A 71,640-nucleotide genomic window follows, 5' to 3' on the forward strand; every position below is an offset into this window, starting at 1 on the left:
AACTTGATTAGCTTGACAGACTGGTGGGTGGAGGTGCAGCAGTTGGTGTACAGGGAGAAGAGCAGAGGAGAAAGAACACAGCCCTGAGGGGAGCCGGTGCTGATGGTCCGGGAGTCCGAGACATTCTTTCCCAGCCTCACGTGCTGCTTCCTGTCCGTCAGGAAGTCAGTGATCCACCGGCAGATGGGATCAGGCACATTCATCTGGGAAAGCTTGCCTCGGAGATGGTCTGGAAGGATGGTGTTGAAGGCAGAGCTGAAGTCCACAAACAGGATCCTGGCGTAGGTTCCTGGGGAGTCCAGATGCTGCAGGATGAAGTGTAGGGCCATGTTGATGGCGTTGTCTACAGACCTGTTGGCTCTATATGCAAACTGCAGGGGGTCCAGGAGGGGGGCCGTGAGGGTCCTGAGATGGGAGAGAACCAGGCGCTCAAATGACTTCATGACCACAGATGTCAGAGCCACGGGTCTGTAGTCATTTAGTCCAGTGATCCTAGGTTTCTTGGGGACAGGGATTATGGTGGAGGACTTGAAGCAGGCAGGCACATGACATGCCTGCAGTGAGGAGTTGAAGATGCCAGAAAACACTGGGGCCAGCTCGTTTGCACAGTGTCTGAGGGTGGCAGGAGACACACCGTCTGGGCCGGGAGCTTTCCGAGCATTCAGACTCTTAAACTGCTTCCTCACATCTGCTTCATGAATATGAAGAGTTGTGGTGGGAGGAGGTGGTGTGAAATCCTCTTTTGTGTGGGGTGAGGAGGGGGGTGTTGCAGGTGAAGTGTTTGAAGGTGGTGATGGCTCTATGGAGGGGGGAGAGGTGGGGGAATGAGTGTCCAAAGTGCCTCTATTGTTGGGGTCGTTGGAGGTGTGAAGGCTGCCTGATGGCTCGTCAAAACTGCAGTAGAAGTCGTTAAGGGTGTTGGCTAAGAGCAAGTCATCAGTGGAGTGGGGGGTTTTAGGCTTGTAGTTGGTGATATTCCTAAAACCTTTCCACCTTTCATGAGCCAAGTGAGGAAACACTATAACAGGGAGCCGCCTGCACCGGGAGCCGGTCACAGACCGCAGCCTCCAGGCTGGGCACACAGCAGGAGGGAGGCCAAGGAGCCCCCCAGCCAGGCTGAGAGGACCCCCAGAGACCCAGCAGCCACGGTCGATCACAGCCCTGGTGCAGAGAGCGCCCTCCGAGGAAACACTGGAGATATGACACAATAGGCTATATACAGGGTAAAATGATAAAATAAATAAGAACAGGATACAATATAAATATAAATAGAGTAAGAAGGTTAAAAAATGAATAAGAATTAAAATCAATAAATATTAGGTAAATCCTAAATTAATAATAGAATAACAGGATAGAATAAATAAGCATAAAATAAATAAACGCTAAGTAAAAGCTAAATTAAAAAGGTGGGTCTTGAGCCTGTTCTTAAAAACATGTACGTTCTCTGCGGCCCTGAGCTCCTCCGGCAGGCTGTTCCACAGACGAGGACCATACCACTGAAACGCTGCCTCTCTGTGAGTATGTGTCCTGACTTTAGGGACAATCAAAAGGCCAGCACCAGAGGACCTCAGGGTCCGCGAGGGTTCGTATGGTAAAAGCAGATCTGAGAGATAAGAAGGCCTAAGACCATTAAGACATTTAAAAACCAATAAAAGAACTTTAAAATCGATCCTGAAACACACGGGGAGCCAGTGCAGCGATTCTAAAACCGGTGTAATGTGGGCCCGCCCTCTGGTCTTCGTCAGCACACGAGCTGCCGAGTTTTGCAAAAGTTGTAAAGTTGAAATATTCTTCTTAGGAAGACCAGAGAGCAGGGCATTACAGTAATCAATGCGACTGGTAATAAAAGCATGCATCAGCATCTCCGTGTTGGCCCGAGAGAGAATAGGGCGACTCTGGCTATATTTTTTAGATGATAAAATCCAATTTTGGTTACATGTTTAACATGTGGGATAAAACCAAGCTCAGAGTCAAAAATAACACCCAGGTTTTTCACTTGTAGCGAAGGACATAGTGAAAATGCCTCTAATTTAGACAAGAGTTTCTCTCTCTGAGCCTCAGGACCGACGATTAAAACTTCAGTCTTGTCCTGGTTAAGCTGTAAAAAGTTTTCTGCCATCCAAGATCTTATATCCAAGATACAGTTAAAAAGGGCATCCACTGGTCTGGTGTCATCAGGAGACACGGAGATGTACAGCTGCGTGTCATCAGCGTAACTGTGGAAGTTCACTCCATGCCTCCTGATGACACCGCCGAGAGGGAGCATATACAAATTAAAAAGTACAGGGCCTAGAACCGACCCTTGAGGCACACCACATGTCATTTTATGGATCTTAGAGGAGCATGTATCCATACTCACCATAAAAGTTCTGTCAGAGAGACAGGAAGTGAACCAGTTGTGTACAGCACCAGAGAGGCCCACCATGTGTTTCAGTCTGTTTAAAAGAACAGCGTGGTCTACTGTATCAAAGGCTGCGCTTAGATCCAGCAGCACCAGGACTGAGAGCTTTTGGGCGTCCCAGTTACATCTAAGATCATTTAAAACCTTTAGGAGAGCCGTCTCTGTGCTGTGGTTCACCCTAAATCCAGACTGGAATATCTCCAGGATCTGTCTATCATTGAGAAAATCAGTAATCTGAGTAAAAACAAGTTTTTCTAAGACTTTACTTAAAAATGGTAAGTTGGATACAGGTCTGTAGTTATTAAAATCATTACAATCCAAACTGCTCTTCTTCAGAAGGGGCCTCACCACCGCCGTTTTAAAGGCAGCAGGGAAGACACCCAACTGAAGAGAGCAATTCATCATGTATAAAAGCTCAGCCTCAAAAAATCCATAAAGTGTTTTAAAGAGTGAAGAAGGAATTGGATCTAAAAGACATGTGGTGGGTCTCACTGTGGAGAAAACCTTCTGAAAGTTCTCAGCATTAACCAGGACAAAGCTGTCCAGTGTCTCCTCAGGTACAATCGAGCCCTCAGATGTGTTTACAATCATATCGCGATTAGATAAAATATCAGATCTGATGGCGCTGATCTTTCCCCTGAAGTGGTCTGCAAACTGCTCACAGAGCGAGTCTGTGGGGGTTCTTTGGGAGCTGTTAAAATCAGGGTTAAATAAATGATCTATGGTGGAAAAGAGGACCTTGGGATTATTTTTGTTAATACTGATTATTTTGGCGAAGTATGAATTTCTTGACTTCCTTAGTGTATTATTGTACATTTTAAGTTGCTCGCAAAATATTTGATGGTTGATATTATTTTTATTTTTCCTCCACCTCCTTTCTGCTGCCCTGCAATTTCTTTTGAGTTTTTTGACTTCTTCGTTTCTCCAGGGTGATGCATGTTTTACGTTAATCTTTTTGGTGGTGAGTGGAGCAACGGAGTCAAGGCTTTTCTTCAGTTTGCTGTTGAAATAACTAAAAATCAAATCGCAGGGTACAGGTAAAATCACAGGGGGGCATTCGTCTAAAACCCTGGTAAAATTTGCAGCCACTTCAGAGGTTAGAGAGCGCCTCCTCACAGGTCGCACCGAGGTCTCCCGCTGAATAAAACCGGTGATGTTAAAAAACACACAGTAGTGGTCAGAGACAGCCAAGTCAACAACAGAGGACACGCTGGTGGACAGCCCATGGGTGATGACCAGGTCCAGAGTGTGTCCTCTGTTGTGAGTCGGCTGCGTGACGTGCTGGATAAAATCCAAACAGTGAAGAATGTTTAAGAATTCTTTTGCTGCAGGGTCAGAAGGATTATCTATGTGCAGGTTAAAATCACCGGTTAAAATTATCATATTATAGTTTGAATGTATGTTTGTTAAAAATTCAGAGAATTCCTTGATAAAAGCAGCGCTGTCTTTAGGTGGTCTATAAACTGTGACAGATAAAACTGGAGGGCTGCTGAAAACAATAGCATGGAATTCAAAAGTGGTAAAATGATCAAATAAAATTTGTTTGGTGGTGAGTGTGTTGTTGGTTAAAGATGCAGTCCCACCACCTCTCTCACCACTTCTAATAGAAAAAGAGAAATTAAAATTTGGTGGGGAGGCCTCAGTGAGAACAACTGGTGCATCCGAGCCCAGCCATGTTTCAGTTAAAAATAAACAGGCAAGTTTATTATCTAAAATTAAATCATTAATAATAAAAGACTTGTTCGACAGAGAGCGGACATTTAAAAGTGCCATACTGATTGAGACTGGTGGATTTTTGACAATAGAGTTGAATGGATGTTGATATTTAGGTTATTAATGTTTTTGGAGTTACTGGATTTATGATAATTCTGTTGCTCTGTTTGTGACGGGTATTGTGTTGACTGTGGGAGAGAAAGGTCCTAGTCCAGAGTTTTGTGTATTACTGTATTTCTCAGAGTTCCTTCCTCAAAGAGCAAAATAGCATAAATCAAGCATTCAGTCAATGGAACTTGGAAACATCTCTGGACTTAACTAAAGGAAGTCCAGTACATGCAGTGTACTGCTTGTGTCAAAGCCTAAAGCAAAAGATGTTGTGTTGTGTGTAAATAAATGTGTCTTCAATTAAATCTTATACTTTATTATTTCAGGGCAAGCAATGAATTGAAAAACAAATTATTGGGAACTGCTAATGAATTTCTGGTGCTGATAACTGGATTGGTTCAAGCATCAAAGGTAACTAATCCTACTGAACAGCTCGTTAAGTAGAACGCACGTCCAACAGGCAGCATGAACGATTATTTCATTTTTATTGACTGGAGTGGATTTTAATGGTGGACAAATGGGGAGAAGATTGTTGGGGATGGTTTCTTCTCTTTGGTCTTTAGACAAGATGTTCGGTTCTTATGACAAAGTTTGATTCCTTTGTGTTTAAAGACAAATCCCCTGATTGTGAAGCGGTTTGATAAACAGCTGGTATTTAATTTCTTTAGAAACTGTCTTGTGATTTTGTTTCCTGGTAGAAAACGGTCTTCTTGGTACTACAGACAGACAGCAGCTTACTGTTGTTTTCTATGAAACTCAAACTGAATGTAATCTAAGAAGTAATTACTGATGGTTGAGTTTAAGTATAAGTGATATCTATGCTTAACTGAGTTTACCGCTAACTTCCTCCAACATCCAGCACAGCATGACTGATGCAGAAACCATGAGCACGAGCGTCACTTCCTGTTTGCTGAAGTGGATTTTCAGTTGTTTTAAAGAGACAGTTTAAATGGGACTGAGGGAACGACGTGTTTGCAGTTTATATCCAACAACATCAAGCAGTTTAATCAAAGAGTTCCTGTTACTAACAGCTCACCTCTCTGCAGGTTTGACATTTCCTCTAAATCTGGTGCTACGCAAGACAGAAAAACCGCTGCCTCCAGGTTCAGGTTCAGCACGTCTCTTGTAGACCCTGTTAGAGAAGGAAAACGTGTTTTTCATTTGCAGCAACAGAAGCTGATGAAGACTCAGAATCCCTTCGTTGTTCCAAAAATAAACTTGTTTTCAGGCTGAGCATGAGCAAAAGGAAGAACAGAGCGCCACCCAGAGGTAAACAGTTTTTTACATGGTAACAGCTCACCTCTCTGCAGCAGACTCAGGCTGGGATTCAAATTCAATGGAGAAATCTTTAGACTGGTCACTCTTACAGGACACAGAGCTGGGTGGAGGTCCAGGCTGGTCCCTGTGAATAATGATGGAGCAGTGATGTGAGTGCTGAGCTGTGACATGGAGAAGAGTCATGGACAGTTAGAGATGGTCATCTCACCTCTGAGCTTTGGTCTGGCTCTCATGTTCCCCACACAGAGTTCTTTTAGAGGGAGGGGCTCCCTCCTCTCTGTCCTCACACTGATCCATGCTGCTCAGCTCACACACTCTTTCTACCTGCAGAGGAAACACAAATCATTCATGTGCACATCAGCTGATGTCCATCATGTGTGCTGTCCAAACATCAGCTGCTTCTTTCCTGCTTCCTCTCAGTGTCAGCTGGATGCAGTCAGACAGCAGTGTGAGGCAGAGGAAGCTGCCATCAGCTGCTCTGCTATCAGGCCACTAGATGGAGCCTGAAGCACACACGATGCATTCACTGACACACACTGATGCACTGTGACTGGAAGCTTCAGTCAGTTCAACATGTGTGAACAACATTTGCAAAAGCTTCACACTAATATCTCTGTGGTCAGGATAAATGTGAGTGCCAACCAGAGTTGTTACTAAAGTTGCTTCATTGCTGAAAACAGTTATCAGTCTAACAATATTCAGCATAGTGTGTATGAGAAATTCTTTTACTGATGTATTAATCACATTATCTTATTGTATGATGCCTTGGTGCCACTGGGTTTTAACATGTCTCACACTCAGATGTTACTGCCAGGCTCACACTGTGCGATTTTTTCAGTCACGTTATTCAGCTCCTGCTCAAACTGCACGATTGACTCGCAGGGGTTAGAAGGTCATAGGTCACGATGCAGGTCTCACTATACGGCCCGATGCTCTGATGTGACCTGAGTGCTCACACTGTGCCTCCATAACATGAAGGTTATAACAGAAAATCTGTCGCTCTCCCTCTGTCTTTCACTCACACAGACACAAAGTTCTACAAGTTGTGCCTCCATCGCTTGTGTCCAGATCACACGCTGCCGTGCTGCTCCGTCTTTTTCACCTACATTTGTGTTTGTGCGTGAGCAGTGTGACAAACTGCGGTGACACCCTCACGACGGTCGCGAGGATTTCAAACAGGTTTAATTTTTTATGACCGAGCGACTGATGATCGCGAGCTGGTCGTGAGGGGTTAATCGCGTCTCGTTACCCCACGTATACTACACGATGCACGACGCACGATGAAGGCCAAAATCGGGCCGATCACCAAAACGGTCGCACGACTCATCGGCTCAAAATGGGCCAAAGATCGCACAGTGTGCGCCCAGCATTAGACAAATGGTGGGGGTGTAGTAAGGATGTTGGGGGAAACAGGAACTCCACAGAAGAGACTTTTGTGGCTTCGAGGACTCTGGGAGTGTGAAGCTTAAGATGTGAAACAGCTGTGTACTGTACTGCCTTTAGTTCCTGGAGAAGGTTTTTAACTGAGAGCCATGCTGGGCTCAGACTCTGCTGACCGTCTGTGCCGCGGACATGTGGGCTCTCCACAAGCCAGGGACCTGCTGCGGTGATAAGGAAGAAGAAGATCACTTAAGTTGGAGCTACACCGTGCAGGGCCCTATAGGTCATGATTATGATCTTAAATTGGACCCTGAACTTGACAGGGAGCCAGTGCAGCTGAATCAGCAGGGGCGTGGCATGGGAGTGTTTGTGATGCTTTATTTATCATAAAAAACATTTCTCATACTTCTTGGGGAACTTAAAGAAACAGAATAAAACATTTTCCCATCGTAAAGAAAACTCCCTTAAAATATGGACAATAACAAACCTGCTAAATTCTTCCAGAATCTCTGTGAAAGAACAGAACCAAGAAAGATGTGTCACAGTTTCTGGATGATCCCCACAGAAAGTACAATTAGTATTTATGTCCCTTATAAATGTGACCATGTAGTGACTGGCTGGATAACATTTATGTAGAATTTTAAATGAGACTTCTTTCACCTTATTGACAATCAAATATTTATGGGGGACCATCCAGACTGTCTTCCGCTTGATATCTGGAACATGTCGGTTCCAATAAGATATTACATATGGGAGAGACATGATATCTTCTTGGAATAAACTACGTATTCTCTTATTGCTGTTACCAAGTTCCTGTGAAAAGCAGATTTTTCCCACTGCTGACTCAGCTGGATCAGGGAGAGTGACTGAGGCAGAGATTGAGCTGTCAGTGTTTTTATATAACATTAAAGTCTAACACACATCTGTACTAAATGTTCATTTACAAACTCCGCTCTCCCGCTGCCCCTGTCAATATAAACGGCCGAGCTCAGACCACATTAAGGGTGTTCAGTCTGAGGCTACACGGGTGTTTTTGAAAACGGAGATTTTCCGTTTTCGTTTTAAAAAATAATCCCGTCCACACATAAAGGCAGAAATGAAGGAAAACGCTGCTATGAACATGCCAAAGCAACAGGTGGCGCTATATTCCTAACCGTGCAGAAATGTTGGCCAATCAGAAGTCTAGAAGCCTCGGTGGGAAAAAGTAAACCAAGCTGGGGTCGTATGTGTGGAGGGACAGTAACTGTGTGTATATGTAAGCATTTAAACACTGCAGAGAGTAGAATTAACAGTATTGTAGAAATTCATTTCACTGAAACAATAACTTTCCAATTCAATCTTTATTGGCAGACTTCATGTCCATAAAAACAAGACAAGAAACTAACGGGAAGCACTCACTGTCGGATCTGTGAGTGCTAAAATTATACTGTTACTCAAACCATCCAGTCGTTCTCTAAAATTGAACATTAACTTTCTTAAAAGTGCTTTAAAAGTCCAGACACCCACAGCTACAAACATCTGGCTGGCACTACCACTTCTAGGTATCCTGCAAAGGATTCTCATCGCATCATTATATGCAACATGCAGCTTCTGCATGCTACATTGTTTGTAGGATGACCACAAGGGGGCAGTATATAGCGGTGTGCAATACGCTTTAAACAAAGCCACTTTAACTGGAAGTGAACAAAAGCTGAATTTGCGTGCACATAGAGCTTACATCGCTGTCTGTATATGTCATCATCATCATTCATTTGCTCAGTAATAAAGTGACCGAGGTATTTCACCTTTTTATCAACTTCAAGAGTTTTTTGTGCCAGTTTAAACAAAGGGAAGTTTATCGTGCTTGGTTCTACATATCAAAACAGCACTTTTAGCAGCATTGTACTCAATGTCATATTGCACACCATATTCAGTACAGACATTAAGAAGATCCTGTAACCCAGCACTGCTTGGACTAAAAACAACCAGGTCATCTGCATACATGAGATGATTTATCAGTGCTTTACCTAATATACACCCAGTGTTACAGGCTCTCAGCTGTATGGACAAATCATCAACATACAAATTAAATAAAATTGGAGACAAAATCCCACCCTGTCTGACACCAAGGGGGCAGAAATACTGCTTCCCCATTTTGCAGCTTTGTCCTTCATAACTGGTACCTTTAAAATACACAGCACTGAGTCTGGTAATATGCCATGAATCATAAACCCAGTGAAACAGAGTGCTAAAAGAGGAGCTAGCCTTAAACTAGCATGTTTTAAATGTTCTGCAGTGATGTGATCCAAACCAGAGGATTTATTATCAGACAACCTATGAATGGCTTCATATACTTCATGTGTCCTTACACTTATTGTGTCATTACTCATGTCAAGATTGTCCTCATATGGTTCACTTTTTATACAGTTAAACAACGCACTGTAATGCTGTCTCCATAATGCTGCAATGTTATCTGCCCCAGAAACACCTTCAGCAGTTGATGGTAGAGATGGTTTACAGTTATTAAGAGCTTTCACCTCTTTCCAACAAAAACAAAACAAAACAAAAACAAAAAACGGAGTTTTAGAAAATCTCCACCCTGGCCAGAGTTTTTAAAAATCTCCGTTTTCAGTGACCGAAAACGCCGTTTACGTGTGGACGAAAGGTGCAAACGCACAGAGAAATCTGCGTTTGCAAAGATACCCGGGTACGTGTGGACGTAGCCTGACTCCCGGAGTCTGATCACACACAGACAGAGGCGGACACACTCGGCCTCGTTAGAAAACATTACACACTGACTTTAATACAAACACACAGTTTGTTGTGTGAAGAACTCAAACGTGAGCTGAACAAACAGTAAAGTTCCTAAACACAAACTGTTAGAGGAGGAAACGAAGCAAACTTACAGTTTCTTCACACCAACAAGCTCCACTCCACGAAGCTCAGCAAAGACGAAAGAAGGAAACAGCCAAAGATGCGTTTGAGGACACTCGGGAGCATCCAAACACTACGGATTGCGTTCACGTAAACCTCGGAAACTCGCAAACCTCCGGCAGGTGGATACACAGTAGACATGTTTTAAAAGGCGACGAGAACAATTCAGTAACAGCGCCTCACTTCTCACGGACTGGGTAGATGGCATGAAACTGTGGCCTGATGTTAGCTACATCAACATTATTAATTAACTTGTATTTCCCAAAGACGTTGATGGCGAGGAGTTACGTAATTATAAGAGCACCGAGGCATATAGTCATGTGTGCGCGAAGGGGAGGGCGGGTTACCTTTTAAGCGCAGATGGTAGGAAACTGAATATTCAAATGAAAGTTAGAAATAATTGCTTAAAAATATGCTGGTGGCAGGGGTGGGGGGCCAAAGCCTAAGACCCTACCCCCAACACCCCCAACACCCTAACCCTGCAAACCCATTGATCACAAATAATGTGGTGATAGAATATGGAATTTATTATTAAGACGTTTATGAATATGGTGAGCTAACAAACAGTAGCCACAATGCACACATTATGCTTTGTTGTTCAGTATTGTAACGTTCGCAAGAACCAGACGTTTGGATCTCAGTTGTCCGTTCATTCGGTAACACAGGCAAACGGGCCGCTACCTCCGGGAGAGTGCTCTCGTACAGCCCCGCACAGTCACACAACAACAAGGACCCCCTCCCCTTCCTGCACACATTGACTCCCTTTTTCCTGCAGCACAACCAAACATGCATCTTAAAGAAATAACAACAGTGTGCAGAGATAACCAACATGCCACTGTAAACAACATTTAACCATCATTACAGTTCATTTCTATGCAACACCAGAGGGATTTCAATACACAGCAGTGTATTTGTCACGGCGGAGCGGGGCGCGAATGGGCGTGGAAAGGAAGAAAGGAAAGAAAGCCCCGACTTTATTACCACCGTGGGTTTTGTGCGAAGGAAGAAAATCTTCCTCCAACCGGGTTGAGCAGTGGAGCCACCGAGGGGAAGCACACAATACAACTGTCAGATTAAAATATGATTATTATCTTTAAAATAAATTAAAACAACCCTGGCCAAGGGATAACACAAACAATCAATAAACCAACATTAAAAGTCCTGTGGCCTGCGCCGCGACCTAAAAGTCCCAGGGAGCTAAGAAATCCAGCGAAGTATAAAAAGGGAAACCCAGCGGAGTCCTCTCCTTCCTTTGCGCGTCCCGATATGCTGGAGAAAGGGAGGAGCGGCAGTCACTATTCTTCTAGACAGTTTTACTTCATAAAAAGGGATAAGTGAGAGACTTACCCCGGGTGGGCAGAGCTCTCAACTCCGCCCGCCGCTTTTTTAAAACTGCAAATCGGCACAGCCGTCTCGTGCCTTCCGCTGGTGCTGTCTCCGCTCTCCCCGCTGGTACTGTCGCTCTCTGCGCGGGTGCCTCTGCGCGCGGGTGCCTCTCCGGTCTCATTCGTCTCGAGCCTCCAGCCCGAAGCCGAGGCGCTCAGCCTCTAGCCTTCGCGCGTAACTCCTCAAAGCAAAGCTTTCCTTCCTCACTCGTCCTCAAAGAGCGCTCCTTTCTGTCGTCTACACAGCCCTCTTATTGGCCTCTCTGGTACCTCTCAGGTGAAATCAAGTTAGTAATCAGATAGGGGTGGAGACAGGTGTTCAATTAAATAGGATAAAAACCTGCAATAGAACTCATCCAAACAAACCCAATATACAATATTACAATATTAAACAGATAAAACATCGCAAAACATGCACAGTAAAACTAAATAACTTGTCCCGTTTCACCCCGTGACATATTGACAGTTGAAACCAGATGTTTACAAACACTTTAGTGGGAAAACATAGAAACATTTTTTTACTGCACAACATCAATTTGGAGTAAACTTGTTTTGTTTTGGATAAATAAATATTGAAATATCTTTTGAATGAGTTAAATGTCAGAATAAAGAGAGACGGCTTTCTATTTTAATCACTTTCATCAAAGGTAGGAGTGCTGCCATCCAAAACTTAAATATTACAATGAATAAAAGACAAACTGACATTATTTCTGCATCTTCATTCAGCTTCATTCTGTGGCAAAGTTGGGATTAATGACAAACCTCTGTGATGAAGCAGCAGTGCTTCATATTAAGATATGAAGAACAGTGGACAGGTCATCAAACACTATCTGTGGGTTCAAAGGAGATGTGAGGAAGAAAACAACAATGGTTTAACTCAGGAGGTTTATTCACTATGAACTGGATTAAATTATGATCCCAAACAACACCGTCTCACTGGAGAGAACATCAAGAGTGAGTCATTGTAGCCTGACTCTTTACTTTTACAGAGGATATGTGTTTTTGGAACAGGATGGATACTTGCTTCCACATGAAAAGCTCTGTCTTTAAAGTGGGTAAACTTGTCTTTAAAGTACGTTTAAAATATTCTAGAAAGTGTTAAAAATGCAACAATGCATGTTGTTCTCCCAGCTGCAAATCTCACCTGGGTGGTGTTTTGCAGGAGGCCTCTCACTGTGACAACTCCTGACTGGAGCAGAGTCCAGACCCTCTCCAGCAGACTGCTTCCACGGGCCAAGCTGTGACTCACCATATCGAGCCTGTAGCATCAGTATTTCTCTCAAGCTCACACACACTAGCTCAGGATCACTTTCATTTCCTGCAGGTTTAGCAACTGTGGGTGGTTCTGTTGAAAAAGAGTGGAGGCCTGCAGGTCTCATTATATTTGTTTGAAGTATTTATTTCTTTTTCTTTCTTGTTGTTTGAGTATGTATTCATAATTATTACCTGTTTGATTCAGGAGGAATGCTTTTATTTTAGATCGATTATTAAAAGTGTCGGTTTTTGCTTTCTTTGTTAGATTACATTTCCATCGAAAGGTACACACAGACTGGACATGTGTCTCCACACCAATAAAAATAAGTTCACTCCCTGTTATTTTGCACATGTTCCTTTCGTCAGCTGATACATGGAGAGCAAGGGAAACGTGGTTGCTATGGTCCCTGCTGAGGTCACACAGGTGTGTCATATATAACAGCTGACTCGGGACTGCTGGGTACAGAGGTCCCTTTACATTTTTGACAGAAATCTTATTTCTAACATCAATCTTTATTTGTTTTGATGTTGTTTGAGATTTCTTATGTAGAACTTACTGTAAAACCTACTCACCTCTCAACATAGCTTCATATTTTTTTACTAGATAATTTTCATCCTGATGATCAGAAGAGTGTTTGAGGGTTTCAGATCCTTCAGAACAACAGTAAGTGTTTCAAATGACGTCTTTCAACCTTTTACGTAATCTGACAGGTTGATGAAGTCTGTGAGCTTCAATGGATTAATTGTTAATGTGTATCCATCTGAAGCAGGATTAAACCTTGCAGATTACTGGTCCTGATGATGGTCTTTAGTATGTAGCTGATGGCTGATGATGATATAGCTTATGTTTGTATTCTTCTGTTTTAAACACTCAGACCTGCTTTAGAGTCCACCTCTTTTCTTATGACGAACTTTTTAATCATCCTTAAGTCCAACCCACTAAATGTCCCTCTAATGCGACTTCAAGAATCTGATCGAGTGGCTTAATGACAGATCTGCCGATTGGTGACTTTCAGCATTATTTAAACCTTTAATTTAATCTCATATAGTCAAGTTTTTAACTCAGTTTCTCTTCAGTCCGTTCTATTCAGTCTGCTTTAGACAAACTAAGTATCAGGTCAGTCAAACTCGAGAACGTGGAAATGTCTGCCGGAGCACAAGCATCGCTCTGCTCGACTTTGCTGTTCGTCAGTCTCCTCATGTTTGTCTCTGCAGGTGAGATTTAGTGAACTGATCTTACAGAACTTTAAATGTGTATCATGTTGTAGTTTAAGGAGTTAAAGGTGAACAGCCACAAAGTTTCATACATGACATTATTCTGCTGACTAGTGCCACGTGTACAAAATAGTGGCACAGTAAATGCAGCATGGCAGACTCCATTTGATGATTTTATTCTATAAATATTTCAAATTCCTGATTATGTATTGTATGATGTACAGTATCAGAGCTGACAACAATTGCATCATGATGACTTTTATTTTTTTAATTCATTCATTTCTTAATGATTATTGTGAAGTCCTCTTGTAATTGCTTACTTTATCAGTATTATCATTATTTTATTATTTATACAAATTTAATATTTAACAAATATCAGATTTGGGGAAAAATTAAATAATTTTTCTGTCAAAGTTGATTTTTGTATTAAATTTATTAAAACCAAATCCACAGCCATGTTGGAATCATGTATGAAATTTATTTGTAACATCTCTTGGGTTTTCATGGCAGCATGGCAAATTTCAGTTCATGAAACATGAATTTAATATTAGTCATCCAATCCACCTCAATCTTCACATGGATGATACGATTTAAAGACGTAACGCATCTACACGCCAATATTCAGCAATAGCTATAGTGCTACCTTCCGACAACAGGAAATTAATTATTTTTTAAAAATAGTTTTAATATCTTCTTCCTGGTTGACCACATGTCTTTGAATGGTTGATTCTGTGTATCATGTTTCTCTGAGGTTCATCACTAACCGTGAATTTTAGACTCACCACTGTGAGTTATACTCTCAGGTAGGACGGCCTGCTTTGGCAAGTCGGAGGAACTCTCATTTATACAGTTTTATATATAAGGCGATACTTGGGTTGCTGCCTTCCTATATTTGTTCCCTGTTAGCAATGAAAGGTGCTAGTATTTATTCTCTTCGTGCTTGTTGCTTTTTGTTCCATTTGCCCAAACTGAACTTGGTAAAAGAGCTGCAGAAGAACTGGAAAAGAACTGAATTCATTTCATTAAGTGCTTTTAAAACTGAACTAAGAATCCCTGAGGCCAAGTCTATAACATGCAACTGTTTCAATGAGATTGTTTGTCATTTAAATTTTATTTTAAATTTCATTTCTCCCAGCTCAGCGTGTCACCAGCTACCTGTCAGTGGATCACCAGCTTCCTGACAGACAGAAAGCAACAAGTGAGGCTGGGGGAGATCACCTCTGAAACCCGGTCCCTCAGTATTGGTGCCCCTCAAGGATGTGTCCTCTCACCACTACTGTTCTCCCTCTACACTAACGACTGCACCTCCAAGAACTCGGCTGTCAAACTCCTAAAGTTTGCAGATGACACCACTGTCATTGGCCTCACTCAAGATGGTGATGAGTCTGCATACCGGCAGGAAGTTGAGCGGCTGGTACTCTGGTGCAGTCAGCACAATCTGGAGCTGAACACTCTTAAGACTGTAGAGATGACAGTGGACTTCAGGAGACATCCCTCAACTCTGCTCCCCCTCACCATATCAGACAGCCCTGTGTCAACTGTGAAGACCTTCAAGTTCCTGGGTACAACCATCTCCCAGGACCTGAAGTGGGAGACCAACATCAACTCCATCCTCAAAAAGACCCAGCAGAGGATGCACTTCCTGAGACAACTGGGGAAGTACAGTCTTCCACAGGAGCTGCTGATCCAGTTCTACACTGGTCATTGAGTCTGTCCTGTGCTCCTCCATCACAGTCTGGTATGGAGCAGCCACTAAACAGGACAGGAGCAGACTGCAGCGGACTGTACGGGCAGCAGAAAGGATCATCAGCGCCCCCCTGCCCTCCATCCAGGATCTGTACCTCTCAAGAACCAGGAAACGGGCAGGGAAAATCATCGCAGACCCCTCACACCCTGCACACAGACTTTTTGATCTTATGTACATTTGTAGTATTCATTCCACCTCATTCATTTCTGTATTTTATGTATACAGGGAGTGCAGAATTATTAGGCAAATGAGTGTTTTGTCCACATCATCCTCTTCATGCATGTTGTCTTACTCCAAGCTGTATAGGCTCGAAAGCCTACTACCAATTAAGCATATTAGGTGATGTGCATCTCTGTAATGAGAAGGGGTGTGGTCTAATGACATCAACACCCTATATCAGGTGTGCATAATTATTAGGCAACGTCCTTTCCTTTGGCAAAATGGGTCAAAAGAAGTTTTTGACAGCTCAGAAAAGTCAAAAATAGTGAGATATCTTGCAGAGGGATGCAGCAGTCTCAAAATTGCAAAGCTTCTGAAGCGTGATCATCGAACAATCAAGCGTTTCATTCAAAATAGTCAACAGGGTCGCAAGAAGCGTGTGGAAAAACCAAGGTGCAAAATAACTGCCCATGAACTGAGAAAAGTCAAGCGTGCAGCTGCCAAGATGCCACTTGCCACCAGTTTGGCCATATTTCAGAGCTGCAACATCACTGGAGTGCCCAAAAGCACAAGGTGTGCAATACTCAGAGACATGGCCAAGGTAAGAAAGGCTGAAAGACGACCACCACTGAACAAGACACACAAGCTGAAACGTCAAGACTGGGCCAAGAAATATCTCAAGACTGGTTTTTCTAAGGTTTTATGGACTGATGAAATGAGAGTGAGTCTTGATGGGCCAGATGGATGGGCCCGTGGCTGGATTGGTAAAGGGCAGAGAGCTCCAGTCCCACTCAGACGCCAGCAAGGTGGAGGTGGAGTACTGGTTTGGGCTGGTATCATCAAAGATGAGCTTGTGGGGCCTTTTCGGGTTTAGGATGGAGTCAAGCTCAACTCCCAGTCCTACTGCCAGTTTCTGGAAGACACCTTCTTCAAGCAGTGGTACAGGAAGAAGTCTGCATCCTTCAAGAAAAACATGATTTTCATGCAGGACAATGCTCCATCACACGCGTCCAAGTACTCCACAGCGTGGCTGCAAGAAAGGGTATAAAAGAAGAAAAACTAATGACATGGCCTCCTTGTTCACCTGATCTGAACCCCATTGAGAACCTGTGGTCCATCATCAAATGTGAGATTTACAAGGAGGGAAAACAGTACACCTCTCTGAACAGTGTCTGGGAGGCTGTGGTTGCTGCTGCACGCAATGTTGATGGTGAACAGATCAAAACACTGACAGAATCCATGGATGGCAGGCTTTTGAGTGTCCTTGCAAAGAAAGGTGGCTATATTGGTCGCTGATTTGTTTTTGTTTTGTTTTTGAATGTCAGAAATGTATATTTGTGAATGTGGAGATGTTATATTGGTTTCACTGGTAAAAATAAATAATTGAAATGGGTATATATTTGTTTTTTGTTAAGTTGCCTAATAATTATGCACAGTAATAGTCACCTGCACACACAGATATCCCCCTAAAATAGCTAAAACTAAAAACAAACTAAAAACTACTTCCAAAAACATTCAGCTTTGATATTAATGAGTTTTTTGGGTTCATTGAGAACATGGTTGTTGTTCAATAATAACATTATTCCTTGCCTAATAATTCTGCACTCCCTGTATAAGTTTAGATTCGTTATTTATAGTTGGTTTACACAGCTTTGTGTACGTATGTGTATGTGAGAGATATTCTCTTATCAAGCACTCAGATATAATAAAATAACAGTCAGACACTTCAGCAGTTTAACGTGCTCGGGTGAGGGCTCAACGGAGACTCACACCCTGCAGTAGCTCTCTGCCTTTATTTATACACAGCATGAAGCATACAAAAAAGGAAATAACATGCTTATCTTGGTGTAACTTCTCAAAACGTTGTGTTCTCTACAAGGTCGTTTCTTACTCTTGGTTTCCTGCTGCTGACAGATAATGTGATGGCAAACAGTTTCCGTTATAGAGCAAGGAGCCAACGGTTAATTGTGCAGCTGGTTGAGTACAAACAGAAATATAAACACTCTTAGCTGATTATTATATGAATAATAAAAACCTGTAAAAACAAAAATCCTTTGACAGTGTATATAAAGACACGTGTGTGTGTGTGTGTGTGTGTGTGTGTGTGATTTACATTGCTGTGCTTGAGAGCCACCATCTACCAGAACCTAATTCCCTGTATGTGTCTGCACACATACTTGGCCAATAAACACGATTCTGATTTTATTTTATACTTTCATTTATTTTTGCATGTGTGTTGTTGTTGCCTGTGTTTAATTGAGTCATTTTTTATAACTGTGAGACAGTTGCTGCTGCCCGTCTTGGCCAGGTCTCCCTTTCAAGGATTAAACCGAGATGGGAAAAAGCAACGTAAACAAATATCGGTCTATACACTAAAAAACAAAGCCAGCTCTGAGCCGAAGGAGTCGGAAATCCCATCACTATTTCACTCGCCTCACTCTAATTGGCTGCAGTAGAAGTGAATATTTGTACTTTGACCTTTAACCTCTCTGCTCCGTGTTTGATCTTTCAGAGCAGAAAACCATCACAGCTGAGTCTGGACAGGACGTCACTCTGACACGTCGAGCTCCAAACAACAACATCATAGTTGTAAAGTGGAGCCGAGCTGACCTGGGAGATGGCCGATTTGATCCAGATCTCCAGCATCCATCTTTTATGAACCGGGTGGATCTGCAGGACAGACAGATGAAGGATGGAGACGTGTCTTTGATTCTGAAGAATGTGACGATTAATGATGCTGGAACATACGAGTGTCGTGTCTTCATGGCAGAAACACACTTATGGCAGTATATCAACACCACCACCCTGAGTGTTGTTGTTTCTCCAGGTGAGTGAGTGTGTGATCAGAGGTGAAGCTGCTTCCTGGTTGTTGATGCTTGTTTCTAAAGATGTTGTTGATGAGACTTTGTAGAAAGCAGCTGGTCTGAGTGATGTGATCAGTAGATAATGTCTGACAGCAGTTTGAAGAGCAAATGGATTCTGTTCTGTTCTTCACTCATCACCTGCCTGACAGCTGACACCTGTTTCTCACCTGCAGGTTTTTATTCTTAATCAGGGAAATAAAAACAAATACATACAAGAACATAATAATTAACACATGTGTTTTGAAGGGAGGAAGGTTCAGGGCTGAAGCAATCAGCTTCATGGGCTCATCCGGTTAGAATAAGAAAAGCAGCCATCTAATGCAGAATTATTTTCAGGGTACTCCTTTTATTCTCAAATAAATAAGGCAAAAAAGGAAGGAAACAAAGACACACATGGACTGCCAATGCTCAGCTGCCGCCCCGTGTGGAAGTGCGGAAAGAGTGAGCCAAAAGTGAATGCAGTCCTTATATACTGTGTGACATATAATGTGTGACAGGTGAGTGCAATCAAGGACAAGCACCACACCCAATCAAAGGTGAGAGAACTAAACAAGGTGCATCTGGTGAAGTGAGTGGGTGTGCTGGGATGTGCTAAAAGGTGGGTCTCTACAACAACATGAGTAGGTCAAAAAGATGAGTTATAATGTGAGGGGGAAATCATAAGCAGAGAGTGCTTGCTGGTGCTTTCCTTAGACAGTAAACATCACAGAAAATGCCGCGTGTATCTTGTTCATCATGACTCTGGTTTTACGTGGCCTATGAACACAATTTATAAACTGGTATATATCACCTTGTTGTTTCGTCTTTAAGTGGTCATCTGACTGACTTACCACGACTACTTTATTCTTCTGCTTCAGTCGAACAGCAGCACTCATGCAACTGTTTTGCCCCCTGAGCTCCAGACAGTGCTCGTGATCACCGTCCGCGGGAGAGCGCAGCTGCTTAAAGCTGCAGCGTCCAGATTACTTACAGCTACTTCCTGCAGCTGATATAAGCTGCAGGAAGCTGAACACAGCTTCAACCGTATGTTTGTTGAAAACTAGTAACGGACCGCGTTTTCTTCTTAGTAACTGTAACGATGTTGTAACGATAGGAATAGTAATTAGTTAGATTACTCGTTACTGAAAAAACTAATGCCTTTAGTAACATTGTTACTTGTAACGCCGTTATTCGCATCGCTGGTCGTAAGCCCCGCCTCTGTTCAAAGATGGTCGCTCACAGTGGACATAGATGCTTCTTTCACTCCTCTTTCAAACTATCTGTCCTCTCTGTCCAAAATGTGAACATTGGCATCCTCAAAGAGTGACCTTTGACCTTAAGATGCAGATGGACTGCTGAGTCTTGTCCTGTGGAGGTGGCTCTTCTGTGTTGTGCCATGCGCTTGTGAAGTGGCTGTTTGGTCTCTCCGATGTAGAGGTCTGAGCATTCCTCGCTGCACTGTACAGCATACACCACCCTAACCCTCTCATCCGAGAAGCAAGTCTTCAAGCAACCTAAAGACATCCAGACGCTTTTCTTTGCAAGCTCCTTAGACTACGATTGGAAGGTGAATCCAGAGCAGTTTTCAACCTGAGATGTATTGCTCCACTCAGGAGGACGAAATATTACAGATAAGCACTGAGCTTATCGTTGTGTTTTTTTATAATAATAATTTGCATCAGATGGACTATTTTCTGAGGTTAAATATTTTATGTTTTCCACGATTCACTGTGAATATAATGTGTTTATGAGATTTGCAAGTTTTCATTCTTAATTAGACTGATCACCTTCACTTTGTGTCTGTAACACTAAAGAGAGTGCAGCACACTTTAAATTCATTCAATTACCTCAACAGGAAGGATCTGCATCTTCAAGCATGGAAACAAGACAGGTAAAGCTTTTAGTGTTTCTACTTTCAACACAGGATAATTTTACTGAATCATTTGACTTCATCCTTACTCTGAACTGCATGCTACACAGGCAGACACTAGAGACTGTAAAGAAAAAGCAAGAAAAACATATCCACTCATTATAAGCAAGTCTTTCTTCTTACAATTGTGCACTGACAAAAACATGTTGGATTGACTTGAGTCAATAGAGGACACTGGTTGCACACAAAGGTTTTGCTTTGGCAGAAACTTAAACAACTGAGTTCAATCAACACAACTTGTTCATATTCAGTAAACCTGCATGTTGTGTTCATGAAACACGATTGAAACATGTTCAGATGGAGTAAGATGAGCTCCTGGAGTGTTTTAATTCTTTCATTTTATTTTATTATAGCCCAATACTACTTGGTCACTTAAATACTTCATGTTGTCTTCATATTACATAATGTTCAACAAAGTCTAGAGTCTGGTTACCATAAAAAGTGAATGGATCTACAACAACTACCATTCTCCTGTCTTTATCCTGGTTGCAGGGAAATAACCCTGAAGTGATAGGTTACAAGGCAGGGTACAGCCTGGACAACTCAAGTCTATCACAAACAACCATTTGCAGGTAATTTAGAATCACCAATTAACCCTAACAACTGCATGGCTTTTAACTGCGGGAAGAAACCAGAATACACAGAGAGAACCCAGTGCAAACCAGCCAGATTGTGGATTTAAACCCAGGATCTTCTTACTGTGAAGCAGCAGCAGTAACCACCAAGCCACCAATCCAGACTTAACAAAAGTAGGAAAGCTATGATTTCAAGGCTTGATGCAGAATTTTTTTGTACGTTTTTGTTCTTGACAGGTTAAACCACAATAAATAGTGATAGCATACACGTGGTGTGTGTGTAGCTGTCTGCCTCTTATAACACCAGTGATTTTCCTGCAGTTTGACATCTTGTGCCATCCTGTGAATTTCCTGAGTTCAGCAACTAACCACTCTCACTAGATTGTATCAGGTCATCTCAACAAGAACAAATTAAGTTGTTGACTTTCATACAGATCCTTCATGATTTAATTACGTTCATAGAAACATGAAATTATTGTGTTTAAATTACAAATTAGACTTTTTTAATGTAACAACCACCCAATTTACTTTTTTCGGTATACCTAACAAAGTAGAGGCGGCTGCTCGACTTGCCTGAGATGAATGCCTTCCTGAAACCACTGAGATCCCGTGCAGTGTCGCAGAAAGTTATTGACTTACTTCACTCAAACATGATATGAACAATTTAATCTGCCTCTCTGCATATCATGTAGTTTCTACACTATATAGTTACACTTAACTTTAAAGCACGAGGCACTTGTGTTAAATACACGCAAGATGCTTACGTAAATCCAAGAGTTGGCCAATCCCTTTTTTTCAGTGTGCATATTGGAATGATTCAGCACTCCTTAGTTTTTCTTATCTTTTTGTAGACAGAGAAGACATCAGTTGCACTCTTCTTTACAGAAGAAGGCCAGAGTTGCTGTTAATATCAGAAATATCTACAACTGTAAGTTGTTCTTTAAGATTTTAACAGTTTTAGATCCATTACACTGACATAGCACTCTGGAGGATGACAAGAGCCACACATCAAAATAAAGAATTTTGTGCTTAATCTAAAATAAAATGAAATCTAAAATAAATTATGCATTTGCAAATTATTTTTTATGATTTTATTTATCCAAACACTATTTTTAAATCATTTTTTCAAAATTAATTCTTAATCCCGGACAGCATGGTTAGCACTGTTGCCGCACAGCAAGAAGGTCCTGAGTTTAATTCCGCCACCTGCCCGAGGTCTTTCTGTGTGGAGTTGGCATGTTCTCCCCGTGTTTGCGTGGCTTCTCGATGGGTATTTTGACTTTCTTCCACAGTTAGTGGGGTTAAGTTAATTGGAAATTGCCCATAGGTGTGAATGCAGGTGCGAAAGGTTGCTTCAGGGTTGAAAACCTGAAGCAATGCAAATTAACCACAAGGCTCTATGTAAGTAGCTCCCTGATTGGTTGGAGAGAAACATGGATTCTCTGCATGGATTTTTCACTTGATTCGCTCGTTGGTAGATGATTCATTGGTGGGTCCACAACCCCCTTGGAGACACTTAAAATCTGGGACTTTCCACTAAATATTTAAAGAAACATAAAGAAGTGCCTATGCTTATCTTTGCAAGCTCTTTAGATGGCTGTTATAGTGTTCAGACTCCAGTACTACATTAACACGAATTCAATACATGCAGTCAGACTCAAGACCAGACATTAGAAATAAATCTTTCAGGTTTCAGGATGTGAAGAAATGGCACAGTGATCAAGTTACAGCACATTTTGGGAAAATAGTTTCCTGATAAATTTGTGCAGTAAAGAAAAATGTGGCAGTTTTGAATGTGAAAATGAAGTTAAGAGTATAGGTAAGCTGCACGTTAAGAAGAAATACGAAGAGTAATAGGGCAGAGATGTCAAGGCTGGGCATTATTACAATGTTCAAAGGCAAGTGGGTGTTTTTACATAATGTGCTATAATGTCAGGATGGAGCTGCGTGCTCCGGTGTGTACTGGCTCACTGTTGGTGGCTGCTTAGCAGGACTTGCCCCCCCACCTTCAGAAAATAATTCTGATTGTTACAGTGCCAGACAGGACAGGAAAAGTAAGACAAATTACTTAAAAAAAAACTGAAAAACCAAAGAACGAGAGCTTTAGTCAGGCTGGAATAAATAGCTTAAAGTCATTATTAAAATGGTAAAAGTTATTGTGATTATTGCAGGCAAATGGAAAGAGTAGAGCATATTGTTAGATTGTTATAAACACTGCCATCAGAGAGAAATATTAGTCGGAAATCTTCATAAGAACAAAAAATAATTTAAGGATAATTTATTTCTAGAAGTCTCTTTTTAGTTTTTGCTGCTATCTTTTGATTAAAAACAACAGGAGGTGGTGCTGGTGGTGCTGTAGATTCTGCTCCATACTCCAATCTAAAGGCTGGCAGTAATGCACTTGGAAGTGAGTGGTCTGCTGCCTACCGCCATCAAAACATAGAAGAAAAGGAGCAGCATCAGCAGTATGCAGTAGTTATATGCCACATTGCTGGCATTAGAATGGGTGGAAGACAGTCGAATATCAAAAGTAATAATATGTAGTGAATCATTGTCGGCATTATTATGCATTGGAAAAGGAAATACAAGTAACCATCAGCAAATTCTGTATGAGCTTCCTTTTGCTCATCATAGATTGTGTGAAAAAGTAAAGATATTGTAACTCTGGCTCATGTAGGTATTCTGGGTAATGGAAGAGCAGATAGTTTTGCTAAGGAAGCTGTTATATGAGTAGGTGTTGATGTGCAGATACCATTGTCTAAATCTGAAGGAAACAGTATGTAAGAATTTAAAATGGAAATGGCATGGGCTGATGAAATAAAAGGGAGACATTTATATAGATTGCAAAACACAATAGAAGTTCAGAGGAGTAGAGGATTAAATAGGTGGGAGGAGATAATTATAAGTAGAATATGAGCAGGGCATTGCTTTCTCTATGGCACTATATTTAAGATGGAGAAACATCCGACTGGGTTGTGTAATTGGTGTAATGCTAGAAAGCATTGAGCGTTTGTTTATTAGTTGCAGGAAATATGTCAGTCAAAGGAGAATGTTGAGGGTAGTAGTGGGTAGTACTACAGAAGTTTGAAAAGGTGACTGAGTGCTTAAGTCATGATGAAGGGAAAGGAGGGGTTTATCAGTTTTTGAGTTTATCAGTCTTCATCCAGTGGCTCTAAGGATTTGGAAGTGATGTAACAATAAACCCAGCAGAGGGCAGTAGTGCGACATCTTTGGATGCAAGCTGTTACTAAAACGGATGAACAAGAAGGAGAAGGAGCTGCGTTAGTATGAAATACTGGGAGGAGGAGCAAGAAGAGCTGAAAGGCAAAACATTATTAAATATGTAATCTGATGTGTTCAGGTTTAACCTCAGCTGAAAACAGCAGCAGACTTTTAGGACAAACTAGCTAACCTCCCTAACTCTCAGCAGAAACATGTCTGCTGTAACTGCGTCACTCTGCTCCGCTTGGATGTTTGTCGTGTTCGTCTCTGCAGGTGACATTTCAGAATTTAACTGTATTAAAACACAAACTGAGGTCATTTGAGAAAAAATTGGCTGCATAGTAAAAATATTAATATTTGTTCGACTTTTTTAAAAGCAAACATTTCCCTGTGAGACAAACAGCTGGCAGCAGTTACTTTCATACTGGTTCAGTTTGTCCGTGTGTGCAGAGACTAATAAAGTCTCTCTATTCTGAATAATACATTCAGTTTGATACCGTGGAGCTGGTTAAAGAACAGCTGCGCATTTTTATTTATTTATTATTTTTCTTACCATTGTTTTCCTCTTTAAGGCATAAAATGAAAACTCGGAGCGATCAGCTGTGATTTTCAGCTTTACTGAAGACTTTATTTAAATCCCACAAAACAATAACAAGGGTTATGACAAAATAAGATCAGCAGAACTACAGAACCCGTATCTCTGCTCTAACTGCGTCACTCACTCTGATGTTTGTCATGTTTTTGTGACTCTTCCAAACTAAACTGTCCCCGAGATACATCAGCTGGTTTACATGTTACTAACAAACCCTTATTTTCATATTGTTTCAGTGTGTGTGAAGGAGACACGAGGCTGGGTGGACACGTAACATCTGTAATGCAGCTGTGACAGAGACAAAGAAGTGTAATGTGTGTGTCAGTAAGTAAGTAAGTAAAATTTTATTTATATAGCACATTTCTAGATAAAGGATCACAAAGTGCTTTACAAGGTATAGGCACAGATTAAAAAAAACAAAGTACAGTCAAAAGTTAACAAAATGCAATTTTAAAAAGATGTGTTTTTAGCTGTTTTTTAAAAGTAATCAGTGAATCAGCAGATCTTAAGTTCTGAGGAAGAGAATTCCACAGTCTGGCGGCCACAGTAGCAAAAGCTCGATCACCCCTAGTTTTCAGTCTCGTATACTTAATAACAAGTAGGCCCTGACCACAAGACCTCAGAGACCTACTAGGGGCATAGGGCTGTAAGAGTTCAATGATGTATGATGGTGCTTGTTCTTGAAGAGCCTTAAATGTCAGAACCAGAATCTTAAAGTGGACTCTGAATTCGACAGGGAGCCAGTGTAACTGTATAAGCAACGGTGTTATATGTGAGTATTTCGATGTTTTCGTCAGAAGCCTTGCTGCAGCATTTTGGACAGTCTGCAGACGCTCCAGGGAACTTTTGTTTAGACATGTAAACAGTGAATTGCAATAGTCCAGTCGTGATGAAATAAAAGCATGAATAACAATCTCCAGTTCAGTATGAGATGTGTGTGATGTGTTGTAGTGTCAGGAGTCAGTATGCAGCTACAAAGCTTTCTGTTCAGTGTATACAAACAGCTGTAGCTCCATAAAGGCAGCATGCAGAGACTCACAGTGTCCTATACTGAGAGGCTGCTTTCTCTCACACATTATGTTCACTTATTACCAGCACATGTTGTTGTTCTGTGGAAGCTAACATCTTGTAGTTTCTGACACTTTGCATGTTTAGCATGAGGCTAAAATTCCCCCTCAGTGGGTCACTGGTGACCTGCTGGATGTTCAGAGGTTCATCAAATCCAACATGACTAAAAACTCAAATGTCAAAGGAAATAAACAAAATTTTAAAGTCAATCATTCTGATCGTGATTGTACTTTGACCTTTAACCTCTCGGCTCTGTGTTGTTTCCTCTTTCAGATCTGGAAATGATTACAGCTGAGTCTGGACAGGACGTCACTCTGCCATGTCGAGCTCCAAACAAAAAGATCATACTTTTAAGATGGAGCAGAGCTGACTTGGAGCCAAAATATGTCCTTTCATACTGGAATGGTCACTTTGATCCAGATCTCCAGCATCCATCTTTTAAGAACCGGGTGGATCTGCAGGACAGACAGATGAAGGATGGAGACGTGTCTTTGATTCTGAAGGATGTAACGATTAATGACGCTGGAATATACAGGTGTCGTCTCTTCATGGCAGAAACAGACTCATGGCAGCTCATCAGCATCATCAGCCTGAGTGTTGTTGTTCCTCCAGGTGAGTGTGTGTGTGATCAGAGGTGAAGCTGCTTCCTGGTTGTTGATGTTTGTTTGTTGTATGGATGAGCTGGTGGAAGTTAGAGGTAGACAGATGTTTCTCCAGCTGTTGTCTCTAACTCGTGTGTAAACGTCTGCTGTTACTGTGTCGGTCTACTTGAAAGGTGAAATCAGATCAGAATCAGAATCTTTATTAATGTAACAGAGGCCACACATTATAGAGGACACACTCTCGACCTACTGATCTCCAAAGGCCTGAGCATTTCAAACATTACTGTGTCTGATGTGGGCCTGTCTGATCATTACTGTGTTTTCTTTGAAAGTAAAATCTCAGCCCACACAAATATATCAACAACAGTGATCACAAAACGGTGTATAACTGAACACAGTAGTGCAATTTTTAACCAGGTCTTCCCATTAACACCTGACCTGCCCAGAGGGTCAGTCAATGAGCTCGTCAATAGCTTCAATGCTAACATGTTAAATGTAATGGACACTATTGCTCCCATTAAGGTGAAGGTTATCTCTGGAAGGAAAAAGTCTCCATGGAGAAACTCCACACTGGTGAAAAATGAAAAAAGAGAGTGTAGGAAAGCTGAGCGCAGATGGAGAAGAACAAACCTCCAGGTTCATTATGACATTTATAAAGAGAAACTTCACAATTATAATTTACAACTGAGGAGTGCAAGGAGGTCCTACTTCTCTGACATCATCACTAAAAACAGCCATAATGCTCGGGTCTTATTTTCTACAGTTGACAGGCTAACAAACCCTCCTGTGTCAGTGGCAGCTGAACTTCATTCGACCATGGCCTGCAATGACTTTGCCAAATTCTTCACAGAAAAAATCCAAAAAATTAGACAAGCAATTGGTACATCAACAGCAGATCCAGGATATGTACTGTGTCCACCAAAAAACGGTTTAAACACCATGAAACAGTTTCACCCGATTAACAGCAAAGACCTGGAGGACATCTTAGGTCAACTGAACTCCTCCTGCTGTTTAGATGTCCTGCCAACAAGTTTTTTCAAAAAGGTCTCAAAGACTTTAGAGTCAGACCTGTTACAGATCGTCAACTTTTCTTTATTATCAGGTGTGTTTCCAGAATCACTAAAAACTGCTGTAATCAAACCTATACTGAAAAAGGACAATCTTGACAAGACACAAATGAACAACTACAGGCCGATCTCAAATCTCCCGTTTTTAAGTAAGATCATTGAAAAAGCAGTTTCTCAACAGCTCAGTTACTTCTTAAAACAGAATAATTGCTACGATGCCTTCCAGTCAGGTTTTAGACAGAACCACAGCACTGAAACTGCTCTGACCAAAGTGTTTAATGACATATGTCTGAACACAGACAGTGGAAAAATGTCAGTCTTAGTTTTACTGGATCTCAGTGCAGCATTTGATACAGTTGACCACAACATATTACTCAAACGACTGGAGAACTGGACAGGTCTTTCAGGAACTGTACTAAACTGGTTCAAAACATACTTAGAAAACAGGAAATACTTTGTATCAATAGGTAACTTCACATCTGAGCAGACAAGTATCACATGTGGAGTTCCCCAAGGTTCCATCTTGGGACCCCTTCTGTTTAACATTTACATGCTCCCACTGGCACAGATTATAAACAACAACAAAATAAACTATCACAGCTATGCAGATGACACACAAATATATATCACAATGTCACCAGGAGACCGAGGCCCTGTACAGGCTCTTGGTAAATGCATTGAGGAAATCAATGACTGGTTGTGCCACAATTTTCTCCAGCTAAACAAAAACAAAACTGAAGTAATAGTCTTTGGCGCCAAAGAAAAACGATTACAGGTCACCAGAGAACTTCAATCTATACATCTAAAAACCACAAACCAGGCGAGAAATTTGGGTGTAGTGATGGATGCAGACCTAAACTTAGAAAAACACATTAAGACAATAACAAAGTCAGCTTACTATCACCTCAAGAATATATCAAGGATAAAAGATCTGATGTCTCAACAGGACCTGGAAAAACTAGTCCATGCATTCATCTTTAGTAGGCTTGATTACTGTAACAGCATCTTTACAGGTCTACCTAAAAAATCAGTCAGACAACTACAGCTCATTCAGAACTCTGCTGCTCGAGTCCTCACTAAGACCAAAAAAGTGGACCACATCAGTCCAGCTCTGAGGTCTTTACACTGGCTGCCTGTCCGTCAGAGGATAGACTTTAAAGTTCTGATGCTGGCCTATAAAGCTCTGAATGGTTTAGGACCAAAATACATCAATGACCTCCTGACCCAGTATGAACCTTCCAGATCCCTCAGGTCATCTGGATCCGGTCTTTTATCAGTTCCCAGAGTCAGAACCAGACACGGAGAAGCTGCATTCAGCTTTTATGCTCCTTATATCTGGAACAAACTCCCAGAAAGCCTCAGATCAGCTGAAACACTCAGTTTATTTAAATCCAGGTTGAAGACTCACCTGTTCTCAGCTGCATTTGAATAAAGCACCAAATCCACACTTTAAGCTTAAATTTCAAAACTTACATTTTAACTACTGATTTTATCTACTGTTCTGATTTTATCTGTTTTGACTTTTGATTTTATATACTGCTTTGTTTGTTTGTTTGTTTGCTTGTCTTAATCAATTTTAAATCATGCTTTTTATTTGTTTTTGTTTTCAATGTCTCTGTAAAGCACTTTGAATCACCTTGTTGTTGAATTGTGCTATATAAATAAACTTTCCTTGCCTTAATCCCTAAAGAAATTATGTGTGTTTACAGTTGCAGACAGATGGCCATGGGCAGGAATGATTTCTTGTGTCCTTTAGTGGTGCATTATGGGTAATCTCAGTCTCTCACTGAACGAGCTCCTGTGACTGACCAGCATGTCATGGAGTGGGTGGGAGGTGTTATCCAACATTGTCTTTATCTTGGACAGCATCCGCCTCTCCGACACCACCTTGAGGGAGTCCAGCTCCATCCCCACAACATTGCTGGCCTTACGGATCAGTTTATTAAGTCTGTTGGCATCTGCGACCCTCAGCCTGCTCCCCCAGCATGCAACAGCATAGAGGATCGCACTGGCCACCACAGACTCATAGAAAATCCTCAGCATTTTCTGGCAGATGTTGAAGGACCTCAGTCGCCTCAAAAAATAGAGACGACTCTGGCCCTTCCTGTAAAGTGCTGTGGTGTTTTTAGCCCAGTCCAGTTTATTGTCAATGTGTACTCCAAGGTATTTATAGTCCTCCACAATGTCAACACTGACCCCCTGGATTGAAACAGGGGTCAAGTGTTTCCTGGTCTTCCTGAAGTCCACGATCAGTTCCTTGGTCTTTGCCACGTTGAGCTGCAGATGATTCTGCTCACACCACGTGACAAAGGAGTCGACCACAGCCCGGTACTCTGTCTCATCATCCCTGCTGATGCATCCAACCACCGCAGAGTCATCAGAAAACTTCTGAAGATGGCAGGTCTCTGTGCAGTGGCTGAAGTCTGTGGTGTAGAGGGTGAAGAGGAAGGGGGAGAGGACAGTCCCCTGTGGTGCCCCTGTGTTGCTAATCACCTTGTCAGACACACACTGTGGGAGACGTACATATTGTGTGTCAGGTAATAAACAATCCAGGACATCAGAGAAGCATCCACCTGCATTGCTGTTAACTTATCACCCAGGAGGGTCGGCCTGATGGTGTTAAATGGACTGGAAAATTAAAAAATACATGACCCTCACAGTGCTCGCCGGATTGTCCAGCGGGGGATCCTGATGTGGTCTGACTATAGGTTTTAGCTGGTCCAAGATGAGTCTTTCCAGTGTGTTCATCATGTTGGAGGTCAGTTACACAGGCCTGTAACCCTGGGGGCTGCTGGGATCTTTGGTACAGAGATCGACAGACCACGTGACTTTCGCGCATTGCATTGTGGGTACGAGTGGCAACACAATCAAAACATTGCATCAAGCACAGCATTTCCAGCACCGGTAATCCTTAATTCTGCGGTTTTAATCCCTACTTGCATTTTATTTGCCCCAAAAACAGTTCTGTACAAAACGATGGAGAACACAGCAGCTCCGTACAAAGACAGACGTGACGAAAAGGCAAAAAAAAGTACGAGGAAAAAAATCAAAGGGGTGAAAGGGTCAGACCCATACGAGCATACAGAGTGGCGTTTCATCATTCACATATTTATTATTATATGGTCCTAAGTGTGAGTTCATACACTCACAAAATGTTTGGTAACTTCAGATCCTGCAACAAGCCCAGCTCCAGTTTACTTTGGTGATTTGGACGATTCCATCTCACAGCTGTTGCTACATTTTTTTCCTTTGCATTGGCCTGTACAGGAGATAATCTAATTGTTGTCATTATTTATAACTGGCGTTATTGTTTCATTCTGTTATAGAATTTTACAAGAAAGAGGCAACGTTGTATTCCATCAGCTTTATTAGCTGCTGTGGTAAAAACAAATCAACAATGCGACAACAATAAAAGAAAAAACAACATTGCAAAACAACATAGTGGAAAACAGTTATTCATGACTTGATTGCTTCAATACAACACTTGGGCACATATATGCGGACGTTTCGTGGCTGTTTTGATCTCGCTCTCTCTCTTCACCGATCAGATCTGACTGTGGTAGCAGCTTTAAACTCGGTATGACCCCGGCTGATAGAGGGGGTCCAGTCTGGATTATTCCAGCATTTTGTTTCTGGTTTTCCTACAAATCACAACAAACATTAGCCCGCTAAGCCACAGTGAACAAAGCAGCATAGCAACAAATTCAATTCAAATCAATATAAGACTTATTTGTAACCTACATCAACAATTATGTTATGATAAATTACGTAATAACTACAAAGGAAGACTGACCTTTGTAGAAATGCTTGGAGCAGACTAACATGTGAGCTGGAGTGTTCTGGGACGTTATATTTGGTCTTCAAATGGCTGCAATCCAGGCCATCCGTCAGCTTTTTGTTACTTCGGAAACATGACATGAACAATTTCTCTTCCACGATGGAATCCGCTTAAAACCGATCTCTTTACCCGTCGGCTTCCCGTCACTGTCATGCGACCGGCTATTGCAGTTAATAATAGAACAGCTTCTTGCCATTCTTTGTGTTTCTTTGCTGTGTTACTGTTTTCTTGTGAAAGGCTGCGTTCACTAGTACCACTTACCACTCCTACAATCCTACAACCTTTTGCGGTTTTGAGGTCACATTTTCGAGCTCTATTGTCTTTGGCCTCTCTGATCTTGTCCTTTAGTAACACCTGGACCCTTCTAGTCATTGAGGTTGGTGGGACAGACCACATACTGTGTGAAAGCTGGCAGTGACATGGTTGAAGTACCCCAATGTTGCAAAAAAGGCACTGGAGTGGTGAGACTAACCGGGCTATGGCAGAGTGGATAGTGTTACATGCTGGCAGAGGGAGGAACATAAGCAGCCCCCAAGATTACATGGGTAAATTCCCTGGGCAAATAATACAGCCTGAGTCCAAAAGTGCACAGTTCAGTGTCCAGGCAGCATTCTTTGAATGATATGTGGGCAAGTTTACACCACCGGTTGTTAACAAGAAGAGCAAGCTCCCCTCCTTTCTGCTTACCGCTCACGGCACTGACCCTGTCCGTCCGAACAATGTGGAAGCCTTCCACGGACGTGTTATCGTCGGGAATGTCCTGATGTATCCATGATTCTGTGAAACACATCAGGCTACACTCCCGATATTCCCTCTGACTCTGTGCTAGCATCGTTAGCTCATTAATTTTATTTGCTAACGACTGAACATTTCCCATTATGATAGACGGCAGACACGGTTTGTACCTCCTCCTCACTTCAAGCATCCCCTGTCTCGCTGTCTCCTTCCTTCTCCTCTTCTGTCCTCCACCTCTGCATCCTTGGTGTGTTTTCCTCCAGATTTCAGCTGGCACGTCTGTGGGTCTGAGTACTATCAGCTGCTCTCTCGAGTAAACAGCCCGTGCAGTATGTAGAAGTTGTGCTGTGGTCCTGTTGCTCGATAAAAGGAACATTTTCCAACCCCAAGTAGATCAAAAACTCTCTCAATCCACATGATTGAAATAAAGTTATTAAAACAGACGCAAGTACAAGTAAAAAAAAAAAAGTAAGAAAAAAGCTAGACTAAAGAGAAAAAGCGGGAACAACTGGAAAAGGCAGCATGCTTGTTGACACATGTGCACTACAACCTAGTGCACACCTGGAAATCTAGCTGGTACAAACCAAATGATGTTTATATCTGTGATAAAGATTATGTGTCTGGTTTACATGTGAATGATTCGTTTAGAATTATTATTTTTTATATGGACTCAGTTTTTCTGTGTGTATGAAGGACATGCAAGACTGATTGGGCACTTAACATCTGTAATGCAGCTGTGACAGAGACAAAGATGTCTAATGTGTGTCAGTGTGATGTGTTGTAGTGTCAGGAGTCAGTATACAGCTACAAAGCTTTTTGTTGCTGACATCCAGGAACATATACAACAATTTGTTGCTTATTTCTTTTGACTCAAATGTCAAAGGAAATAAACAAAATGTATAAAGTCAGTCATTCTGATCATGATTGCACTTTGACCTTTAACCTCTCTGCTCTGTGTTGTTTCCTCTTTCAGTCCAGAAAACCATCACAGCTGAGTCTGGACAGGACGTCACTCTGCCATGTTGAGCTCCAAACAACAAATTCATATTTTTAGAGTGGAGCAGAGCTGACCTGGAACATAATTATGTGCTTTTGTACCATGACGGTTACTTTGTTCCAGATCTCCAGCATCCATCTTTTAAGAACCGTGTGGATCTGCAGCACAGACAGAAGAAGGATGGAGACGTGTCTTTGATTCTGAAGGATGTGACGATTAATGATGCTGGAACATACGAGTGTCGTGTCTTCATGGCAGAAACAGACTCATGGCAGCTCATCAGCATCATCAGCCTGAGTGTTGTTGTTCCTCCAGGTGAGTGAGTGTGTGATCAGAGGTGAAGCTGCTTCCTGGTTGTTGATGCTTGTTTGTTGTATGGATGAGCTGGTGGATGTCAGAGGCAGACAGATGTTTCTCCAGCTGTTGTCTTTGTGGCTGGTAGTCTAGAGTTCACTTGTGTTCACTTATTACCAGCACATGTTGTTGTTCTGTGGAAGCTAACATCTTGGAGTTTCTGACACTTTGCATGTTTAGCATGAGGCTAAAATTCCCCCTCAGTGGGTCACTGGTGACCTGGTGGATGTTCAGAGGTTCATTAAATCCAACATGACTAAAAACTCAAATGTCAAAGGAAACAAACAAAACATTTACCCTCCTAGGACCTGGCATTCACATATGTGGACATCACATTTTGGGTGGTCTAGACCAGAACACTAAATTTTGCTCTACAAGGATATTCACTTACGAGCAGTGTTGGGTAAGTTACTTTTAAAAAAGTAATTAATTACTAATTACTTAATCAATATTGTATTTAAAATACTTATCTAATTACTGTGTCTGAAAAGTAACTTAATTACTTAATAAGTAATTTAACTAAATACTTCTTAAAATCCTTATAAACCTTGAGTGGACAAACAATAGAAATTAAACTCTTTACATAATAAAAATTTTTTAGACTCTACACCAGCGGTCTCCAACCTTTTCTGCGCCACGGACCGGTTTATGCCCGACAATATTTTCATGGACCGGCCTTTAAGGTGTCGCGGCTAAATACAACAAAATAAAACTAGTACCGGTACTGAAAAACAGAAGATTTATTCATAACACACGGGAAAAGACCCAGGAAAACCGAGTTAACGATAAAAACGATAACAGAATAATGCTGAAAACCGATAAAAACCTGAAAACCAGACATTTCACACCCGAGCCTCAACTCTCGCGGCCCGGTACCAAACGACCGGTCTGTGGCCCGGGGGTTGGGGACCGCTGCTCTACAGTACGCAGCGGCAGCATCTCTTCCACAGCCTGCAATCATTCTTTAAGCTCACCTTCAGACGCTTTCTGTGCTGCTGAAGTAAAACCAGGTTTTGCTGCTTAGCAGGAGCTGCCGCGGTGTTATCCATGGATGATGAACAAGGATCGCTCAGAAGTGTTCGTCTATGCTCTCGTGTCCATGTCATGAAACAGCCACTCGCTTCAGCGAGTCTGACATCTTCTGCTGTAGAATACGACTGTGCAGCAAACTGGCGCGAAATGACGAGTAGCTGCACTACAGCCATGTTAAAGAGCAGAGTTTACTTCTACGTTTAGAAGATAAATTAATGAAATTAAATAATGATATTCAGCGAGTTTAATTATTTTACAATGTAACGCAAGTACATTGTAAGTAACTGTGATTAAAATACCTAAAAATGAACAGTAATCAGTTACTCTACTTTTTCAGTGGAAAAGTAATTTAATTACAAAAAGTAATTTAATTACAAAAAGTAATTTAATTACAGTAACATGTTACACCCAACACTGCTTGCGAGGACATTATACTGCCGCCGTCCTATCAAAATTTAAAACAAATGTCCTCATATGTGGATCTCATTTTACTCAGAAACTCGGGAAAAAATAATGCTGTTTATTTATGCTTGCTAAAAAGATCATTCTTTGTTCTTACATTCATAGGGTCCCAATCAGTCCAAATAGCAAAGAGAAATTAAAAATGCATGTCATGAAAGAGTTTGTGTCTCAGGAGGTTAAAGTCAATCATTCTGATCATGATTGCACTTTGACCTTTAACCTCTCTGCTCCGTGTTTCCTCTTTCAGAGCAGAAAACCATCACAGCTGAGTCTGGACAGGACGTCACTCTGACACGTCGAGCTCCACGAGGCAAACCCATCAGAGCTGTGAAGTGGAGCAGAGCTGACCTGAGAGACGATTATGTGCTTTCATACTGGAATGGTCACTTTGATCCAGATCTCCAGCATCCATCTTTTATGAACCGGGTGGATCTGCAGGACAGACAGATGAAGGATGGAGACTTGTCTTTGATTCTGAAGAATGTAACGATTAATGACGCTGGAACATACGAGTGTCATGTCTTCATGGCAGAAACACACTTATTGAAGCTCATCAGCATCATCAGCCTGAGAGTTGTTCCTCCAGGTGAGTGAGTGTGTGATCAGAGGTGAAGCTGCTTCCTGGTTGTTGATGCTTGTTTCTAAAGATGTTGTTGATGAGACTTTGTAGAAATCAGCTGGTCTGAGTGATGTGATCAGTAGATAATGTCTGACAGCAGTTTGAAGAGCAAATGTTCTGTTCTTCACTCATCACCTGCCTGACACCTCACACCTGTTTCTCACCTGCAGGTCACACAGGAGGACTCAGAGTGGATGGATCTGTTGGACTGCTCATTGGTCTGAATGTTTTTGCCGTGTTTCTTGTTGCTGTTGTTATTGTTTTTGTGATCTATAGAAAATATGAACGACAGAACCGGGATTTTAACTCCTACTAACCTCTAACCTTAGGAGGTAGAAATGTCTCAGAGCTTTTTCCAGCTTTGAGTCTGCTGCCGCTGTTCAGAGTTCTGGGTGTTGTCAGTGTTTAAAATCATACAGAAACAGATGAACTGAGCACAGACAACAGGCCCACAAACACTGTATGTATATTTCATTTTTAATCAATGTTTTTGTCTTGAGGTTTAAAAGATTGTCGATCAACAGACCAAACGGCCTCTTCGGACTTCCATGCAAACAAGAAGTGTTGGCTCCACCTTTAAAGAATAAGAGGAAGTGAAGCGATCATCCATCTTTGTTTCCTGGTTCACACTAAAACGTGAGGAGTCGGAGGGCTTTTCTTCTTCTCTGATGTGTTTGTGTCTCCTCGTCTGAAGGAGGAGACAAAGTGAAGGAAGCACAGCTGTGTCCTTAGCAGCAGAGTTTAACCTTCAGCTTTAATAGAAGGCCACAGCTGGAGGATAAACAAGTCTTCCTTTTAATACAACTTTACAGTCACCCAGCATCCTGTTTCTGAGGACAGGGCTGTTTATTTTAAACACTAGAAGGAACCTGGATAAGTAAAAATATTAATGACATATCAGTGTCTTTATTTAAATTGTGAATCTGACTTTTATAAAATTGATCATTTGGTCGTTTCTGTAACATCCTGACATGTTGAACATCATATCACACCCAGAAATATGCATGAAAAACTTGCTCCACTTCAACATTATTTATCAACAATGTTTCTCCACCATCTTTTTTGCAATTTCCAAATAAATGTGGTTTTATTCAAATTTAGTGATAACTTATTTGTATCAAACCATGTTTTCAATTGAAGCATTTCTTGTGTGAAAATTCACAAAAGCTGCTGTAAATTCTCTCCAGCAGAGAAAATATTTATATCATCCACAAATAAAATAAACTGTAATATCCAGATGTTTTACATTTATGATTAATGTACAGCATAGGTGTCAAACTCTGGCCCGTGGGCCAAATTTGGCCCGCAGCCTAATTACATTTGGCCTGCGAAGCCATACCAAATGACTATCAGAGCTGGCCTGCTGGTATCATACAGCTAATATATATATTGTTTAGTATTAAGCTTTGCTTGTTCCATATTCAGTTTTTCAGCTAAACTTGTTTGAGTCCATAAGAAAAGATTCATTCTTATATCTGGAGGAAGATTTTTCTTTCAATAAATATTAACGTTAGCCCGCGACTTTGTTTGAATTTTGGCCCACTGTGTATCTGAGTTTGACACCCCTGATGTACAGGATAAATGTGTGAAACAGAAAATTTAAGTTGTTCTGGTTGATTGACTTTAATGATATTGAATTGATAAGAAAATAAAGACTAAACCACAACCTCAGCCTAAAAACATCTGGCAAGACATTTGGTGTCTTTAATGATTTGTTCAATTTGTTGTAAAGAATAAAAATCATTCTCTAGTAGTTGTTGAATATTTGCTCAGTTTGTTGTTTTATATGACTTCAAAGTCCATTTTCTGTTGTTTAATTCTTAAAGCAACGTGAGTATAGGAAATAAACTTTCATTATTTTCTTTAATTCAAATGACAGTGGCATATTGCAATTGTGTTTTATTAAACTACATATACATGGAGCAGCTAAATCTGTGGCGAGGACCTGTGACTTTAGTTCTCACAAAGCATGTAAGTCGCCTCAAGGCTCTTGATGCGACTGTTGTTGTGATTTGACGCTGTATAAACAAAATTGAATATTTTATTTACTGTTCCTCAGCCTGTGAAGCATTGATGGTGTCTCTCAGTATTTAAGGTGGAGTTGGGTTAAGAAAAAAACACAAAGCTGAAGGTTTTTATTGTCTGATAAACTACAAAGTCATGAACATGTGACTCAGACTGGATTAACTTCTGGATCACATCTTCTGAACCAGCTCAGAGCTCCTGAAAAAAAAAAAAGAAGAAGAGGAGAGACCCGGATGGGATTCACCCACAACAACATGCCTGCAGGCTCCTCTGGGAGACAGCCGAAACAGACTGAGGCTACATCTACATCTTCCGGATAAATTTGAAAAGTGTTTTCGTCTGAAAACGCTCCACGTCCACACTATCGTTTTCAGTCGTTCTGAGTTTTTCGTTCACATTGAAACGACTAATTGCCCTGTGTCATTTCTGTCTGCTGTTTATTTATTTTTCAGCTCCTTAAAACATCAAAAAGGCAAAATGTTGAGGAAAAACAACAAGTTTTTTAAATGAATTGACAATGAGGTGGAGCTCTTGCTGCGAGTAACACAAAAGTACAAAAGTGAGTTAGAATTAAAGATTTTGAAGGGAAGCTATCTGGAGCATGTACAAATTGATATTATCTTTAACAGGGCTGTCAAAATTGAGAGCAAACAAAACAACTGCTGTTTAATTCCCTCTGCCAACTTAGTTTAATTGTTCACATGACTGCATCATATGACTAACTAGTTTCCAAAAGTCTCCGCTTTCGCTGTCCACTTCAAATCGCTCAGTTTTCCTTGACCAAAAACGTCTTCTCGATGTGGACACATCTCCAAAACGGAGAGAAAAAGTTGACTTTTATGACCTGATCCACATCAAAGAGTTTATGTTGATCAGAACAGTTTCAAGAAAACTTTCCCCCACCATTTGTCTGCTCTTTTTCCTGGATTACTTATTACTACTTACGAAATGTGCAGGCTAAGAAGAGATCGAAAAGAGGCTTTAGGGCCAGCATCCAGGTACACATTAGATGAGCCTCTAGATCGGAGATTCCCCAACTGGTCTGGAGTTTTTGCTGCCAGTTACCCTTCTGGATTTGGTTGGAAATGCGTACTCACAGCCACTGAAGCCTGGATTCTTCTTGTCTGATTTTCTGGATTCTGTCAATTACCTGTAAACTGCTGTGCCCTCGTAGCTTGCATTGCAAAACCAGTGGCTGGTCCTGCTGTTAGTTCCACTTCCACAAGCTGATGTGGAACCTCTTGAACACCCACTCCATCGCCAACAAATCCTTCTCCCTGAATGAGATTTCCACAGGAACAAAGTTGGATTTTCTGTTTCTCTCTGAAACATGGCAGAGGGATGGTGAGGTTATTAACCTAAACGAACTGCGCCCTACTGGCTGCTCCTACTTGGGCGCCCCCTGTTTCAGTCACCGTGGTGGAGGACTTGCTGTCGTCTTTAAGGACAGTTACACATGCAAGTATCCAAACAATCAAGGTTGGCTCTATGAACATGTTTTATTGTGTTTTCATTTATCACCCTCCTCTGCTTCTTAATTCAGATCAAACTGAGGTTATTGTACTCGGCCCTGAAAATCTTAGAAATATGGTATCTAATCAGATTCTTACTCTGGATGGCATTACCTTGGCCTCCAGTAACGCTGTGAGGAACCTTGGAGTCATTTTTGACCAGGACATGTCCTTCAACGCACATATTAAACAAATATGTAAGACTGCTTTCTTCCATTTGTGCAACATCTCTAAAATTAGAAATATCCTGTCTCAGAGTGACGCTGAGAAACTAGTTCATGCATTTATTACTTCCAGGCTGGACTACTGTAATTCATTATTATCAGGATGGCCTGATAATAATGGCCCCGCCCCTTATAGAATATGATGTAACACTATAGATCAGCTTAGCTCAGAATATATAAAGCATATAAACAGTTACAGCAATATGATGCAACAAACACAGCAGCTACTGATCCAAAATACTCAAAGCTTCATAGAACTGAAACCAACATTTATTTTAGCTCCATCCTGCTGCTGATACAGACTTTAGGTTTCTGAACATTAAACTTGTTGCTGCCTTTCATAGTGTTTCACATTGAAAAGCAAATCTTCTTTCAAATTTTAGGCCAATCTCTAAACTAACCTTCTTGTCCAGAATCATGGAAAAAGTTGTGTTCCTTCAGCTCCAGGCTTATCTGGAAATGATTGACATCTCAGAAACATGTTAGTCTGGTTTCAAAGCACTACTGTTTCACTGTTTGCCATAGACACTGGATAGAGGCCTCTTTCCTTCTTGCTTCCTGTGGTGCTTGTAGCTTGAGCATGCACTGCTGCTCAGCTTTTTGTAAATCACATGACTTACAAAAAACTGAGTAGCAGAGGAAGGGAGGTCACTCCAGGGTCCACTCACACATTGTTGTACCCTTCCTCTGCTGTTCAGCTTTTTGTAAATCACATGACTTACAAAAAAAATGTGTGAGTGGACCCTGGAGTGGCCTCCCTGTTTCCAGCCCTCCCTCATTCCTCTTCAGTCTGTTTTTAGGAGCAGCCATCATATGAAAAAGGTTTGTCTGTCTGCAGGCACCCAACTCTTCAAGTTCAGTGTTGAGACTCTTGTAAGTAAATCTCATTGATTTTGGCTCTTGTGATAGTTTAGATTCTGAGTCTAATAAATGCTTGTCTTCCTTTTTAGTTTTATTGTCCTTGCTGATGTTTTCCATATTGATGCCTATAAACACATCGCTGTTTGCGTCTCCATCATCCTCTGTCCACTCTCTAACCCTCTGTGTGTGTGTGTGTCTCGCTCCCTTGCTGTCTGTGTCTTAGTCGTGTAAATGGACTGATTTATGGGGGGGCATATTTGGCATGCAGACTGGGGGGAGCCAGCTTGCACTGACCCGTTCCCATGTTCCTCTCTTTGTGTTTCATCCTACGTGTCCTATACTGCGCTTTATTTTTAGTCACACGTTTCATCTTCATGTTCACTTCATGTTTTATCTCGTCTCCTCTTTCTGTCTTGTTCCCATGTCTGTTCACTCCTGATACTTTTGATTCCTGGTGCTGTTCCTCCTGGAATCAAGTTTCCTTTTTCTTTGTACCATCCTTAAGTGCACTTTTTTAAAGGTGCTTTGTTGAGTTGTTGAAGCTAGGTTAAGAAGGGAGGTGAGGATCAGTGAGCAACAGAATGGCTTCATGCTGAGAAAGAGCTCTACAGATGTGATGTTTGAAGTGCATGTAGCAGAGTATCTGAGTATGCTCCGAAGAGAAGAGGAATAAAAAGTCAACAAAAGCAAGACAGAATATACACTGTAAAAAAAGTCAGTAAAATATACATCAAAACACCGTCAAATTCCAACGGTAATGGAGCGTAAAACCAAAAACTTCCTTTTAATGTATTAAATAGATTGAATAACCGTTAATTGTGAGACTGGATAAAACTTTGTTTTTTACTGTAATAAAATGTTGAAATTATAAATATTTTCTGTGAAAACAAATAAATATGCATACATTTTACAATTACATATTGTAATGTTGAAAATGTCTGAAAAACTTAGATTTTATGGTATTATTTGAGTAAAACTACATCTTTTGGGGTTGTGCACATTGGAATTCACAGTATAAAGCTGTAGATTTTTAAGCAAACAAAAACATTCATTTTTACAGAAACAAGATGTTAAAAAATAGGGTCCACTGTAATAATACAACCAGTACATACCATTAACAAAAAAAAAAAAAAAAAGCAAATATCAGCAGTGAAAGACAATAAAACTGATAGTATTTTTTTATTTTAAAATTCAGATACTGATATACAGATTAAAAGTTAGGCCTGCAGTATATCATTGTTAACCTTCTGATAAAAAAATCAACAGCAAAAGAAGATGTTAAAAATAAAGTTCATGGTTGTGAATAAAATTGATTTCAATAATCTTTTTTAATTATTATTTTAAAACAACTTTATGTTGTTGTGTTTCACGCCATATTATCAGACCACCTTAAGTGGGTCGGCCTTAAATTTTGAATTTGTGTGATCGCTGTTGATTGGTAGCTAAACTGCTGGTAAACTGTGTACAGACGTTTTACGTTCGAATTGCAGAGAAAAAAAAATCTGGTAGCAACATTGTGCAGTATGAGCGAACCATTTCACCAAAAAAAGGGGAAGCAAGGCAAGACGTGGCTGCAGCGGTCTGCAGACGTGACTTCTGATCAAATTCGAACCTCCTCCTAAAGAAACAAAGACAGCCCATCCTGATGCTTTTCTCATCCTGGCTGGGGATTTCAATCATGCAGACTTAAAGTGCGTGTTTCCAAAAATACAACAACACATAGACTTTCCAACAAGGGGAAATAACACACTGGACTTTGTTTACACCACCCAGAGAGGAGCTTACAAAGCTTTTCCCCTCCCCCACCTCGGCGCCTCAGACCATATCACTGTCATGCTAATGCCTGCTTACAGACCGCTCGTTAAAGTGACCAAACCGGTTCGTAAGCGGATACAAGTGTGGCCAGAGGGGTCTTCAGAGGCTCTACAGGACTGCTTTAATACTACAGACTGGAACATGTTTAAGCAGGCTGCCACCTATAACAACACCACTGACCTCCAGGAGTACGCAGAGACTGTTACTGCCTACATCAACAAGTGTATTGAGGATGTAACAGTCACGAAAACCATAACTGTCCGGGCCAATCAAAAACCATGGATAACAGGAGAGGTCTACAGGCTGCTGAAAGCTCGGAATGTTGCCTTCAGAGATGGAGACGAGGCAAGCCTGAGGACAGCTAGGGCCAACCTTTCCCGTGGCATCAGAGAGGCTAAGAGACAGTACTCCAGGAAAATATCTCATCACTTCAAAGACAGCAGAGACTCACGGAGCCTGTGGCGGGGCATTCAGACCATCACAGATTACAAGCCCCCACCACAGACCTGTGATAGCACTATCCCCCTGCTGAACGAGCTGAACACTTTCTTTGCTCGCTTTGAAGTCCAAAACAGCACCACTGCACAGAAGACCCCACCCCCTCCTGGTGACCAGGTGATGACTCTGTCACCGGACAGCGTGAGGAGATCCCTCAGCAGGATCAATGCACGTAAAGCTCCGGGTCCTGACAACATTCCTGGTCGTGTACTGAGAGACTGTGCAGTGAGACTCACTGATGTCTTCACAGACATCTTCAACATATCACTCATCCAGGCTGTCGTCCCCACATGTTTTAAAGCCACCACAATCATTCCGGTTCCAAAAAAGTCATCTCCCTCCTGCTTTAATGACTACCGTCCTGTTGCACTTACTCCCATCCTGATGAAGTGCTTCGAACGACTAGTCATGCAACACATCAAGACTGTCCTGCCCCCCTCCCTGGACCCCTTCCAGTTTGCGTATCGGCCCAACCGCTCAACCGATGATGCCATCTCCACTGCACTCCACTCGGCACTCACACACCTGGACAAAAATGACTCATATGTTCGAATGCTGTTCATAGACTTCAGTTCAGCATTCAACACCATAATCCCCCAACAGCTCACTCAAAAACTGGTCCAGCTGGGGCTCAACACCTCACTGTGCAACTGGCTGTTGGATTTCCTCACCGGAAGACCTCAAGCAGTACGGGTCGGCAGTAATACATCCAGCACCATCATTTTAAACACGGGGGCCCCGCAGGGATGTGTGCTGAGCCCCCTCCTCTTCACTCTGCTGACCCATGACTGCACTCCATCACACAGCTCCAACCTCTTCATCAAGTTTGCGGACGACACAACGGTGGTGGGTCTCATTAGCAACAGGGATGAGACCGACTACAGAAGTGAGGTGAGACGCCTGGCCACGTGGTGTGCTGACAACAATCTCTCTCTGAATGTGGAGAAGACGAAGGAGATTGTTGTGGACTTCAGGAGAGTGCACACCCAACATGCTCCTCTGACCATTGACGGAGCGTCTGTGGAGAGAGTGAGCAGCACCAAGTTCTTGGGTGTGCACATCACAGAGGATCTCTCCTGGACGTACAACACCACAGCACTGGCCAAGAAATCACAGCAGCGTCTCTTCTTTCTCCGCAAACTAAGAAGAGCAGGAGCACCAGCCCCCATCATGCACACTTTCTACAGAGGCACCATCGAGAGCATCCTGTCGAGCTGCATCACTGTGTGGTTTGGAGCCTGCAATGCGTCCTGTCATAGAACCCTCCAACGCATAGTGAGAGCTGCAGAGAGGATCATTGGTGTCTCTCTCCCCTCCCTCCAGGACATTTACAGCACCCGTCTCACTAAAAAAGCCCTTTGCATGGCGGCTGATCCCACGCACCCAATGCAAAGCTTCTTCAAGCTGCTGCCGTCAGGGAGGAGACTGCGGAGTCTCCGGGCCAGGACCAGCAGACTGAAGGACAGCTTCATCCATCAGGCTGTCAGGAAGCTTAACTCCCTCCCGATTCTGCCCCCTCTCCCCTCTCTCCTCCACGGTCTCACTGAACTCTGTCACACACACACAAACACACACACTCTCTGACTCACTCACTGGCCTGCACCAGTTACCAGTCACTTTGTGGAGCATTGGACTGCCATTACCTCATAAGACTTTGTTGTTACACTTTCTCTTACCGTACACTACTAAATCTCCATTTGCACTATTTCCCTATTTGCACTACTCTGCCTGGTTTACACTCAATGTCACTTACCCATTATATTGTATATTGTATAGCTTTCTTGTTATATGTAAAATTGTATTTATTTAAATTTTTACTTTTTAATTATTTTACTTGCATTTTTAATCACTTTTATATTTAAATATATTTAAATGTTCATTTGCTATTTATCTAGGGAGTGAAGAGTAACGCAATTTCTATTCTCTGTATGTCCTGTACATGTGGCAGAATCGACAAATAAAGTTGACTTTGACTTTGACTTTGACGTTACATTGCGAGATGACGTCACCTGAAAATGACCAATAGCGCGGCGCGCTGCTGAGCTGTGTGCCAACCGCTCTTTTTTTCACGCAGGAGACTCAAGTTGGCTTCACTAACGGACACAGTTTTGAACTCATATATTAGCGCCATTTATTGCTGCTTGGACCACAGCATCTTCGGAATTTGTAGACATCCTGGCAGCTTACAATTAGTTCGAGGTGAGGTGAGTACATGCAACTTCAAGTTATCTCTGTTATAAAAATCCACCAGCCCAGCGTTTATAGATAATTTTAGCAGTTCGTTTTTTATGAGTGAGGTTGTGAATTTAGTTAGCATTTGTGAGTTGAGTTAGCATTACTGTCGCGAGGGAAGCATTGCTCTGGATTAGTTTCTGTATTTGGCGTGCTTAATTCGCTAGGGAGGAATTACCAAAGTACATGGAGTTATGTTAACCTGTAATGTCTGTGGTAAGGTAGTTCAGTCATCAAGGGGCTACGTGCTTCATTGTAAACTGCATCGGAATGAGCCACGTAGTTTCTTTCGGTGTATTGAAGCAGGCTGCAAGCAGACATACACCAGGTATGGCGCGTTTAAGGCTCATTTTTACCGAAGACACTGCCCCCACCCATGTCACTGGTGTGGTGGTGGTTTCTTCGTTTACATGTGCAATGGCGATGTGTGAACGTCAGTGTCAGAACTCTAAAGAGTTAATAGCTCATCTGAAGAGCCATATTGTGGAAGGACACGTGGTCACTTGTCCAGTAAGAGGATGCACAAATACCTTTAGAGTTAAATCATCTTTTACTGCTCACATGTCACGTAAACACAGAGTTTTCAGACAGCAGCATTGGTGATTTATATAGAGAGTCTGCATGTCAATCATCATCTGTTCCAACCACATCAGATGACTTTGTACCCTTGATTTCCAAGCCTGCTGCACAGTCTATTACAGATGAAGATAATATGGAAATGCCCCCTGAAAAAGCATGGTTCACTTACTTCACTCTGAACCGACGCATCAAACAGTTTAGTTACCATGCCTCTGATGCTTCTACAAAGCCATCTGAGGTCAGTCCTCAAGCAGCTAAACTCTCAGGACAGGCTATACAGAACTGGAACTTCCTCCGACTGCTGCCTCTCATAGTTGGTGACACAGTGACAGACCCCACAGATGATGTGTGGAACTTAACTCTGCAGCTGAAAGATATTGTAGACATGGTGTGTGCTCAGAAAATTTCAGTGGCTCAGGTAGCATATCTTGATATTCTTATTCAAGAATATTTAGAGTCAAGAAAAGCTCTGTTCCCAGAATGCAACCTGAGACCAAAACACCATTTTCTACGCCATTACCCAGCACTGATTCTGAAATTTGGCCCACTGATAAGATTATGGACAATGCGCTTTGAAAGTAAGCACAGTTATTTCAAGAGGTGTGCCAGAAATCTGAAAAATTTCAAAAACCTCTGCCATACACTCTCTGAAAGACATCAGATGTTTCAAGCCTAGCTTGCAGCAGGGTCATTGTGTCAATCTGTCTTGAAGGTCAAAGATGGTTCTCCATTTTACTCAGTGCTGTACAGTAAAGCCATTCAAGAAGCAGTTCAAATGTTTGACTTTACTGAAACCAATACAAAGGTCACAGTAGAAATGATGTACAAGGGAACACAGTACAAGAAAGGACACTTCCTTGTCACAGGGGGCTCTGACTCTGTTGAGTTTGGTGAAGTAGTTCTCATTTTGATTAAGAATGACAGTGTTTATTTTCTGGTGTCGGTGCACGTGACAGAATACCATTCTCAGTATCATCTGCACTCAGTGAGAAAGGAAAAAGAAAAGATGCAGTGTGTGAACATCATTGACTTAATTGATTTCTATCCATTAACATCTTACATGAAGTATGGGTACCAAATGGTTCCATTGAAACACAGTGTGCTGTCACAATAATGGTGCTGTTAGTTTGGTATTTACGTAACACTGTATAAAAGTGTAGTATCAAGCAAGATCAGCTTCATGTTTTAAGACCAAAGGTACCACTTGGTGTAAATTGACCTTTATTCACATTCTTTTATCAGACATCTCGGAAATGGGGGACAGCATAAGGAGTTCCATTACTAAGGTGCTGCCGGACCTGTCGGCCTTAATCCTTGAAATTGTACTGGAGGCACTACAATCATTAGGAGTGGAGACATCTGAGGACTTGCAGTTCATCAGTGAGACTGATCTGAACTCTGTCCTGAGACCAGTTCAGGCAAGAAAACTGCTGGCTGCCTGGAAACAAACCAGTAAGTATTATGATTTCATTGCACAATAGCCATGAAGGGCTTTGTTTTTTCTATTATGCTTTGGCCAAGGTCCAAAAAGTACAATTAATCTATTGTTTGTGATATTGTTTTACAGCACCAAATATGGAAATTTCAAGCCAGGCCAGCATATCGTCTCCATCTTCTTGCTCCTCATTTTCTGCCTCCCCCTCACCCAGTCCAATATATTCTCTAGACTGGGTAGATAACTTTAGAATTCCAAGTGAAGATTTTCCAGAAGACTTGATCCAGTGTCTTCAGAGAGCGAAAAGACCAAAGCCTCGATTGCGGAGGGAGATGATCCGCATCATTGTGAAGGAGATGATGAAAGCCTGTGCCTCTCCAAGTAGAAGAGCCTCGACTGAAATTGCAAAAAAACTGGTTGCGTTGTATCCCAAGTCACTGCAGGATGTCATAGAGGGGGATGTGGTAGGACAGGGGTACCACTCTTTGGTAAAACAGATTCAGGCACGAATTGAAAATGTGAAGAGGTCTACTTCACCAGTGTTACAGAAGCGCAAACAGGGAGGATCAGATGACACCGATGAAGTGACACCTGAAAAGCGAGCATCTGTTCAAGACACATATGGCTGCATAAAGTGGGACATGAAGTTTTTGCCAGTCAGTGAGACACTGGAAACCCAGCAGGAGAAGAAGGAACGTATGAAGATTCTCAGTGGACAGACAAGCTTCAGTCATGAAGAAGTAAAAACTCTAATGAAATGCACCTACTACTCTCAGCGCAAAGCAATAAACAGCGGAGCAGACATGCAAACCCTCAAAGAAGAGTGGCCTTTTTTGTTTCAGGCGATTGGAATGACAGTCCATTTTGAAGAACTTACTGGGGTACCGCTGAAAGAGACTTTCCTCACCAGTCTGGAAAAGAAGGGAAAACTGCTTTTGGACTTTCTGAAAACCAAAAACTAAAATGGTTAGGGTCAGGAGGTCAAAGGTCAGAGCTCCTGTGGGTCTGAGGGCAGCTTCACGCTGGAGAAGGATGAAGGAGTCTGACCTGAGCCAGTGTTTGACATGAACACATCAGCACTGCTGTCAGTGAGCCTAACGACAGCCGTTAGCATCATTTCAGTGTTTCAGTCATAAAAACACTTCCTGTCTCTGTGGTGGTTACAGTGACATCATGCAGTTTGTGCTTTGACCTCCAGAGGGCGACAAATCAGCACAGACAGAGAGCTCCATTCAAACTTTGCTGCCATCAGGAATAATTCTTCAAATATAATCATCAGTGTTTGAGCAGCTATGATATCAGGGACAATCTAGACATGTGTGACAATACTGAACATGTCACATGACACACCTCAAACATCATGTGATCCACTCTCAGTCTGCACTTTCATTCATGACTTCAACAGGTTGAAATGAGCTTTGAACAAACATCAGTTCAGTGCTGAAACATTTAAATGCTGCAGGAAGAAGAACAACAAAGTGGGGACAGATGTTTGTGCTTCAAACAGGAAAACCAGCAGAAATAAATCACCTTTAGATAACCTGCCAGAGCTTTGGGAGTTTCCAAGATGCACTAGAATGCAGCACAGAGTGTGTTTGTTTCGGTGTCCTCAGATGCCTCTGTGGGTGTTTCCTTCCTGTTCAAACTTTAATTTCACTTTCCTGAAGTAAATGTTTGTGACTGACGCTGTGAAGGTAATGGAAGCAGTCTGTAATGTTTCCCTGGCTAACATCAGTATAACTTCTGCTTTTTCGTGATTGTGTGTTTGCTGGTTTAAATTATTATTTCCACTGTAGACTATCTATAGCTTGTATATAAAAGATGGCGGCAGAGACCGGGTTCATACATTTGTTTGTGTTGAAGTCTGAAGTTTTGTCTTCAGTTCCTGGAAGTTTCTGCTGCTGTTTACAGAAACATTTAATGTCCAGGATGTTTGTAGTTTGAAGGAAAAAAGACTTCATGATGAGTCAGTCATGATATTTTCAGTGATGATCTGTAGAAAAGTAACAATGAAGACTTTTTCAGTTCTCAGTGCAGGGTGGAGTTTGTGGTTCTGCATGTGGGGCAGTTTGTAGATGGAGGCAGCAGCTCTGTTCATTTTGGGACTGATGTAAAAATGCTTGCTGATGTTTCCTGTTGTCTAAAAGTTGATGCTGCTCACAGATAAATGAGTGTTTTCAGCCTTTGGTCAGTTTTTGCTGCCAGAACTTCCCTGATGTGATGGATGTGCAACTGGAAACATCTGGAGTTAGTGTTGAAATGTTGACAACACGATCAGCAGCATGAACAGCAGATTTCCTCTCAGTGTTTGAGGATTCAGAGCCTTTTGTAGACTTCTGATCACTTCCTGTTAGAAATGTTCGACTCTAAAACTCTGAAATGATGCTGCTGACTTCAGAGAGGGTTCAGCCTTCACAGTGAAATAAAAGTAAACGTTCCTGTGCAGTGAGCTCCCTCAGACATTTGATGCACTCAGACAAACAGCAGCTTCACTGCATTTAGTTCATGTTTGTCTGTTTGGACACAATCACTGCTGTGTTTTAGTGTCTCTGCTGGAACTGCACAAAACTCCTTCATTCACCATCCCAACACTGAGAGGATGGGAGACACACAGAGTCACATATTTCACGTTCTACCTCAACATCTACACAGCCATCGCCCTGTACACGCCCATCGGACTGTTGTGATTTCACAACCAAAAGTGTGTAACCAAAAGGGGTTCAGTTTAAATGGTGGGTCTGTGCCTCCTCCCACTGACCTCAGAGGGGAGAAAAAAATGGCACTTTTGTTTTTAAATGCAATTGCATCAAAAATACTTGTTTGCTATTACAACGCTAACTTTAGCGGACATTAAAAAAGACGCATTTTTGCATTTAAATGTCCTAAAACAGTGAGCGGTGACTGGGCGCACTGCCAGCATTCTAGCCACTAGACAGACGTGTTTCTATCAAACAATGACATCAGAATAAAGTCATCTTTACAAAAAGCAGACGGGGTAATGAACTACACCTGTATTTCTATTTTGTTAAATGCACGAGGAGAAGACCTGATAAATACGAGCAGTAAGGCTTGTTTGTGTGTAACGCATCACATTACATTACAAAATTCGTCACCTTTAATAGGAAAACACATTTTTGGTGGTGTTTTATTCGAGAGAGGTGAACACTAAACCGATATACTGTGAATTGTCCAATATATTGCACCTCATCCTAGTCTGTGTGACATCAGCACACATAGCAACAGCTTAGCAACCACACTTCCTGTTTTTAACATCGCTGCGACCACAGGAAGTTGACAAGCTTGATGAAATTAGAAACTACTTCCTGTTCTAACACAGGCAGATGTGCAGAGACAGTTCTCAGCTCTGTGGGTCTGCAGGTTTCCATCTGAATGGTCTCCGATGCACACATCAACATCAGCTGTGTGCAGCTCAGTTCCAGCACAAATCTGCCGCTCCATAGTTCACGGTAACGGACTCACAGCTGGCCCAACGAGGCCGAGCGTGTCCGCCATGACCTGTTAGTGCGTGATCAGAGTCCAGGAATCAGACGAAACACACTGAATGCGGCCTGAGCTATTCCACAGTAACTGTTACTTAGTGTAGCCAGATGGGTTACTCTTCACTGCTCTCCTCCCTCTCTGCTGTTCAGCTTGTGTTGAGTGAGCTGTGCTTTCATTCAGCTCCCGATCATAATGTCCTGCATTCAGTGATTTGCAATTAATATTAATGGAATACGCTGCTTGCAAACATAATCAGCCCTTTGCACATTTGCAAACTTAATCCAACTGGATAAACACCACAATGTTACCTTCAAAGCAACCTTATAGTTGGACGACCTATAAGAATAATTCAGAGTGAATAATCACCAGTTTTAGTGTGGAGCCTTTAGCTATCAAATACGAGCTTGAACAATAAAGACAGCCCACAGGGGCGAGAGGGGGATTTGCTTTAAATATCTTAGTGACCAATCAAAAAGAAATAAACCAAAACGTGTCAGAGTAAAAAAACATTTTTCTCGAATCTCCAGAAAAAAATGAGGTAGTATTTTTTTCTGGAAAGGGAAAAAAATCTCTCTACAAATCTCCTTTAGTTCATGAACAGATGTTCTGCTTCACTTTCAGGGTACAAACAGAGGATTGTTTGGTCTCAGTCAGACTGCAAGGACTGCACACGAACACTGGTGACCGATCACCTGAATTCATCTCATCACTGTGAGTCCGAGCTTGTTTATTTGACTGAAACACAGACAAAGATGTTCCTTTCTCTGACGTGTTCAGAATCTGTTTTCCATCGTTTCGTTCGGAGCGCTCGCTGTGGAAACGTGAGTCACAGCTGCTCACACACACGGTGCTCCATGTTCAAACTGTTTTTTAATAAATAATAAAGCTGCAGAGCCTTTTGAAGGAAACTTTTTAGGTAAAGTCTCTCTTATTGGAAAAGTCCCACAGGGTGGAGCACTGGGGCTGTAACAGTGGACGACATGATGGTGTTTGTATCACGTTTACTGTCTTACGAACAGAGATGCTCCCACAGACAGGAACACGTTCTTCTCTCTCTTTGTTCTTTAGTTTGCGGACACCATGGGCGCTCGGCAGTCCGTCATTCATATTACGAACAAGACTGAGGGCTACACCCTTCAAAACCCCAGGTGACCACACTTCTTACTGTGACTGAGATGCTGCCTGCACATCACCTGACACCTCACTGATATCACTAATAAAAGTAACAGAAGGAATCAGGTACTCTTAGTACCATTGATGTTAAGTTAGACTCTTTTTCTCCAATTGATCTTTCTGAGTTAACTTCAATAATTACTTCCTCCAAACCATCAACGTGTCTTTTAGACCCCATTCCTACAAAACTGCTCAAAGAAGTCCTGCCATTAATTAATTCTTTGATCTTAAATATGATCAACCTATCTCTAATAATCAGCTATGTACCACAGGCCTTCAAGCTGGCTGTAGTTAAACCTTTACTCAAAAAGCATCTCTAGACCCAGCAGTCTTAGCTAATTATAGGCCAATCTCCAACCTTCCTTTATATCAAACATCCTTGAAAGAGTAGTTGTCAAACAGCTAACAGATCATCTGCAGAGGTTTATTTGAAGAGTTTCAGTCAGGTTTCAGAGCTCATCACAGCACAGAAACAGCTTTAGTGAAGGTTACAAATGATCTTCTTATGGCCTCTGACAGTGGACTCATCTCTGTGCTTGTCCTGCTAGACCTCAGTGCAGCGTTCGATACTGTCGACCATAATATCCTATTAGAGCGATTAGAACATGCTGTAGGTATTACAGGTACTGCGCTGCAGTGGTTTGTATCATATCTATCTAATAGACTCCAGTTTGTGCATGTAAATGGAGAGTCCTCTTCACACACTGAGGTCAGTTATGGAGTTCCACAGGGTTCAGTGCTAGGACCAATTCTGTTTACATTATACATGCTTCCCTTAGGCAGCATCATTAGAAGACATAGCATACATTTACACTGCTATGCAGATGACACCCAGCTCTATCTGTCCATGAAGCCAGATAACACACACCAATTAGTTAAACTGCAGGAATGTCTTAAAGACATAAAGACCTGGATGGCCGCTAACTTTCTGCTTCTTAATTCAGATCAAACTGAGGTTATTGTACTCGGCCCTGAAAAGCTTAGAGATATGGTATCTAACCAGATTCTTATTCTGGATGGCATTACCTTGGCCTCCAGTAACGCTGTGAGGAACCTTGGAGTCATTTTTGACCAGGACATGTCCTTCAAAGCACATATTAAACAAATATGTAAGACTGCTTTCTTCCATTTGTGCAACATCTCTAAAATTAGAAATATCCTGTCTCAGAGTGACGCTGAAAAACTAGTTCATGCATTTATTACTTCCAGGCTGGACGACTGCAATTCATTATTATCAGGATGTCCTAAAAACTCGCTGAAAAGCCTTCAGCTGATCCAAAATGCTGCAGCAAGAGTCCTGACAGGGACTAGAAAGAGAGAGCAGATTTCTCCTGTTTTGGCTTCCCTTCATTGGCTTCCTGTTAAATCCAGAATTGAATTCAAAATCCTGCTCCTCACATACAAGGTCTTAAATAATCAGGCCCCATCTTATCTTAATGACCTTGTAGTACCATATCACCCTATTAGAGCACTTCGCTCTCGCTCTGCAGGCCTACTTGTTGTTCCTAGAGTATTTAAAAGTAGAATGGGAGGCAGAGCCTTCAGTTTTCAGGCCCCTCTTCTGTGGAACCAGCTTCCAGTTTGGATTCAGGAGACAGACACTATCTCTACTTTCAAGATTAGGCTTCAAACTTTCCTTTTTGCTAAAGCATATAGTTAGGGCTGGACCAGGTGACCCTGAATCCTCCCTTAGTTATGCTGCAATAGATGTAGGCTGCCGGGGATTCCCATGATGCATTGAATTTTTCCTTTCCAGTCACCTTTCTCACTCACTATGTGTTAACAGACCTCTCTGCATTGAATCATATCTGTTATTAACCTCTGTCTCTCTTCCACAGCATGTCTTTATCCTGTCTTCCTTCTCTCACCCCAACCAATCACAGCAGATGGCCCCGCCCCTCCCTGAGCCTGGTTCTGCCGGAGGTTTCTTCCTGTTAAAAGGGAGTTTTTCCTTCCCACTGTCGCCAAAGTGCTGCTCATAGGGGGTCATATGATTGTTGGGTTTTTCTCTGTATCTATAAAGCGCCTTGAGGCGACTTTTGTTGTGATTTGGCGCTATATAAATAAAACTGAATTGAATTGAATAGACGAGCAGTAAATTTCTTCTGAACACTGACACGATGTTGTCATCTCAGCAGCAATAGCCCTGTCCATGTTTCTTTCTCTAAACAAACTCATCCACCTGACTCATTATGAGAGTTAGGGTCCTGTTGGAATAAGAATATTAATTCATATTTTTCTTTTTCCTCACTAGTCTGCATCTTGTTAGCGGACTCTGCCAAATCCCTTTGCCAACAAAACTTGGGCCTTCTGAATGTGGCAGCGCTCTGTTCTCTAAGACTGGCGGCACAGCGCGAGGATCTGTTGGAGTCTTCACCTACGATCTCTACGATACAGCTGCAGACAGAGCTGATAAGAAAATAGCCGTCCTGTTCTCGGTTCCTTTTGACTACGGCCTGCACTCTAACTGGTGCGCCGTCGGAGTCTTTGACGGGGAAACAAACAGTGATAGTGCTCTTTATGATAAGATGTATCGCACTCCTGAGAGAGGGTTTGTCAGAGGAAAAGCTGATGGCTATGATCTGACTCACACAGATTTTAATGTCACCATTAAATCCAGCATGACAAACTTCAGCATTGCAACGCTGAAAGTTGAAGTACACAATAAAGTAATTGAATAAAAAATAAAGTAATTATGCAAATATGAGCTCTGATTGTTTTTGGGGCAGATCTTGAGGAAAGGCCTGATCACCCTTCATTAGTATTATTTTTACTTATCAGGATAAACAGATATAAACTTGAGTTAACCCAGGGTTTCCCCATCTTCCACAGAAAACGGTCCTTACAACACAACAGACATTAGGAATAGTGATGAAAAAGGAGTATAAAAGAAATACCAGTAAAATACAATCCTGTCGTAAAAGCGATCAACGCTCAGTATGGCTGTTTATTTCACAGGTGTGGTTGGTTGAACAGGTATCGAGGTGTGTTTCATGTTTGTGGCAGTGGAACAGACTCATCAGCAGATCAGAATCATTTTCTGATCACACGAACACATTTCACCCAGCAGATAATCAATATGTCACTGAAAGCACGCTTTAAAAGACATAACCTGCTCCTGACAGTTTGAGTTTATGTTCTCTCAGCTGCAGCTGTTTGAGATTGTGAACCAGCTGTGTAGGACAGAAAACTCAGGGTTAACCCTGAAGTAACCCGAATGAGCAAAATTCTCTGGAGTTAAAAGCTTTAGTTGTTTAAAAATAAAGTTTTAACATCGAATCATTAAAGATCAGCTGAGCAGGTAACACATGCTTGCATGGATGGGATGTACTGAGTTGGATTATTGATGAAATCAGACTGAAACGCTCCACCAAGTGTTTTTTAGAAAATCATCATAACCTTTGAGGAAGGAAGCTTTCAAGGATTTAATAATCTTTTGCTGGTTCTGTGGGTTCAGGTTACGTTTCGCCTGTCTCGTGGGGTGTGGTTTCTTCCAGCTGTGTTCCCCTCCTGTTTCCATTCCCTGATTACTCCCTGTGTATTTAAGCCCTGTGTTTTCCTGTGCTCCCTGTTGCATCGTACTCTGAGTGTGTTCGAGTTTAGTCCTGCATTTTGGGTCCTTTCTCCCTGACGAAATACTAATTTGATGTTTCCTGTGCATTAATTTCAACATGTGATTCTTTGTTTTCTGAGCCCTAAACCAATAAATAAATTAGACTTTACTTTAACTTGCCCCTGTGCTTTATTCACTGACATCTCATCTACTTCATTGATCTGGTTTCAGTTTGGGAAAAATGTGTGAGGTTATACACATTGTTGTACATGATTGCTACCACTTTGCCCTCCTGGTCAGCTGACAGTAACATTTATTTATTAGCAAATATCTTGATAAAATGGAAACCAGAGCTCATGTGTAAAAAGGGCCACGACGTCTCACATAAACTTCAGTTTTTGCAGGTTTGACCAAATCTCAGCAAGCAGGTCCAGTTGGTAACTTAAAGAAACTGAGGAAGACTGAAGGAGGATTTCCTGAGAAAAACTGCAAAACCATAGATATTCTCTTCATTCTGGGGCGTCTGTATCCAGTAAGGGTCCTAAGGTTAGACCCTTGCTAAGCGAGCCCACCGCAGACATGAGCGAGACAGATAATGTTCCTCATAAATTAAAGGACACTTATCCTCAAAGCCATTAAGGGTTAACTGAAATATTCCATCGTATTCAAAAATTAATTAAAATCCTTCTTTAGTTGATGTTGTTATGGAAAATTTAACAATAACCTGCAACACAGTCAGTGAGCTTGATTTGTGGGTTTAATAAACACACTGCAATGTGGAGAGAGCATCCCAGTGAAACACCAGGACCATCTCTGTGGCCACCACCCTCACATCTTCTATACAGACACACAGACAAAGAACATCCACAGACTCTCACATGTTGGTATAGCCCCCCCTCTCACAGGGGGCTATACCTCCTCCCTCACAGAGAGAATTATGACCTTGTTTTCTGCTTGGCCGTCACCTAAAGATTTACATCCCTGATAAGCAGGAGTCCCACTATCTGTTTAACGTCTCCCATTACAACGGCCTCACTGTGGTAACTTTCCACGTGCATGTAAACTAGTGACAGGAGTGCTCTCACTATGGTAAAGTGAGAAAGTGATATTACTATAACTAATGTGATGTGATTAAATATGTGATTAATACATGAGAAAAGAAATCCGCCACCACATTCCACCCTTTGTGATACCACAATTAAGAATCACATAAAAACATGGAGATTTCTTTTCTAACTACTGAACATCAGCACAATTACATACTCAAAGAAATTCCATAATGTGCATCCTCCCTATAATCAGAAGGAAAAAAACAAATTCACACTTTATGGTCATCTTCGCTCCATCTGAGTCTCCACCCTTTGTTTGAAGGATGGCAGATACCATAAAAGAAAACACAATATGAGATCATATACAAAATGAAACAGCCTCTGTTGTTCATCTGCAAAGAAAACTTTACCCTTAGTTACATCAAGCTGCTCTTTCATAAGAACCTGTTGTTTAGATAAGGAAGTCTTTCAGTGTGTGATATATTTTCCACTTTATCATTAAATCAACCCATGTTTCCCAATTTATTAACAGTTTCTGTAAAAGACCCCCATCCCCAGTGTTATTAGGGATTGAGGCACACATGCCCGACCAAACATCACACACTCCTTTGTGCCATTTGCTTTGCCCTGTCCAGATGTTTGCCATCAAGGACAGTGACTATAACCTAAGTGAATACCACAAACCTAAACTAACTTCAAAGTTAGTGCTTCCCAAAGTCTGGGGTAAAACCCAGAAGTAGCCATGAATTTCCACACAGCCAACATATATCAAACACTTCTGAGCTACATTTACAACAGAGAGATCGATCTTTCCTCTCTATCAGTCAGTGCATTGTGCTGTACTCGTTACTACTGTAGACCCATTTACACAGTGTAAACCCTCTCAAAGGCATTTACAATCATCTTTACTGTCCCCACAGCAGTGATTGGGGAAACCAAAACCACCACATTTAACTCTAGAAGAACAACCTCATTCTTTAGGTGCTTCCAGCATGTTTGAGACCTATCAAAATCAATCGTTGAAATGTGATGAACCCAAAATCCTACTTTACAGTGTCAAACAACATGTCAGAGCTGAGTACACATGTCAAAAGAACTCACAACTATTGTTACTATGTTTACTCAGACAATGAGGGCCTAATGCACGTACGCATCAGGAACTGACATGCTAGATAATCAGTCTACCTACCCTACAAAATGCACACAAGTTGCTGTAAAACGTGCATGCTCTAATTACTCCAATCACTTCTACTCAGGCTCAGAGTTTGTGATGTTCGGAGAGTTATGTGAATGCATATCATTTATAAAATGATTATTAACGTCACACCAACGACCTCCTTAACCTAAAAACATACTAAGCTTTCCAGGGAAACTGATTGGTTGTTTAAGCAGGTGTTATCTGCATTCATTCGCTGATCCCTGACACAGAGTCTGCTCTGCAGTCGCTGAGTTGGAGCTTGGCACGAGTGTTTCCTAGTTCTCGCTGGGTCTCTGAAGACTTCTGATCAGCACCCAGTCTCAATCTCAGTCTGGAGATTCCACCCTTGGGATGATTTCTTCCAGCAATACTCTGGCTGCTGCCAGTGGCGTGTCTAGAAATGTTTGTTGGGGCGGCCAGGTAGGGGCACAGATTTGGAGAAGGGTGGCAGATGTAATTGGCAGATAATGTTAAAAACAAATCTACCAACCGTTCACCATAATTCAATAATCCTGTAAACCTAATAACCGAATGCACTTTTAACTCTTATTAGAATGAGATTTTAACCACTACGGTGCAAAGTTTTTAGATACTGCGTTGATAAAGTACAAGAGATACAATCAGTGCTTTGTCAGTGTTTACTCAGCATTCAAGGACAGCAATATTTGCATAGTATTTTTACTGACATGTAGTGCACATATGTTTTGGGCAAAAACATTTTTGAATATTAAAATACGAACATTTTAAACATACAATTGACAAATTAGCCAATGCAAAACTTTATCTGCCTGTTAAAAAAAGAAGATGATCTTCTCACAATCTGGTGTTTGATTTTGAAACAGGAAAAAAGTGGAGAAACAAATGAAAAGACTAACATTTGAATAAAACCTGAAAGCAAGTAAATACTTTCTATGCTGCCTTATGGTAAACTTTGGTAATATTGATAAAGAACAACACTGGCTGATGATGAAATACAGTCAGCTGGCATGGTGACACTGCCAGTATAACCTGCAGGGCTGGACTGGGACAGAAAAATTGGGCATTTTGACTAGAGACCAGCCCCCCAGGTATTAAAGCCATAAAGACTTTGACTGAAAACAAACCCTGTTGTGACAGTGATGTACAGTCTTGTTGGTATATGTATGATTTCTATACATTTTACGTCAGATAAAAACTTTGGTTGTAAGATTTAGATAATTATTTAATAAAAGCGAAACATTTTAAATGAGAATAAGAAAGTATTTCTTTGTGCCCCCCTCTCCCTGTTAATGCCCTACCTGGCCCCCTGGCAAAACTTTGCTAGACCCGCCCCTGCACAGTTACCAGCTGTCAGCTGCTTAGAAAAGGATCCTGGTGTTATTAGTCTCTCAGAAACAGTTCATAACTTCAACTCATCCATGTCACCTAAAAGGTAAACCTGTTTCTCCATCACCTGTTCAGCTCTGATGATTCAGTAAGGACATCTCCTGGTTTCATCTTCATGTTTCCCTCTCACCACATATCCAAACTGACATCATGACCAGCAGCTTTACAGCTGTGGCTCCAGCAAACATCAGCTGATACTAGAAATTAATATTAAATCAATTCTAACAACAGCTGATCAAGCTTAAACGTGCTGCTGTTGTTTAGCGCGACATCTGCTGGTTTCCTGTTTCTGGCGCAAAGTGGACGATAAACAAACAAGAGAGCCGATCAGCTGATCATTGATCAGTTTCATGATTGAAGTAGCAACAGGAGAGGGAGGGGAGAGAATGAGAGAAGAAGAGGCAGCTGTGCAGCGTAAACACAGAATAACTCCAGCTTTGTGTCTTTTTTCATTGTAGCTGAAGTTCGGGACAAACTGCGTCTCTTCTCAGCTCAATATGAAACGAATCACCCCATGTGTTTAATCAAAACTATCGTAACCTTTTCTTAAGTAATGTCACTCACGTGCTTTCACACTATGAGCTCAACAGTGATATGATAATGAGCCCAACAGTAAGATGTTCTGTAGTCACTGCACAACCTGTTTCATTTCACTTATGTCTGTTTGTGTCTGTGCCGAATCCTCCACGAGCACTCTTAGAGAGAAACAAACATTAGGAAAACATATGAAGCACCCTGGAGGTTTTTCCTGGATCAACAGATTCCAGAGGTGCTGCAAAAAGATCATAAAGTTAACGCTCTGCTGTAAAAGAGGTAATACTGGTTTCAAACATGTTTGACACTGTATTCACATGTTCTCCAACATTTTCTCAACAACATAGTGTAATTGCATAACCAATGTATAAGCTGTAATCACAGTTGCCTTCACACATAAACCCAGTAATCCTGTGAGAAAAAACATTAACCAGTTGTGTGTCCTGCTATCAATCACATGATCAGATCACATGATGAATCCTCTGCTGTAGAAAAGAGAATGTAAATGTTAGCGCCACGCAGGTGTATACACACTTTCTCACAGTGACCTCTGCATTTGGCAATACTAGGTCATAATAACACTCCGCTGGTAAATTCACAGACACAGAAAGTGGCATTTAAAAGGTTAAATGAGCACACAACCTGGGATGTTGCTGTCATCTTTCCACTCCTTTAAAAACAGAGAAACACACATAGATGCATCCACCCTGTCGTCATGTGGAGGTGCAACCTCACTACTTTTAGCATTTATCCACCTCAATCAAATCTATGGTCAGAGCTTTGTGACTTCCTGCACATGGCGGGCCCAATTCATGCATTCGTCTGTGTTTTGATTAAAATTTTGTTTCCTCATGAAGTCAGCAGTGGCTGGGTGAAAGCCGTTCATCAGAGCATGGCTTAACTGCTGCTGATGTGGGCTGGCCTTCTCTGCACGCTCTTCAAGGCCGCTATGTTTTCTGCCAACTTCTAACATTTGACATTTTCCAACAATACAGTGTGTTACCATAAGCAACAAGCATCCAGTAAAAACAGTTTCTTTCACACAAAATCAGTAAAACAGAAAAGTAGCAGCTTAAGGGTTAAGTCTGCCCACACTCATGTAAACATGAAGTCTCTCCTCTTCTGGTCTCTGTCATCCTCCTGCTTCTGCAAAAACAAGCAAACAAACACACACACATCCACCCTTTTCACTGTTTGGGTGGATTAGGCATTAGAAGTGACTAATTCTAAAATAGTTACTGTCGTCTCAATTTCAAGTCAGTCACATTTAGTCCACATCATCAGTCCAGCCACAGTCCTCTGCACTTGCATTTATACCAATCACATGCATTCATCTAGTCACATGCATTCATAAGGATCATTGCTGATAGTGGAAAACCGCGCACAGATTAAGTATCCACTGACAACAATATTTCGTCATTCCAAAAACAAAAACAATTCTTCTTGCTTTGAAATGGATTGAATCACTACAATCCTTTTAAACACAGGATTTACCATCTAATATGGTCAACGTCCTGCCCATACGGAAAAGAAATAGTAAAAACTTATATGTGATTACTCATGAAAGCGGCCACTTTCTCATTACTTTCATACATTGTTTTAGTAAGTATCCAAAACATACAAGTTTCATTATATAATTTTTTAAGGGATCTTATATCTGTTTTCACTCTTGTATGCTTTTCATACAAGTTTCACAAGACAGATACAAACTTTATAAGATTTATATATATCTTCTCCATGTGGGCAGGTAGGTGAATTTTCTCAGAATCCACTTGTAATCTAGAGAAACTCACCTTGTATTTGCTCTCCATTAAAGTATTTTATAGCGCTTTTGCCCCCCATCTTGCAGGCCTGCTTTTAAATCATCAACACACAAAATATCACCCCAGAGGGGCGATACCTGGCAGGTTTTTTCCTAAGTGCACTGTTACAAAAAAAACCAACATATTAGGCCCGGTTCAGGACATGTCTAAGTGTAAAACCCCCAGTCTTTCTCTTAGAAAAAAGAAAAACAACCTAAACCTAACTGGCAGAATCAGCCCGGGACTAAAACAAAAACCCCAAAATCTACCAGAAAAAGGAAAAGTTTTGCCTTCAGGTGAAATAAGAGGCTGTAGGGGTTGGAACCTGCCATGCAGTCACTGCTTCTGGCTTTAATGCTTACATGGTCTGAAATCAGGCTTAAGAGTCTTTTTGTTTTGTTCATTTTCCCCACATCGTATTTACTGGTTGCCCACAAGTGCTCCAGAATATCACACAGTTCTGGAAAGTCTGGGGCCAACTGACCTAGTTCCACCTGCTAAACACACACTTTCTTTATGAGCAGCTGCACAGTTCAAACATCACTAATGTTCACCATTAAAAGCTTCCTAACACTTCATATCAATGTTTTATCACTGGAATGTGAATTTTCTTCCCCAAACACAAAACGTGTAACATGCTGTCAGGTATTTCACAAAACAAGTTTGGTCTCATGTAATCAGAGTGTATATCTGGGTGCAAGCTTCAGCCACACATCAGAAACAGGAAACTCAACCCTCTGCTACATCTTATTCACCTGTTTTATAATCCAGTCATCCTTCAGCTAATTTGCATATCAGCTATTAACCCACTAAGCTGACAGGACAACAGAGATGCGTGTTCAACATGTTATGACAAAAGAGAATTTCCTTCATACAGTAAATCACTTGTGCTGCACCAATCAAGCAGAAAGTATTTGACAATTTACTATATCAACAACTAAACTTATTGTCTGATCACTGGTTGGTCAAACCAGAATTTTCCCCACAAAAGTTAAACTGTTGTCCTGCAACCCAGAGAGTAAACTGTCAGCAGTGGATACACTCAGCGTTTGATAACAAGTGTCTGTGAAATTTGCACAATTTTAACACTGACGACAGATAACAAGCTGATCTTCACTGCATGTGTGTGTGTGTGTGTGTGTGTGTGTGTGTGTGTGTGTGTGTGCGTGTGTGTGTGTGTGTGTGCATGTGTGTGTGTGTGTGTGTGTGTGTGTGTGCGTGCGTGCGCGTTAGTAGGCAGGTTCACTGCATGTGTGTGTGTGCGTGTGTGTGTGTGCGTGTGTGTTAGTAGGCAGGTTCACTGCATGTGTGTGTGTGCATGTGTGCGTGCGTGTGTGTGTGCGTGCGTGCGTGTGTGTTAGTAGGCAGGTTCAATGCATGTGTGTGTGTGTGCGTGTGTGCGTGTGTTAGTAGGCAGGTTTAATGCATGTGTGTGTGTTAGTAGGCAGGTTCAATGCATGTGTGTGCAGTGGAGCTGCAGATTCAGCAGGGCTTTGTCCTTAGAGCTGCCTTTCCTTCACATTTCTCTGTTTATGTGTGTTTTAGTTTCACCTTTCACCTACGGACTCAACCTCCACAAGACAGCCGGCCACAGTTTTCCAGCCCAATGTTCATGTGTTCTCACATTAACAACAACAGACCTCCATGCTCTCTTCTCCCACCTCTCACAGCTTCTGTCTCTCTCCTGCATCGGCAGCAGTTCACGGTGGTGGCGTGTCAGAGGCCCAGGGGGCCGTTCTTCTTCAGCTTTGCCTTTTGTCTTTCACTCTTTTCAGTCTCTGCCATTTCAGTTCCCAGTATAGCAAATGTGAAACGCAGACAGTCTTCTCAAGTCCATTCACACACATTGATGTCGCTGGTGAACCTCCCAGCTTGTGATTGGGAGCGCATGCTTCCATCCACTATGGCATGTGTACATGCTGCTGAACCCTGTAAGGTTTAGGGCAGTGTTGCTGTGTGTTCACATTGTTGAGTCTTGAAGTCGACGCAGTTGCTGTCGAACTGCATTTTCTCTTCAGGGAGAGATTGATCGCCCTCGAAGCTTGTTCTTCATCGTGAGGTGTACATGGAGTGAAGCTGTGTAATGTTCAGCCAAAACACAGGCTGGTGTGGTTCCAATTATGTTAAGCTATCATTTTGCTCCGGCCGCTGTGCTGGTGGAGGACGCTGATCCAGTTCCATAGCCACCTGTGCTAACACACTAAAACATTTAATATCATTTTCATCACTGCTCATCAACACTTTCCCTCTCTTATTCTTCTGTCCACATTTTAACACATCTCTGTCCATCACTCTCGGTTATACACACACCCACAGCACTTCTTACACACTGTGGCCAGGAGATATTTTATTTTGTATTCTTATGATCACAGTTATAATCAGAATTATCATTGATTAATCATTTACCAGTGTTGAATCAGTTGATTGAATAATCTTTGAATCACATCTATGTTACTCTGAGCCAATATTAAGGTACACAGATTATTAGCACTTTGATCAGTCTATTGTTGTTCTGTATTATTCTTTCTATTTGCTTAAAGCTGTTCTACAGTCCTGTAACCACTCAAAAAGCCTGTGGGTCCTGCTAGACCCTGGAACGGTCTACGTTCAGTTTTGCACGTATTCAGCCTTACACCAACACGCACGTTCACACACACACACACACACTTATGGAGAACTGTGAGGGCGTCTCAGGACATGCTCCCTGTTTGACACACACACACTCACAATCGACACGAATAGATATACACACCACACACACTGGTTTTCTCGGAGTGCTGGACTGAGTGGAAACATCTGGAACATGTTGTTGTTCTTAGCCATACAAGGACATAGAAGGGTGAACTGACTGATACTTATCAGGTGACTTGACGTCATCATTGCAATAAAAACCTTGTGTTAGGGTTGTTCTTGGGAGATTTGCTCGTGAAGACTTGTGACGCTCATCTTCCCCATATGTACATATGTATAATAAAATCACTATTTCTGACATCTACTGAGAGACCATGCAGTCGTTTGTCTCTTCCTCAAATACGAACCATGACACACACACACACACACACACACACACAGCACTTCTTACACACACACACACACACACACAGCACTTCTTACACACACACACACACACACACACACACACACACACACGCACACGCACACGAACAACAACAACACCAACACAGAGAAGAAGAAGAAGAGGGGGTCGGCAGACTATGAATAAATCTACATACTCTGATATATGGTATGTGTTTTATAAAAACCTACTCTACACCAGCTGAGGAAGTAATTAAACACAATGTTTTGCCAAGTTTCCCCTCTGGGAAAAAGTCTGTCTTCATTTATTTAGTTGTATTTAATTATGTCCATATGCATGTGTCTACCAGCCTCGACTTTTTGGTGCCCACACGATACAGAGACAAATATGATGACAAACACTCCTATCTGCTTCCACCACACACTATTCTGATCTATATCACAAATGCCAGCAATTACTAAACATGTACATTTTGCTACTTAATAAGAATGTATCATAAACAGTCAGCAAATCTTTGACATATGAAAATATTTAAACAGAAATCTCTGATAATGTTTGTGGTGTCAGCTTTTTCCTTTTCAAACTGTGCGAGAGAAGAAGTATCTCACGACATTCACGCCTAATGTGTTCAGCATATTCTGCACAGTCTGCATCGTCACTGGTACCTGTTTAAGGCTGAAGGCGGGTTGAACAGCAGGCTCTGGACACGGGCCCCAGTGGGGAACCTGAGCCCTGATGATGGGGAGGGTGAGTGCAAACACCAGAGCCAAAGGTAGCTTCATGGTAAAGATGTGGCTTTATTACCTAAAGAGAGTATGAAAGAAAAGCAGGTAAGGTAACACAAACCAAAAGAAACATGGCCAACGCAAACAAGATTACTGCTACATCAACTCAGGCAACATTTTTCTTGGCAGAAATAATCTAATATTAACTAATTTATAGTTTAATCCTTCGCATGTATCTCCGCAGATTTCTCTTACCTCTGTGTTCCAGTGGTTCAGATATGTGCTCTGTCTTTAGAGATAGAGAGACAAGGCCGTGTGACCGATGGTGACATGGAACTGAATCTGAGCCCCAAAGAGAGAATAAGAGTTATGCTTTTGCACCATATTGTGTTTTCACCGTTCTTTCATAGCAAGAAGAACGATTTTCAGTCAAATGATCCCTACAATCAGTATATTTAATTTCAAAATCAGCCACCCTGGAAATCAACCGACCATCTGGATAATTGTCAGATACTTCTTCCACCACAGGTACTTTTGGATCTTAGGTCCACAGGAGGCAAGACCGTAATACAGGTACATCAGGACATGGATCATCGCATTCATATGTGCACCAAAGAATGCTGCAGTAGAAGAAACAATAAGTTTTTAATTTTGTTCTGCTTACTATAGTTAAAAAAAAATCTTAAACTGAGTTGCTCTGAACTCCTGCTGTCTGTATCCAATAAAAAGACAATAGTTGAGGGGGTGGGAGATACAAACAAGTGTAGGTCCAGGGGCCCATGAATCCAGATTAAACTATCCAAGCTACATATGACGATACTATGCTTGTGGGTTTCAGTGAAATTTGTCATCTAGCTTCCTCATCAGTGTTCAGACTCAGTTTACTCTCAGTCACAATCATCTACTTGCAAATATACATATAGCTGCACCTGTGTTTACTAATTAGCAAGTGATAGCGTGTTATCATGCTAAATACATACTGTGAACATGATAAACATTGTACCCAATAGTAAACTTCAGCGATTAAATGCTATTACTCTCAACATGTTGCCTTGTTGGCATTAGCACTTAGCTCAAAGTGCTCCTCTGCCTGTGGTATACCTTTACAGAGTTGCTAGCATGGCTGTTAATATGCAGATGCATATTATAAAAAAAATAAGCTCAACAAACAACAATAATGAATACATTAACCAGTAGTGAATAAAAGGTTTATAGACAAGTAGCTCCACATGTTTGGTTTAGCTTCCTGAAGCATCCACCAAGGCATTTGTGTCTCTTCCCAGCCCTCACCCAGTATAAACCACAAAACTACAGAGCCGGTGAAGGCTTTATCAACAGCAATGCTGATAAATTCATATATATATCATATAGCTGATGTCTGCTGTGTTGTAAGCTACTCACACTGTCCTCCTGCCACCCACTTGATGCCAATCCACCAGAGCGTGAACATGGAGCAATGATGGTAGACGTGCAGGAAGGTGACCTGGTTAAATTTTTTCCTCAGGATGAAAAACACAGTGTCCAGATACTCAATGCCTTTGGAGATGAAATACCACCACAGAGCTCCTGCCACCTGACTCCCACAGAAATAAAGAAGGGGAAGAAAAAGACTGTTAACATATGAACATATATGATCAAGAGCTACATGTGCGTGAACTCTGATTTTGGAAATCCTAACCTCGACCCGAGACTGACTCACTTGTGGTTTCTGTTTCAAACTACGTCATAGAGCAACAGGAAGGAAGGTGAAACTGAACACCATTCAACTCCGGCTTGTACTTTTTTCTGATAACAGGCCCGTGCTCTAAATGTATGGATGCCTCTCATGTTTCTAAAAGCTCTCTGAGTGACGTGTCCCTGGCAGGTTGACTGTAATTTTCTGAACCATGGGTACAGTGGAGAATTATTAACAGGTAGGGATCTGGTTCCAAGGAAACTAATTATTGTAGACACAAAAGTCTTAAGATAGTAAGTTACATAAACGGCTGAAGTCCCACTACTATATTCAGAGTTTATCTATGCAAGCGTGTGTGTGTGTGTGTGTGTGTGTGTGTGTGTGTGTGTGTGTGTGTGTGTGTGTGTGTGCGTGTGTGTGTGTGTGTGTGTGTGTGTGTGTGTGTGTGCAGTCGGGAGAGTTGGGGTATCCAATTTCCTTTGTTTTGTTTTTTTTTTGAATGCCTTCTTGTGAACGCTGTCTGTTTTCCACATTCTGCAACGGTAAAATACGCCTTAGAGGCGGATATTTGTTTTACCTTATGGGCAACAGTTGTTCTTGGTAGTGACAAAACTCGCCTCATGGTTTAAACTTGACTCTGAGAAAAAAAACTCTTTCCCACAGAGGGGGGTGCTTTAATAAACTTATTCGAATATGAGCTTTTTTCCACTAAGACTTATTTTATTGGGAGATGTACGAAATTATTTACCGGGTTACAAGCAAGGATAATATCGGCTGTTGACTCCTCAGCGTCATCATTTTCTATCTATTGAGAAAACCCATTGTAAAAGTATTGAAGAAAAAAACTCTTCCGCCGTCTCACTCCTCCTTGACCCGCGGTGTGTGTGTGTGTGTGTGTGTGTGTGTGTGTGTGTGTGTGTGTGTGTGTGTCTGTGTGTCTGTGTGTGTGTGTGTCTGTGTGTGTGTGTGTGTGTGTGTGTGTGTGTGTGTCTGTGTGTCTGTGTGTGTGTGTGTCTGTGTGTGTGTGTGTCTGTGTGTCTGAGAGAAAACATGAAAAATGCGTTACAATAACAGCTCAAGAAAAACGAATTTTACAGAAATCCTCAGTTTTCTGCACAGATGGAAAAGTGGACACATGCAGCGAAGTACATTTGTTACATTACATTACATACAGAAGAGTACATTTGCATCTAGTTGTTGTTGTTGTTGTTGTTGCATCTAGTTTCTGAAGCTGTGTAAACATTATCCTGCAGGCTTTGTCCCGTTTTTGGGTTTGTTTTTCTTGCTGTGTCAGTGGAACAGCGTACCCTATCTGCTCTGGATTGATTATCTTCTACTATGGATTATTTCTCTAAACCATTCAAAATACCATCAGTGACAAGTGCTTCAAGGATTAAGATTTTTTTGGGACACAGTTGACACAAACTCCTCCTCGATAGGAAGCATAAAAGAAACATGATGATACATATAATTCACATTTTGGTCTTTTAAGTGCCAAAGAATGAAGAAGACGTGGAATAGTCAAAGGAGAAATATATAATCTAAGAAAGAGTCTCATCAAAGATTTTGACATCACTTACCTGCCATTGTTCGCTTGCTCTATCATATGAGTCCGGTCTAATAGCATTTATGTTGGAATGTAAATGCCTCACCCGCCCTCATGTGACTCATTTCAATCATGTTCATTGGCTGGTTATTTTCTCTCTGCGTGTAAAAAAACAGCTCTGTTGTCACTTTATGAAAAACTAGTCACCACATCTAACCGTGTGTTCACACCGAACGCGATGGGCGCGTGAAAAAAACGCCAAAACGCCCCTAACTTGACGCCTGCACATTCGCGACCTCTACACGTGTCCAAGAAAAATCGCCCGCGCCCCAAAATATCATATTTTAACGCGCGTGAACTGGAAATGTGTCAGCTGCCGTTAAACCCCGAAGAAGAAGAAGAAGCAGCAGCAGCTGTGTCCCAGAATTCATAGCGCGGCCCAGCGCAGTTTCCAACAATGGCGGCAGCTAGTTAGTTTTAATATTACTCTTATTATTCTTTCTGGGTCACAAAATAAACGTTTAACATATTTTCAGGCGAGAATGTAGCTGTGTAAACCTCAAATATCTGCTCAGTGTATCAGGACACCACATATTTTCAAAAGCGCTCCGACGTTTTCGGAGACGTCTGTTACCCACTAGCTCGATAGCTAGCCGGGTGCTAGGTCACTAGCGCAGTGAGAACACCGGACTCCCCGCAAATCGTTTTCAAACCCACCGCCGTCTTTCGCTACTCAGGTTAAACATATATAAGTCACTTAGATAACTTAAAAATGTTATTGTTTGGCTTTTTTTTAGTATTTTATTTGTTCCTGAGTAAATCGGTTTGTCTGAGATTAAAGTTATAGTTTTTACACAGCTGAATAAACGTCAAGCAGACAGCTGATTATCAGAAGTGTGAGATGCTGGAGAATTTACTCCGGTGTCCTGTTATATTTTAGACAGCAAGGAGTTTATTAAACTTCACCCAAACTTTTGCATCCCACTGTATCAGTATATTTTGTCATTAGTATAATATGAAATAAATTCTACATGTGTCAAGTCGTGTGCCAACATTTGCTGTGTAGTAGAACTGAGACATTAGTCATTATAAAAATTTATTTGAAATAATATTAGAATTCTCAAACAGAAAAACATTAAACATAAATATATAAAATATAAGCATTTACAGAGAGACAGGAATAAAAACGACCAGCTGCTCTCCAGAGCAGGAACAAGGCTGAGGATGAAATGCACAATTGGAGACTGGTGTGGACTCTTCAGGGACACCAGGATGGCCAGCTCCAGCGCCGATGGACCGTCCTGGGACCCGCCCCTCATCTGCCTCGGAGCCGTCCTCCCCTGTGGGCCTGTAAAACAGCACAAAACACAAAGAAATGAGAAGGCTGCTACTAGATTTTAATTTCAACATTGAAAAAAACAAAAACAGGATATAATCAGGGGTTCTCAGAATAACTAGCCCCTGGCCACGCACTTTATGCACTTTTTTCCCCACACACACACATGAACATTGGTCACAGTTCTCACAATTGATTCTCAAAGTGCAAACCTTTGTAGATTGCAAAACGTAAAAGTATTATTATGCCGCGGTTTGTCTTCATCTGCCTGCCACTTTCGTGCGCCTTTTTCCCTCGCGGTGCAGGTGTCTATTTCCGAATGAGGCTCATAGTTATGGGTGTTTTTGTGCTGTTTTTTCTATTGGACCAAAACCAAACATGATAAATTTGGCAAGCGCAGGAGACACGACACGGAGGAGATTTGTCAATCAGGCTGCAGAATGCAATGCTGTACGGTGCAGAAAAAAGGAAATCAAAAAAAAGAGGCAGTGACGGATGAACAGCGGGACCACTGTGTGCTGTTTATTAATAAACAATAAAATATATTCCTAAATGACAACATGCCTAAAAGCAGAACGGTATTTGTACGTCAGTGGGAAAATAGCGGTGGCTTGCTAGCTTGTGTGCAGCTTCCCCGGGTCAGTGAAAACTTTAGAGAAAACTTAAGAGAAATGAATGAACTTACCAGGTTGCCCGATCTCTTCACATATCTTCCTCCAAGCTCGGTCCTTTATATTCCTGTCTCGGTCCAGAAGGCAGCTGGTGTCGTACGGCTCCGGGTTGTTTGCTACGGCATTGATTAGCCTTCCTTCTATTGAAGAATAAAGGGCTTTGGCTGGATATGCCCCTTTGAACTAGGTAACAGCCACGTCACCAGGCTCCTGATTGGTTGTCGCGGCGCGATTTTACGCTGGAGTTCAGATTTTTCCAACTCAAGCGGGGGAGGCGAAACGCGTGTATGCACAAAATGCAACACATAAACTCACGCGCGTGGATTTTTTCGCGAGTCAAACGCCTGAAACGCCCTACACTCACGCGCGTTTCTGGCGTTTTCGCGACGCCAAAACGCTTCCGAATTTTCACGGGGGCCGCAATCGCGGGTCAGCGCGCCTTTCCATTGACTTTACATGTAAACCTGACGCTCCGCCTGCCTCTATCGCGTTCGGTGTGAACACACCGTAAGAAGCTAACAAAACTCAATCACAAATTACTGAATATCATATGTGTGTGATGTGCAGTTTATGGTCCTGAGAAAAGTGGATTACATAAAGAACAGATGCATTTAAATATGTTTATTGTTGTGTATTTAGATTGTTTGCTTTGGTAACTGCGATTATAATCACAATGACAAAAAAGTGCAAAAAAATAAATGTCGGTTATATTCATATACACTGTAAACCCGGATAAGTTCAATACACTTAAATCGTTTGAGGAAACCGATTTTGAGGAAATCCTGCTAGGATTCACTGCACTGCATCAGATACTCTGTAAGATTAAGGTCGACTATCGAACGGCGTATAAAGTAAAGGCTTTAAAACAAAGTAAACGCTGAAAGTACAAACATCGCTAATGTCACATAACTTTGCCGGCATGTGGCCAACAGTAATGTTTTAACGGTCTTCATTATTAAACATTTGCACATAAATAAGTGACATGATATTCAGTACTTACTTTTTTGAAATTTAACTCTCTTCAGCCGCTCCGCTTCCACTTCTTTGCCCCCAGTGGACTTCTTAGCATGGGTTGATTCGTGCAACTGGTCCCTCCGGTTATTGTCTCCCCAGAAACAGTTCCGTTGTGTGGTATGTGCTTTTGTAGCGTTTTTATTCTTGCAGCATTTTTCTTTTGGAAGTGTTTTTTGAAGTTACAGTCCGTTTGGTAGTTGTAGATCATTGGTTAAATGATCATATCTGTGGGGGACTAGTCCAACCGGAATAGTATGGTGGGGAGAGTTTTGTTCTTCCGGTGCGGTCTGTGTGTTTTGTCATGTGCTGGAGTACGCATTAAAGTTTGTCAGCGGACTAACATCGAGAGTGATTATTGGCTCGTCACATCACACGAGAGTGCTACATGGTGTCAGAAGACGGTACGGACGTCACGCCAGCGCGTATGTTTATATCCCTGTCCGGGTGCCGCACTACATATTGTGCGCTGTGTTGGATTAGCCGCTAAAGAAAAAAAAAAAAAAAAAAAAAAGTCGCCCCATCATGGCGGACGGATTTCGCAGACCCGACCCTCTGGTTTTTGATGAGAACATTGCCGACAATTGGCGTGTTTTTGAAAGGGAGTATGATATTTTCATCGCCGCTGCTCACTCTGACAAGCCGGCAAAGACAAGGACTTACATTCTCCTGAATATTGCTGGACCAGACGCCATTGAACGAGAACGCTCGTTCGTTTATGCTCCTGCCGTTCGCGCAGCTGGTGCAGATGGAGAGATACTCACTGCTGCTGAGTCCAGAGAGGATCCAGAATGT

General features: G+C 41.8%; 2 protein-coding genes and 3 long non-coding RNA genes across 12 annotated transcripts; 2 read left to right on the forward strand and 3 right to left on the reverse strand.

Annotated features, from left to right (window-relative positions):
- Positions 1-4,528: 4,528 nt before the first annotated feature.
- Positions 4,529-13,007, reverse strand: LOC145426013 (uncharacterized). 2 transcript variants are annotated; one of them, XR_013906773.1, is made up of 4 exons: positions 9,766-13,007; positions 5,709-5,824; positions 5,523-5,624; positions 4,529-5,354 (listed from the first exon to the last, which is right to left on the reverse strand). It is a non-coding gene; the product is annotated as an uncharacterized LOC145426013 (long non-coding RNA). The 2 variants fall into 2 exon arrangements; XR_013906774.1 differs by having other exon boundaries at positions 5,239-5,354; positions 11,141-11,620.
- Positions 13,008-24,131: 11,124 nt separating this feature from the next.
- Positions 24,132-37,362, forward strand: LOC113029345 (CXADR-like membrane protein). 4 transcript variants are annotated; one of them, XM_080299572.1, is made up of 6 exons: positions 24,132-24,396; positions 24,952-25,043; positions 26,057-26,395; positions 33,146-33,337; positions 35,118-35,456; positions 35,660-37,362. In XM_080299572.1, exons 2-6 carry the CDS (start codon positions 25,028-25,030, stop codon positions 35,803-35,805), a joined length of 1,032 nt encoding a protein of 343 aa, XP_080155698.1. In that variant the 5' UTR covers positions 24,132-24,396; positions 24,952-25,027; the 3' UTR covers positions 35,806-37,362. The 4 variants fall into 4 exon arrangements, with proteins under 4 accessions (XP_080155698.1, XP_080155697.1, XP_080155699.1 ...); XM_080299573.1 differs by having other exon boundaries at positions 24,133-24,396; positions 24,952-25,047; XM_080299574.1 differs by having other exon boundaries at positions 24,133-24,396; positions 24,952-25,029.
- Positions 37,363-37,595: 233 nt separating this feature from the next.
- LOC145426024 (uncharacterized) lies at positions 37,596-39,895 on the reverse strand. 2 transcript variants are annotated; one of them, XR_013906790.1, is made up of 2 exons: positions 39,651-39,895; positions 37,596-38,791 (listed from the first exon to the last, which is right to left on the reverse strand). It is a non-coding gene; the product is annotated as an uncharacterized LOC145426024 (long non-coding RNA). The 2 variants fall into 2 exon arrangements; XR_013906791.1 differs by having other exon boundaries at positions 37,596-38,837.
- A 79-nt stretch (positions 39,896-39,974) lies between these two features.
- Positions 39,975-55,065, forward strand: LOC113018367 (uncharacterized). 3 transcript variants are annotated; one of them, XM_080299576.1, is made up of 5 exons: positions 46,012-46,686; positions 46,802-48,363; positions 50,792-50,881; positions 51,239-51,318; positions 53,182-55,065. In XM_080299576.1, the coding sequence occupies exons 1-2, from the start codon at positions 46,488-46,490 to the stop codon at positions 47,629-47,631; spliced, it is 1,029 nt and encodes a 342-aa protein (XP_080155702.1). In that variant the 5' UTR covers positions 46,012-46,487; the 3' UTR covers positions 47,632-48,363; positions 50,792-50,881; positions 51,239-51,318; positions 53,182-55,065. The 3 variants fall into 3 exon arrangements, 2 of the variants coding, with proteins under 2 accessions (XP_080155702.1, XP_080155701.1); XM_080299575.1 differs by having other exon boundaries at positions 53,598-55,065; XR_013906769.1 differs by lacking the exons at positions 46,012-46,686; positions 46,802-48,363 and adding an exon at positions 39,975-40,122 and having other exon boundaries at positions 53,598-55,065.
- A 13,844-nt stretch (positions 55,066-68,909) lies between these two features.
- Positions 68,910-70,342, reverse strand: LOC145426034 (uncharacterized). Its single transcript, XR_013906804.1, has 2 exons — positions 69,849-70,342; positions 68,910-69,175 (listed from the first exon to the last, which is right to left on the reverse strand). It is a non-coding gene; the product is annotated as an uncharacterized LOC145426034 (long non-coding RNA).
- Between the last annotated feature and the right edge of the window lie 1,298 nt (positions 70,343-71,640).

This window comes from Astatotilapia calliptera, chromosome 3, assembly GCF_964374335.1.
Source record: "Astatotilapia calliptera chromosome 3, fAstCal68.1, whole genome shotgun sequence".
Lineage (NCBI taxonomy): Eukaryota > Metazoa > Chordata > Actinopteri > Cichliformes > Cichlidae > Astatotilapia > Astatotilapia calliptera.

What these genes read in the sequence shown, in the direction of transcription:
- LOC113018367 (XM_080299576.1), top strand. Translation starts at nt 46,488, where the DNA reads ATGGGGGACAGCATAAGGAGTTCCATTACTAAGGTGCTGCCGGACCTG. An exon ending in GGCTGCCTGGAAACAAACCA is followed by an intron (nt 46,687 to 46,801) that starts GTAAGTATTATG and finishes ATTGTTTTACAG; the next exon opens with CACCAAATATGGAAATTTCA.
- LOC113029345 (XM_080299571.1), top strand. Translation starts at nt 24,336, where the DNA reads ATGTCTGCTGTAACTGCGTCACTCTGCTCCGCTTGGATGTTTGTCGTG. An exon ending in TGTCGTGTTCGTCTCTGCAG is followed by an intron (nt 24,397 to 26,056) that starts GTGACATTTCAG and finishes TTCCTCTTTCAG; the next exon opens with ATCTGGAAATGATTACAGCT. An exon ending in CCTGAGAGTTGTTCCTCCAG is followed by an intron (nt 35,457 to 35,659) that starts GTGAGTGAGTGT and finishes TCTCACCTGCAG; the next exon opens with GTCACACAGGAGGACTCAGA.